This window comes from Lactuca serriola, chromosome 7 (assembly GCF_051521515.1).
Source record: "Lactuca serriola cultivar US96UC23 chromosome 7, Lser_US96UC23_V15, whole genome shotgun sequence".
In the NCBI taxonomy this organism is placed as follows: domain Eukaryota; kingdom Viridiplantae; phylum Streptophyta; class Magnoliopsida; order Asterales; family Asteraceae; genus Lactuca; species Lactuca serriola.
This window is the reverse complement of record NC_136414.1, coordinates 15,854,568-15,926,656: the sequence shown is the minus strand read 5'-3', so window position 1 is coordinate 15,926,656 and position 72,089 is coordinate 15,854,568. Positions and strand designations below refer to the sequence as shown.

Here is a 72,089-nt window from a genome sequence, read left to right as displayed (position 1 = left end):
GCTTCGATTTCTCGGTTCCTATTTTTGGATTTTTAACACTTTTAGCCCAAAATTCAATTTTTCAAACTTTAATATTCCATTTTCAACCCAAAGTATTTGACTTTTAATTTTTTACTTTCTAAATTGACTTTTGACTTAAAAAATGACTTTGACTTCCAAGTTTGATCTTTGAATTTAAACTTTGACTTTCTTGTTTAACTTTCAAATTTTCAAATTTAGCTTTTTGGTTTAACTTTTTAAGTTAGACTTTTTAAATTTGACTTTTAGGGTTGACTTTTGAGTTTTTAGTCAAAGGGAAATTTTGATAAACAATGAGTTCTTCAAGCATCCCGATCAATGAAGTTTCATGTACTCCATCTTGTGAAGCTACGATTAAATTTCTTCGTGAACAAAATGATTTGCTAAAAAGGGAAAATAAGGACCTAAAATATGAAGGATATACACTAAGAAAGGACCAAAACCCTCTAAAAACACAACTAGAGGACAAAACTAAGGACTTTAGAAAGCTTCAAAAAGAATATAGTAATAAATGTGAAAACTATAGCTATGTTAAGAGACAACTTGTCGAATTAACTGCCGAACTTGATGCATTGAAAGCTAAATATGATGATGTTGAATTTAACATTAAAAATTTTGATGTATCAAGTGAGGTAGTTGCATCCATGATTGAAAAACAACTAAAGTTCAAAGATAAACAAAGTAATGGTGGGGTATAATAGTGTTCCACCTCCCTTTAATAACAATTATAACCCACCCCTTGAGACCAAAGAGGAAGAAATGTCTGCTCAGTATGGCCAAACTCCTGCACAAGCTTCAGTCAAGACTGAACAATCAGGGCCAATTGAGGGTGTTGAGATGAAAGATACTAATGCTTCTACTTCATTTGCAGGTAAAGTAGTAGAGGATGAGGACAAGGAGAACATAACTAATTTTAGTTCTGCAAATTCTAATGATTGTCAAACAAATGACTCCTTGAACGCTGAATATGTTGCTTCTAATCAACCTGCTGTTGGTAAATATATGCCACAAAAAAAAGCAAATTAGAGTGTCTGTTGCATTTGTGCATGTGAGAACAATCAGAAACAAGGTAAGGTCACGCCACCAGGGGCGGGAAGAAACAATTCCTACGTGAAGAAAAAGACTTGTTTTCACTGTGGAACACCTGGACATATTGCTAGAAATTGTACTAATCGCGCATATGTTCCCTACAACGCACAAGGATGGAAAAATGCGCCAAGAGGGAGATCCCCCAAAAGAAACCCTTCCAGGTCACAATCGCGAAATGGTGACTAGAATGCGCAGAAGGCCAATAATCAAAATCCCAAAGTCAATAAGGGATTGTCAGCCAAGAAGTCCAATCCAAGAGATGCTCCGGTGAAACCAAGATCAGTTAGATCAAAGTCATCTCGAATATCGACTTCAAGTTCAAAATCAAGTGCCGAGGCACCCATCCGCTCGAACAAGAAATGGGTTAAACCCAACTCCAGATGGGTACCAAATGTTTAATCTCCCAAATCTTCTATTGATTCTAATATTTCTAAATATTCTGTTTGTGATAAGCAGGATATGTCATGGGAGAGAGTACCTTGCAAGGATGAAAAAGGTCGACCCAGATTCAAAATGGATTGGGTTCCAAAGACTAACTGTTCTCGCTTTGTGTTGGAGCAGCTATGGAGGAAAATCATCAAACATCGGTTTGTTGATAGTGGTTGTTCCAAGCACATGGTAGGATACATCTCTCAACTGTACATCACACAGAACTTTAAGTGAGAGTATGTGTCCTTTGCGGGAAAGGAAGAAAGGAAAGGATCACAAATAGGGGTTGTGCTTAATGATGTGAAGAATTTTTTAGATCTGTTCCGAGATTGAAACTCAGCTAAGGCTGAATTCATTGCTGCTTGCGTCTTAAATTGCTGACTTTCGGTTTGAATTCTTTCGATATTCCTAATTTTTCTTAAAATGATTCATTTCAAAGACAAATTTCATTTAATTTTGCACATTTGTTTTATTTCTTCATCGTGCTCAATTTATGGGGGAGAAATCAAAATACAAAAAAATAGAAAATCAATAATTAAAAATTTACATTTTGTATATTACTTTTGTTTTTGGTTAAATTTGTTCATATTTTCTTATATGCACAAATTTAGGGGGAGAATTAAAAAAATATATAAAATTTCAAAAATACAAAAATATTTTCATTTATGTTTTTATTTCTTTTCCATAAAAATAAAAAAAATAGTGTTTTTGTGTGTGCTAAGTTTACTTTTATTTTTTTATGTTTATCTCAAATTTTCATTTGTCTTGAAAAGTGAATTCAGGAGAAGACGAGACTCAAGGAGTATGTATCGAAATATTCTGAACATGGAGAAGAAACCTGAAAGTAGAAAGGAATTGACGGTCATTACACTTCACACAACTTTTACAAGGAATTGACGGAAAATTCATATGCGAGTCATAGACTCTTTCATATTGAGACATATATCAGTCTTAATAGGAGTCTTCGCATCAAATGTTAATGACCTTTCACTGTGACCAATGTGAAACACCTAACCATTCTTCACCCATATCTAATTTTTCTCCATCAAATCATTTCCACGTACCGGTACCCCTTGAGGTTCAAGTATAAAACAACTCGGATGATGGTTGCCAAAAGTCTGTGTTTATAATCTTAGATGTCATTGTCACCATGATTCTAAGTGAAACCCAAAATCCAAAACCCACTCATTTCTGAATTGACGGTGAACACTCTTAATGTTCTAGATTTCACCCATGAATTGACGGATAATGGCTCATACCTGGTGTGACATTGTACAAAATGCCAGTCAGGCAATTTCTTTTTAAGAACTATCGTATCTAAGGAATTGAAAGTCTGAAACGGTACAAATTGTCAGATTGGTCTTGTCAGCTTTCGTTACCTAAGAACTATCACGACACCAGGGAGATTCACCTAACAGGGCCAAGTTAACTTGTTAACTTGATAACTGTATTGAGATCTATGATCAAGGATATATATGGGCTAACATCAAAACTAGCCACGAGTAGTTCTCCGATACTCAACAAATCGCAGTGCGTTTCTCCGAGCTCACACAGATACTGCGAGAAGTCTCTTTCTAAGCCAAGGATTCATCCTTGAACAACTATGGTGAGAAGAGTCTTTATGATTCTTTCTGTGATCCACAGGGACTTTTTAGTCACAATTACTTCTCAAGACGCAACGGTAATCATTCAACATTCTTATTCGAAGGAACATGAAATGAAGATTATTCTTTCAACATTCAATTTTTCAACCCCAGAAGCAAGGTGAAGCTGACTTGAAGATTATGTGATGAATTGAATTAAAGCCTCCTCAATCAATTTGCTGCTATCTATGTACCTGCTAAAGTGATCCAAAAGTTCGTTCTCTTTTCTCTCTGAAGATTCTCAAGTTGAAAGCGCTAATTTTTCAAAGAATCTTTTCCAGAAGCCTCTTCACCCAATGTGCGTTCAAAGTCAAATTTTGAAGAAAAGCCTAACTGCTCAAGATGAAGTCCTTTATTGAAGATTCATCAAGTTCGTCTTCAAGTTGTGAAGAATTTAAAGGTTAACGTTGAAGCCAAGCTCCAACTGAAAATTGACAAGAAAAGTCAGCTACTTTTTAAGGGGGAGATTGTTGGGTCAAAAATATGGTTTATACTTTACTTTTATAGGCAATTGTAATTTTCCGTCTACAACCGAAATCTGTTCACGACCTAGGTGGGTGTTTACGGTCGTGAACCTGTTCATGGCCCATGTGCCTTATATATATAGGTGTTAGATGGTAGAGAGTGTTAACGGTTGAATAGGGCTAGAAGAGGAGCTTAAGTGTGTGTACTCTAAGGTGTTCTAGAGAGAGAAAGTGAGAGAGAACTAGTGTGTGTGTGTGTGAATCTTGTGTAAGGATTATCATTCATATTCATCAATACATCATAGATTCATCTTATTCTTCTTCTTCTTCTCCATTTTGATCTTCCATCATCCAGTTGATTGGGATTTCACACCATCAATTGGATCTGATTGATACATCAACCAAAATTTGGGACTTATAGACTTGAATACGTTGGCCAAAAGATCCACTTACTATCACCGTTACTAGCAATAAAGGTGTCAAAAAAGCTTGAAACTGACCTGAACCCGATCCTGAATAAGACTAATAGGGTCGGGTTTAGTAGCATTTGAATTTTGAAATTAGGTTATTCGGTTCTGTTCATCCCAATTAATCTGTTTTAGCCCATCAACTTCAAAACCTATTCATATTGCATTTATGTTGTACTATTAGCCTTTCATATTTTGTGCCATGAACTCAAGTAATCAAGCAATTTATTTGTTTATATGCATGATTTATGTTTACAATTAGTCTCATAGTTGTATTTCATGCATTTATAGTCCTCTAAGTAAGATGTATTGTTACACTTGTGGTATGATGTTGTTATTAGCTAAATAAAAGAACATATGTTTATTGAATAAATTGTTATTCTTTTCTACTTTTAAAAAAATGATACAGGCACTTACACTTAATAGTACTTTTTTAGTATTTAAAATTTGATACAAGAACATATATTTGACAAGGAGTTGCTCTCAAAGGATTGTCAAAAAGCCAAAAAGTTATACTATAACCGAAGAAGTCCCACTTTTGCTTGAAGAAAATGGCAAAATTAAGGTGTGCAGGATTAATGGCAATGCTAAAACGATAGTACCCAAATAAGACATTGGTAAATTCTATAGGGGAGATTGCTACATTGTGTTTTACACTTACCATTCTAATGAAAAGAAAATATATTACTATTTGTGTAGTTGGATTTTTTATATGTTCCCCGCGTTTTACGTGGGTTACAACCTAGTTCTTTCAAAATCAAACCCCCTAAAAGTATTATTTATAATTTAAAATCTCAAAATTTTATTTTTATTTTAATTGTGTAATTCTATTATTTTAGCCTTGTGAGATAACTAGGCCCAAACTCCCGACTCAAAAACCCTAGGTTAGAATTCGATAGATTGGCACCAGAGTGGTAGCGCAATCGGTCAGGGATCACACTAAGCACAGAAGGATGTTCTCCGGTGAGGCCTCCGCCTCCAATGCAACCATCAAAATAGGGGATGTTCTCCGGTAAGACCTCCGCCTCCAACCATCGTTTTGAGACTTGTCTAAAGCTTGGTTATACCGGATGGTTTCCAAATATTAAAGAAAGATGGTTGGAAGGGATTTAGGAAATCATATACACGATACAGAGGAATGCACAAATTGATCACTACTTGCAAATTAATTCATCAAGGTATAAGATAACCTATATTTTTAATTCACCCCTATGATTTGCAGGTCTTTCTTCTCTTGCTCTGTATTATCATTCCACACTCACGAAGATCCATAATTCCCTTTTCCCTTTTGTTCCCTCAAATCACATCATAGAATTGAGATTCACCCTTGAGTCAATTAACATGTTGAATGCTTCTCTATTGCTCTATGTATGTTCGCTCTTCTAAAAAATAATTTGGCTTCAAAGTTAAAGTATCAATCCCCTTCCTTTCTCTTAATCGATGGCGGAGTAAGGTGATGGCAATAATGTTTTGATGGATTAATGTTTTGCTTTTTATATATTTTTTTATGTTGTAGGTTTTTTGTTTTTTGTGTTGAGATGTGCTTATTATGGATATATGGTGTTTGTGTGGGTGGTGTTTGGTTTTTCATAAAATGTGAAATGGGATGAAGTTCGGTCAAGTTACAGGTTTTCACAAATGGGGTTTGTGTGTCGGTCTAGATGGGGTTCTTCATCAACGAACACCCACCTTCTTCATCACCATCGTCCATGTAACGCCTTGTTCCGAATCGTTTCCTATATGGGGGTGGTGACCCGAAGACTAAGTATCATCAGGCTTAATGCATTTGAGGAAAATATATTTAGACCCATTTGGGTGTGGGTAATGTAAGTTGGATAATCTGGGAGTTCGGTCTGTGTTTTGGCGCCAAGGGGTATTTCGGTAAAGTTTTAGTTCGGGCTTTTATGAATTTTGGATTTTTGTTCGGAATGTTTTAAGTCAAGAATGAGTTAATAGAAGTATAGAGCTTTTCGTTACCTTTCCATGGATATAAAGAACATCAAAATCGGAGTTAGAACGAAGAAGTTATGTCCGTTTGAAATTTGGTCGGTTTTGAGTTATGCTGAGTATGTTGGGCGTACAGAGGGGAGTACGTTGGGTGTACTGAGGCACCTTGAGTACGCTGGGCTTACCAGAAGTACGTTAGTCATACGAAATCAGTGCCCAAACCCTATTTTTGTGGTTTGAGCCCTATTTAAGCTTTTTAACTCCCCTAAACCCACTCCATTCCCAACCTCCACCCCTCCAACACCCATTCCATGAAACCCTAACCCTAGTTGAGCCTTGTGTGCTAAAAGAAGGTGTTTTTGAGTGCTTTGGAGTATGCATGGTGCAACTTGGAGAAGAAGGAACTTCTTGTAGAAGTGTTGGTTGCATTGGAGCTTGTAGATTTGGACTTCGTTCACCTTGATCTATCTTCTAAAGGTATAAAGTTTGAATCTTGATGATGCATTTGTTGGATCTAACTAGTTTTGGATGTTATGAGCTTTTGGTTATTTTAGTGCATAAAGTTTAGATCTTGAAAGTTTGTGACCTTGTTATGGATAAAGTTGGAAACTTTATCCATCTAAACATCATTTTGATTCAAATCTGAAAGTTGGAGACTTGTACTAAATGGATTAAGCTGAAAGAGATGAACTTTTAGGTCCCTTTGAGACTTAAAGACTAGATCTTATTTGTTGGGACCATGCTAATGGATAAAGTTGGAAACTTTATCCATTATAAAGCTATTGTGAACTATAAAAATGTGATCTTGGCCCTTCTATCCCCCTTCTATCCCTTCCATGCAAGAGTTGTGATGTCTTATTGGGTTAAGAACTTAGGCTTTTGGACATTAAGCACTTTATAGCCATGCAAAATCATTAAGTTGGAAACTTTATGACTTAGGACATCATTTTAGGCTTAGATCTTAGTTTTGGATGTAAGAACTTAATAGAATAAGTTCTTAATGGGGTTTTAGGATTGGACTGAGTACGTTGGGCGTACCTGGTGGTACGTTGTGCATACACTGTCAGCACCTTGCTATTATTCAACATCAGAGTACGATGGGCGTACTCTCTTGGTATGTAGTGCGTACTCCGCTGGGAAGAAATATTGACTTTTGGACCTTGATAGTTGACTATTGACTTTGACCAGGGTTGACCAAGTTTGACCTAAGGGTATTTTGGGTTATCGGGTAAATTATTGATTAGGATTGTATTTATTTTTAGTTGGTACGAGGTTATCCGGTTCGGTGGTCCGAGTAGTTATTTGATTATCAGCGGATTGAGGTGAGTCTTCCTCATTGTACATACGGGTCGAAGGCACCAAGGTTGGCCCATTGAATTAGATATCCTAATATGTGATAGTATGATGTTATGCTTAGTGATCTGTAGATCTACCTGATAGTCTGCTGACTGATTTACATGTTTATTTGTATATGTGCAGATATTTGGTTGGTGGTTGAGCCTTTACAGCTTTGTGCGTGAGCCAACAACCGAGGGTATTCTAACCCGATGGTTGACTGGACATGAGTTATGTATATATTGGCATTACAATCTAGGGTATTCCATCTCGAGGATGACTGTACCCTATGATTGACTGTGTCTGGGGTATTCCAACCTGATGGTTTATTGGACCCGAAATGATTGTTATGGTATATGGTGAGACTGGATTGCTTTGTGCGCCAGTCAACAGGTCGGGGATATTCTAACCTGATGCTTGATTGGACCCGACATGTTTGTTATTCCAACCGATGGTTGATTGGAACAAACATGCTTATGATACGAGGGTATTCCATCCCGAGGATGACTGGGCCCATCGTAGACATGCCTGGTATTCTAGCTCGAGGCTGATTGGGCCAGAAATGAATATTTATGCATTTGATTTGTTTGTTATGTGTATGTGGTGATACTTTGTGGGAACTCGTTAAGCTTTGTGTTGACAGTTTCAGTTTATTATTTCAGGTGCTTCAGATGGTTGTGGCAAGGCGAAGGTGTGACCGTACACATCCTTGGTTTTACAATTGATTGGATACTGGGAGACCCAGATTTTAAATAATGTTTTGGAAATAATGGTTTTGTAAACACTATTATTAGTAAATGGGTTGTTTTGAAAGTTGTAAATTCGTTGAAAATTTTGGGATGTTATAGTCTACTTGTTGTTTTTTCAATTAACAACCCTCAACTAGTTCAAAAGAATAGGACGGGCTGATTTTGTAATCCATTGATGAGGGGATACATGCGTACACAAAGACGGAAAAGAGCACAAAGGAAAGGGCACAACCATCTGTCATGACACCTCTTCAACTTCCTCCCAACTCCAAATCATTTATAAAATCGGAAATTGGTTTGTAGATCAATGATTTGTTTCCAATTAGAAGATGGAAGAGAGAGGGCATATCAGTTTTGATGATATATGTTGGAGTTTTTTTGCTCAATTGGTGGCAGAGGGTGGTGGTGATGGTTGTAACACCCCGATTCTCAGGTATTGATTTTAATGTGTGAATTCTTGGTTTCAAGGGTTACTCGGCGAGTTGATTGCCCTACTCGCCGAGTAGCAGCAGGTTGGTCCACGTATTTTAATGATCTACTCGTCGAGTCCAAGAAGGGACTCGACGAGTAGGAGCTGGCAGCGAAAACCCTAAATCCCGGGGTTGTGCACCCTATTTAAGGGAACAAAAACCCCCTTCAGCCTCTTTACAGCCTCTTACAAGATCCTAATACGTGTGTGTGTGTGTGCCCATTGTGTGTTTGAAGCCTTGGAAGAGGATTTTGGGGGAAAAGAGCTTGGGAAGAAAGTGGTTGGAAGCAAGGAGCTTGAGGGAAATCCAAATCTACTCCAGTTGTCATCTCTTAGGAAGGTGGTGGAGTCTTTGGCGCGTGATCAGAGAGCTACGATTATTTACCGAGCTAACATCTACGAAGTGAGTTATCCTCACTATACTAAGGGGTCTAAGGCACCAAGGCCGGCCCATTGTAATTGATATCCTAGTAGTTATTAATATGTTGAGTTGAGTGAGTAATGTATGCCAGCTGATATGCTAGTCGGGTAGATCTGTAGGACTGCCTGTGACACTGATTGATTGCATGTATGTGCATTTATCTATTACATGTCGACATGTTATGTGGGATGGGTTTAGGTTGTACTGCTTCGTGCGGTAGCCGATAAACTCGAAAGTATTCCAGATATGAGCTGAGGGCCCGGTAGGCATTCCAGACTCATACTAAGGACTCGGGAGCATTCCAGATACGAGCTGAGGGCCTGGTAGGCATTCCAGACTCGTACTGAGGGCTTGATGGCATTCCAGATACGAGCTAAGGGCCCGGTAGGCATTCCAGACTCATACTGAGGGCCCAGGGGGTAGTTCAGCTTATAAAGTTGAAGACCAGTACATGCTGTTTTGTTTGATTGATATGTTATGTTAACGTTGATATTGCTATGTGGATTGTATGTGTATTGGTATTTTGGGGTAACTCACTAAGCTTTCGGGCTTACAATTTTAGTTTATTGTTCCATGTACATCAGGGGATCGCGGCAAGGCAAGGGCGTGATCGTACGACTCATCCTATTTTGTTTATGTTTTTGGGAAAAACTCTGATAATTAATATTTTGAAAACAAAGTTGTAATGTTTTGATGAACTTGACATGTTTTATAATGTTTAAATTGGTTTGAAATTTCGGGTGTTACAAGTTGGTATCAAAGCCTTGGTTTGAGTGAATTGGAGGAACATCCGTGTGAATCCAGTCTCAAATCAAGGAAAGATTTTCAAAATGGTTTTTACATGGTTTTCAAAATAAGTAAAGGAGGATGCAGGGTGTACGATCGGCCGGAGCCAGTAAGTAGACCCCAAAATACCATACAATTATTTGATGATGTGAAAAGTTAGAACAACATGCTAGTGCTAGGCTAGGTATCTCCAGGGATTGCATGATAGAATTGCCTGATACATGATGCCAACTAGCCTAGGGTCTTTCCTTATATGAAATTGACATCATTATTGTAGATATCTAGTGTAGGCATCACGGTCGTACATAATTAAGATCTTATAGCCTGAGAATGTTTGATTTAGCCTTATGTTCTGTTCTTGTTTGATTGGGAGGTTAGGGTAGAATTAAATATTCGAAAGTCTATAGGGTCCAACATTATGTATGGCTAGCATACACTAGTATTGTAGGGTTGGTGGAAGTTTCGTGGGTAGATAGGTTGTTGGGAGGAGTCCGCCGACTTCGGGGCATTTAGCCTTTCTTTAGCAGTGAGGCTTGAGTGTTCAATATGATTATGTGTATTGTTAGGGCCTTGTGATGATACTTGGGACAAATATGGGTAGGTGTGGAAGGTAGTATGGGCTCGTACTACTGAAAGCACAGGACCCATACGCGTAACAAGGAAGTCACAACCCCTAGGGTTTTGTCGGGGGTTGGTCCCCAATTACTCGTACGAGCTATCTGGTACCTTGTGTTGGGTTTCAGAATGGTGATGACCAGGCGCTTTGTGACCGGATCCGGTTTGGGATCAGGATCATGATTAGGAGAGGGCGGATAGGGGGAGCTGACAGTGCCCGAGACTATCGGCCATATGAGGCCAGATGAGAAGGATGAAAGGATCCGAGCAATCCTGCATGATGAGGTTGCTGCGTTGTTCCGGGACGAGTTGTCGGATATGTTCGGGTCGATTAAGACCGCCATGGTGGAGTATTTTGATGAGCGTTACGTAGCCCTTGCAGAGACAGCCGCCGCAGCAGCTGCATCAGCTATATCTACGGCCGGGGGAGGAGTTGTTAAGGGTTTTCAGTACAGGGAATTCGATAACACGAAGCCCCCTACTTTTGATGGGACGCATGATCCCATCAAGGCTATGAGATGGATTTCATATGAGGAGGGGTGCTTCTTCACCTGCTCGTGTCCTACTGACCAAAAGGTCAGGTGTGCTCTGAACCTGCTTAGGTCCGGAGCCAAGGACTGGTGGAGACTGGCGACTGGGGCTTACACCGATGATCAGAGAGCTGCTGTACTTGGGAGCAGTTCGGGGATATGTTCCGCGCTCGTTACATTCTGAGGGTTGAGCGGGAACGTTTGGCGCAGGAGTTCCTGAGTTTGAGGTAGGATGGAGAGTCGGTGACGGAGATCACCTGTATGTTCACTAAGCGGGCGATGTTCTACCCCGAGTTTGCTTCCGAGCAGTCTCAGATGACCCGTTATCTGAGTATGCTCAAGACTGATATCCGGCAGTTTGTATCTACCCAACGATGTGATACTCTCCTAGAGTTGCAGGAGGCCGCCAGACGGCGGGAGTTGGAGATTGAGCTGCAGGTAAGGGAGAAGCGAACGGCCCTGGCACTGTCGCAGCCGGCGCCGAAGCGGTTTAAGACCGCCGATGTTAGGACCGGGGGTCAGCAGGGCCGCACTTGTGGGAAGTGTGGCAAGGGTCATTCCGGTGTATGTCGGGCTGGTAGTGGGTGCCACAAGTGTGGCAAGGAGGGGTATTTCGCGAAGGATTGTCGCCAAGCCGACCCAGCTCAGGGTATGAGGTTATGTTATCACTGCAACCAGGTTGGTCACATGAGGGCCAACTGTCCACTACTTGCTGCCCAGCCAGTGCAGGCTGCAGCGCCGGCTACTTTGAGGATCACGGATGGGAGACCAGTCAGGGCAGAGCCTCCGAAGGCTCAGGGTCGTGCTTTCCAGCTTACGATGGAGGAGGCCAGAGCAGCACCAGATGTGGTTGCTAGTACGTTTCTATCCTCATCTCATTTTATATATCTATTATATGCTTATATGTTGTACCTGTATTTAGGTACGTTTTTGGTGAACTCTTTGCCTGCTTTGGTCTTATTTGACTCGGGGGCGAGTCGGTCCTTCGTGTCTCAGTCTTTTAGTAGAGAGTTCAGTGCGCCCGTGGGCGAGTTAGAGTGTCCGCTGCGATTGTTTATCGCCAACGAACACAGGGTTTCTGCTTCTTCAGTTTATCGAGAATGCGACTTGGAGATTTTCGGGGTGTCTTTTTCGATAGATCTGATTCCGATTCCCATGGGGGAGGTGTGCGTGATTGTGGGCATGGATTGGCTCAGTCGGTTCGGTGCTATGATTGATTGCAAAGGCCAGAGAGTGGTAGTTCGGACCCCAAGTGGGGGAGAATTGGTTATATATGGTGAGGGAACCAGGGTAGGATCAGGATTTTGTTCAGCTGCCAGGGCTCGACAGTATATCCAGCATGAGTGTATGGGTTATCTGGCATATGTGGTGGATACGCGAGTCAGGGACCAGACATCGGTTTCTGATGTACCAGTGGTCAGGGAGTTTGCAGATGTGTTTCCGAAGGAATTTCCAGGGATGCCTCCGGAGAGGCAGGTCGAGTTCAGAGGCCGAGAGGTGTTTGACCTGTAGGATGGTCAAGGTCGAGCATCAGAGGCCGCATGGCAAGCTGCAGCCCCTGGAGATTCCCATGTGGAAATGGGAACAAGTCACAATGGATTTTCTCACAAAGTTACCAAGGACGGCGAAGGGGTTTGGCGCCATTTGGGTCATCGTGGATCGATTGACCAAGAGCACCCATTTCTTGGCCATACGGGAGAGTTCGTTGGCCGAGAAGTTGGCCGAGTTGTACGTTCGTGAGATCGTGTCTCGCTATGGGATTCCCATTTCAATTGTCTCCGATCAGGATGTCAAGTTTACCTCCCGCTTATGGCAAAAGTTTCACGAGGAGCTGGGACTCTCACCTACCGCTTGCGGAGTTCGCCCGCAGACAGACGGCCAGAGTGAGCGGACTATTCAGACCCTCGAGGATATGTTGAGGGCGTGTGTCATCGACTTCGGTGGGAGTTGGGACTCTCACCTACCGCTTGCGGAGTTCACCTACAACAACAGCTATCATTCCAGTCTTGGCGCCCTGCCTTTCGAGCTTTTTTATGGGCGAAGGTGTCGCATCCCGGTTTGTTGGGGCGAGGTGGGTCACAAAGTAATGGGTCGGACAGAGGTGGTCTTGCAGACTACCGAGAAGATTCAACAGATCAAGCAGCGATTGCAGACAACTCAGAGTCGGCAGAAGAGTTACGCCGACAGACGCCGATCGGAGTTGGAATTTCAGGTAGGTGACATGGTACTCCTGACGGTCTCACCCTGGAAGGGTGTGATCCGCTTCAGGAAGAGGGGAAAATTGGGCCCTCGGTATATTGGGCCATTCAGGATCATCGCTAGGGTGGGCAAAGTGGCCTATAGGCTCGAGCTCCCAGAGGAGCTTAGTCGGATTCACAACACGTTTCATGTTTCGTAGTTACGGAAGTGCATCACGGATCAAGAGGCAGTAGTCTCACTGGATGACATACAGGTTGATGAGCGCCTGAACTACGTAGAAAGGCTTGTGGCCGTGTTAGATAAGAAGATGAATATTCTAAGGAATAAGGAGATACCTTTGGTGAAAGTTCAGTGGGAGCATCGGAAAAGGTCCGAGTGGACGTGGGAGTCGGAGGTTGAAATGCGGGAGCATTACCCTGAGCTATTCACTGCAGCATACTTCGAGGGCGAAGTCTAGTTCAAGTGGGGGAGAGTTGTAACGCCCCGATTCTCAGGTATTGATTTTAATGTGTGAATTCTTGGTTTCAAGGGTTACTCGGCGAGTTGATTGCCCTACTCGCCGAGTAGCAGCAGGTTGGTCCACGTATTTTAATGATCTACTCGTCGAGTCCAAGAAGGGACTCGACGAGTAGGAGCTGGCAGCGAAAACCCTAAATCCCGGGGTTGTGCACCCTATTTAAGGGAACAAAAACCCCCTTCAGCCTCTTTACAGCCTCTTACAAGATCCTAATACGTGTGTGTGTGTGTGCCCATTGTGTGTTTGAAGCCTTGGAAGAGGATTTTGGGGGAAAAGAGCTTGGGAAGAAAGTGGTTGGAAGCAAGGAGCTTGAGGGAAATCCAAATCTACTCCAGTTGTCATCTCTTAGGAAGGTGGTGGAGTCTTTGGCGCGTGATCAGAGAGCTACGATTATTTACCGAGCTAACATCTATGAAGTGAGTTATCCTCAATATACTAAGGGGTCTAAGGCACCAAGGCCGGCCCATTGTAATTGATATCCTAGTAGTTATTGATATGTTGAGTTGAGTGAGTAATGTATGCCAACTGATATGCTAGTCGGGTAGATCTGTAGGACTGCCTGTGACACTGATTGATTGCCTGTATGTGCATTTATCTGTTACATGTCGACATGTTATGTGGGATGGGTTTAGGTTGTACTGCTTCGTGCGGTAGCCGATAAACCCGAAAGTATTCCAGATATGAGCTGAGGGCCCGGTAGGCATTCCAGACTCATACTAAGGACTCGGGAGCATTCCAGATACGAGCTGAGGGCCTGGTAGGCATTCCAGACTCGTACTGAGGGCTTGATGGCATTCCAGATACGAGCTAAGGGCCCGGTAGGCATTCCAGACTCATACTGAGGGCCCAGGGGGTAGTTCAGCTTATAAAGTTGAAGACCAGTACATGTTGTTTTGTTTGATTGATATGTTATGTTAACGTTGATATTGCTATGTGGACTATATGTGTATCGGTATTTTAGGGTAACTCACTAAGCTTTCGGGTTTATAGTTTCAGTTTATTGTTTCAGGTACATCAGGGGATCGCGGCAAGGCAAGGGCGTGATCGTACGACTCATCCTATTTTGTTTATGTTTCTGGGAAAAACTCTGATAATTAATATTTTGAAAACAAAGTTGTAATGTTTTGATGAACTTGACATGTTTTATAAAGTTTAAATTGGTTTGAAATTTTGGGTGTTACAATGGTGGTAACAGAGTGTTGTAATGGTGTTGGTGGCTGCAAAACCACACATTTAATGTAAATATGAGGGTATTTATGGCTTGGTGACCTGCTAAGCAAGGCCAACCTCACCTTGTGACAAACTAAGCAATGGCTTAATACCCCAATTCTAAAGCTAATTTTTGTACATATGATTGTTACACACGCCACAATCAACAATTCCATAACCACAAGTGAGCGACGATTCAATTTCAAAATAGCGCATCCTTCTATTATTCTTCCTTCTCGGATTCTCCTCCAATCTTGATTCTTGAAAACTGAAAGTCTTAAACATTGAAACAACATATATCTTCTATTCTTCCTTCTCCATTCTCTAATTCTCAATTGTTCAAATTAGGGGTGACTCAACCTCAACTAAAACGACACGTGTTTTCCACTTTTCCAGTTTTGAGTTTTCCATCATCTTCTAGTTTTAAGTTTTCCATTATATCCTCAACTGATTATGGATAATAGCCGACTAGGGTTAATTTTTTGGTTAGATAAATTTTTTACACTTAGACATTACCTTGTATTTACTAAATTATTTTGAGAGAATTACGATACCTTACTGAAGGTATACATCACTTATGTTTTTCTAGATTCGATTTGTCTATAATGTTGTTTGTAACATTGATACACTTGCATGTACTTTTGGGGAAATATGATTAAATCAAGAACAAAAGACCCATGATATTGTGAAGAAGAAGAAAATTTGTAATAATATTTAGCTTAATCATATCTACTCAATAATATTAACAGCAACACGTGAGTTGTTTGTGTTTTTTTGGTGAGATTATGGGTGAACAATGAAAAAGAAATATATGTTACACATTAGTGCATAAATTTATCATCATATATAAACTAATGCTAGGATATTGAAGGAACTAAGAAGAGATACCTATACGACCAATAAAGAATATCATAAGAAGAGACACCATTAGACTATTACTTTTATGTCACTTATACTATATAAAAGAATATCATAACAATCCACAACTAAAGCCAAAAAAATGCATAATTTATCATCATATATAAACTAATGCTAGGATGTTGAAGGGACTAAGAAGAGATACATATACGCCCAATAAATGTTATATCAATTAAAGAAGTGATTGGATCATCAACTAATGCCATGGCTACAGATAAAACAGTTAAAATAATTTATTTTCCAAGTGAGTCCATCTTGAGGATAGGCCTATATATTCATAAATTCTTTTAACTTCACCATTTATAAACATTTTAGTTTTATTATTGTTGGTCTCAAATCCGGATAAATGAAGAAAGTTTATAAAGTTAAATAAAGGAAAGACCAGATGACCCCAAATTTTAATTTGTTTAGTGCCCCAAACTAAAACCTGCTAAAAAATTAAAATGAAAAATTAGGCAAAGGTGAAACATTACTAAGGGGGTGTTTGGATAGGGAAAAAAGAGGATGATTATTGCTTACTGTTTATTCCCACCACAATAAGTCTATGGACCACCTCTGCAACCCTCTGTAGTAGAAGAGGTGAACCAAACGGTTGCAGACTGTAATAAGAAGCGTGCTTGTTTTTTTAACATTTGTATGCTGCTGCAGATATTAAAAAAATAAAATAAACTGATTTTATAATCCGAAAATAGTTTTTTAATACCGAAAATTTAATAATGTATGACTTTTCGGCAAGAATTTATGATATTTCAGCAAAAAATAATGATATTTTAACATAAAATAATGATATTTCATCAACAAATTATTATTATTCAATAAAAAAGTTCAACAAGAATAAAAAAAATGTGAAATAAGATTTCAGCAATATATAATCAATATTTTTAGCAAGAAAAAAAGAAAAAGAAGAGGTTGGAAAAGGTAGAAAGAGGCAAAACAAGTGTTGCGCCAAGAAGAACACGCCCAAATGTTTTTTAATCCGAAGACTTCTGAAAAACAAATAGCTTTGAGATGAAAAGTGTTGTGCGTGTGCTGCGACGCGCAACAATAAGAGGTCTAAAGATGTTTTTTTTTTCCAAAAAACAAACACCTAAGTTTAAATGTTTGGATATCAATCCTTAAAAATCAGCTTATTGTGGTAGGGATAAGCTAAATAAGATGATTTTAATAAGTATCACCCCAATTGCTTGTTGCTTATTCTCATCGCAAATAAACTAATAAGCTATAATCTAATTTATTCAAAAACCTCAAAACAAACTTAAAATATAAAATAGGGATATCTCCAGAAAAGTCCTAAATTTTATTTTTTGAATAAAAAAGTCCTAATTTTTTCACCTTTTGAATAGAAAAGCCCAAGAAACCGGCTAATTTATTCACTTTAGTCCTTTTTGATCTGTTCAGCAGGTCATGGGACCAAATTGTTAATTTTTCGAAAATAAAGGGACTTTGTTGCAGATTTCATCAAAATTTTTATATAATGTATAAACATATTTTTTACATATCTGTATCTATTTTTACGTATTTTTGTATTTTTTATATTTTTTATATTTTTATAAGTATATATTTACATATTTTTATGTATTTTAAATGTATAAACGTATTTTTTTACTTATTTATATGTATTTTTAACCATTTTACATATTTTTTATGTGTTATTTTTTATATATTATGTATTTATATGTATTTTTATATATTTTTACGTATTTATGTATTTTTTAAAGCTTTTTATATAGATGTTTATGTATTTTAAGTGTATAAACGTATTTTTTTACGTATTTATATCTATTTTTAAGTATTTTACATATCTTTTATGTATTATGTATTTATATATTTTTTAAAAGTTTTTTATATAGATGTTTTTGTATATTTATGTATTTTAAATGTATAAACGTATTTTTTTACGTATTTATAGAAAAAACATCATAAATGGTCCATGTGGATTCCCAAAATCTGAAGTTTAGTCCCCGTGGTTTAAAAACCTCATAGATGGTCTCTATGTTTTCAAAACTTTTGACGATTGGTCCTTATTGCTAACTCCGTTAACTTTTGTCTGTTAATTGAGGGGCATTTTCTTCATTTCACACCACAGGGACCCTTTATGATCTTTTCAGTTATTTAAAAAAAAAAAAAAAAAAAAAAAAACTAAATATAATTAAAAAAAAAGAAAAAACTAAACATCACTGCTTCCCAAAAATTGAGCATGTTCGTTCCCAAACCAAAATTCTTTCGTTAGTCATTAAACCCAAATTTTCGTTCTTATAGTTCTTCCCAAACCCAAGGCAAATACCCTTCGAATCGATCAACCCCAAAATCAGACTTTGTTTTTTCAAGCAATAACTCAAAATCGTTATCACAGTCCAAACAACAACCAGAAACACTTCGTACAACATCATTCCTAGTCGCCTATCTGCAAACAATTTCCATTGAACCATGGCTTCGTTCGTTTTCAAGAAATTCGACCCTTAGATTCCATCGATTCCAAATCAGTAAACCAAATCATCAATCAAAAAACTTCCAATAGCTAGCAAACCTTCGATTATCACTCATCATTCAAAATCGAAATCCAACCAACATACTAAACAAGTGAGCAATTCGTGATTCAAGTAACGAAGCACATCCCTTTGATTTTTCGTTTTTAGAAAAAAAAAAATCGTGAACAAGGCTGTCGACTCCCCCGATTTACCAGATGCGAACAAATCACCAGTCAAACGAATTCACATCCACCTCACTTCGTTATCAGTTCTCATTTCTCAATACATAGTGAAATCAAAATCATTCGCCCTTATAACTCCATCTCCAATTGATTTCGACCTTCAACCCGTTGAAATCGACTCTAATTTGATATCAGATGTGCAAGAACGAAATCAATCAAACTAATTTTGACTTCAAAAAGTCAACTGCAAATTGATTTCTTCAAAGCGTTTGATTCACCGTCGAGGAGCGACCCCTCATCCTCCTTCCGAACAACATCACCCCAAAACACCCCTGATACCGTCGTTGTGTTTCTCTTCCTTAATCCGACGAAGACGAGCATCGAAGGATCTTTCCCTTTCATCTTCTTTGCTGTCGATGACGGTAGAGGAGCGAAGAGTCACTGATTGCCTTCCTTCGCATCTGCCTTCATATGTATTCGACTGATTTCATTTGTATCCTCCACTTCTCGACCTATTGGAAGACAGGAACTAAGGTTCCCCAAAAACCGATCGTTTGAATCATCTACTAACCCTTTCATTGGTTTTAGAGAGAGAGAGAGGGGGAGGGAGGACCATCTGCATATTATTCTCTTTTTTAAAAAAAAAAATAAGTGAAAACATCATAAATGATCCCTATGGTAGTGAAATGACGAAAATGCCCTTCAGTTAACGGACAAAATTTAACGGAGTTAGCAATAAGGACCAATTGTCAAAAGTTTTGAAAGCACGGGGACCATTTATGAGGTTTTTAAACCACGGTGACTAAGCTTTAGAATCTGGAAAAACACAGGAACCATTTATGATGTTTTTTCGTATTTATATATATTTTTAAGTACTTTACATATATATTTTTGTGTGTTTTTATGTGTTTTTTATGTATTATGTATTTATATATATTTTTGCGTATTTATGTATTTTTTTAGTTTTCTTATATAGATGTTTATGTATTTTTATGTATATTAAATGTTTAATTGTATTATTTTTACGTGTTTCAATTAAACATTTAATATACATAAAAATACATAAAAATCTATATAAGAAAACCAAAAGAATACATAAATACGCAAAAATATATATAAATACATAATACATAAAAAAACACAAAAAATATGTAAAATAGTTAAAAAAAAAAAGACATATAAATACGTAAAACAATACGTCTATACATTTAAAATACATAAATATACAAAAACATCTATATAAAACACTTAAAAGAATACATAAATACGTAATACATAAAAAATATGTAAAATACTAAAAAATAGATGTAAATACGTAAAAAATACGTTTATATATTTAAAATACATAAAAATCTATATAAAAGGCTTAAAAAATACATAAATACGTAAAAATACATAATACATATAAATACATAATACATAAAAAATTACATATAAAAATACATAACAAAAATAGTATGTAAAATTGTTTAAAATACATATAAATAAGTAAAAAAATACGTTTATACATTTTAAATACATAAAAATACGTAAATATCTACCCTAATAAATAAGAATGATTTTGCCACTTGTCATTCTCTCATTTAATTGGCCACATGTCATTTTGCCATAATTTTGAGATATATTTATTTTCCACTTGTCATTTACTTCATTTTTCATTTCCAATATATCATTAACTTAGTTTCCATAAATTAAACCTACAATAATGACTATTCATTTCAAATTTCAAATTTTAAATTTTAATTTCAATTTCAAATAAATTTACAGTTTAAACCTGTGTGTTTAACATTTTGTTATAATTTACCCATTTAGTACACAAATTTGATAACTAAACACATAATTTTAATTAATTTATTTTTTGCATGTTTTTTTCTCATAATTTTCAATTATTTTGAATTTCAAATTCAAATAAAATTTTTATTTAATCGTTTATATTAACATTTTGTTTTAATTAACCCGTATAATATACGGGTCTCACAACTAGTATACATATAAAAAAAACATAATAAATACACAAATACGTAAAAATTGATATAGATATGTAAAAAAATATGTTTATACATTATATAAAATTTTTGACGAAATCTGCAAAAAAAGTCCCGTTATTTTTGAAAAATTAACAATTTGGTCTTATGACCTGCTGAACATGTCAAAAAGAGCTAAAGTGAATAAATTAGCCGGTTTCTTGGGCTTTTCTATTCAAAATGTGAAAAAGTCATGACTTTTTTATTCAAAAAATAAACTTTAGGACTTTATTAAAAATTTGCCCAAAATATCGGGACTTTTTTTGATAAAATAACACAAATTTGCTTTTATGAATAACCTTTTAAATAACCACTCCCAAACACCCCTAATTCAGTCTCCGCCGACCACTCCGTTTATATGCATGACTTCTAAAATGCCCCATATTTGCAAAAAATACTCCCTGCTTGACGGCCGACTTTAATCGTGCTACATCCTCCGCCATTGAAGCTTCCATTTTGCCGCCTCCACTCCATTGCTCGAGAGAACCAGGTGCGGTTCGTTAATTTGTTTAGAAGAAACATTATTAATTTCTTATTTATATACTTTCAGTGATCATTGTGATCAATCCTCATGTGCTACATCCTCCGCCATCTTAACTTCTTATTTCGCTACATTCGGTGGTCATTTTTCTTATACAAGAATATTGCTTTACATTCTGTGGTTGTTTTACTGTTGCTTGGTCCTGTGGTTTGTTTAGCATAAACAGTTAGAAAAAACTGCTTGGTAATGTGACCTTTTATTCTTCAAAGCATAAACATTCAGAAAAAATTTGTTTTTTTTTCTCTTTAAATCACAAATACATCTCAAGTTTTTTTTTTCTTCAATTTTCTTAATGTTCACTACTATCCTTTTGTCTTTCTTTCATCTTCCTTGATCAAATTTAAAGAAGAGTACTAATTTTGTTCAAGTTTTTGTGATTCCACCTTTTTGCAATAGTCCTTTGGATGAGCTAATCTATATGATGATAATTGTTCAACTTCTTAATGTTCACTACTATCCTTTTGTCTTTCTTTCATCTTCCTTGATCAAATTTAAAGAAGAGTACTAATTTTGTTCAAGTTTTTGTGATTCCACCTTTTCGCAATAGTCCTTTGGATGAGCTAATCTATATGATGATAATTGTTCAGCTATTAGTCTTAATAATAGTCCTTTAGGTGTGATTTGTGATTCACTGATAGTTTTTGTTATGTTTAGATTATAATGGCTATAGTTTACTTATTTTTAGATTATAATTGCTATTATCGTTAAGGTAACTATATATTTGAGTTTCTAATAACCCGTCACTAAACATGAAATAGCATATCGCTGCAAGAGAACACCATCACCAATGAAGGGATATATTTTTTATAGTCTGACAATATTTCATCAGCCAACTGACAATCACACAATAAACTCAATCAAGCACGTTTACAAAGGAATGCAAACGGGCTAATTCTTCATTCATTTTGTTTTTAGGGTTCCTTTTTCAAGTAAAAATGATTTTGTTTGTTGTTAATATTTTGTTACGGGTCTGTTAAAAATTGACATGTTTAAATTAAATATGCTGATCATTTTGTTGATTTGTTGAAATTCAATATGTTTAAGTTCAAATGTGTTAACATTTTTGTGGACTTGTTTAAAAAAACGATATTGTTAGTTGCTACTTGCTAGCACTTACTATCAAACGGTTAGTTGTTACTAATTAATAATTACCAGCTATTATTTAATTATATTATGTATTCTATTTCTAGGTGTCCAAGCGAAAATTCGGTTTATAACCACCACTACTAATGGGGGTGACCGAAGACTCTGTTACTTTGAATCACATTGTCAATAGCGACCATAGCGGTCGCTATAACGAATAGCGTGGCAAGGCGGCCATCGACCGCTATGGTGTAAATAGCGACAAATAGCGGGGAATTTAGCGATAGTTTAGTTTTTTTTTTTTTTTTTTTTTTTTTTTTTTTTTATTATTATTATTTTATTTTATTTTAAAAACGAACGTATTAGGGTTGACGACTCACGCTAACTAAAATCAGTCTCGTATTTGGACTTGCTCTGCATCCGATTCCTTGCGTCCACCTCCTGCGAACCCAACCAGGATCGACTGCCTTCTTCCGGCGACTTCTCTACCTTCGACTAGGTTCTTCTCCGGCGACTTCAGGTCCAAAATTGGAAATTTTTGCTATTTTTTTTTTCTTTTCTTTTCCTGTTTTCACTTGGTTCTGCTGTCTTTCACTGTGGTTTGATGATTAGGCTTAGTAAGTTAGTATTACACTTCTAATTCATGTTTTGATCACTGCTACTTTCTTAGAAATGGCTAGTAAAAGAGAAGCCGATCCTGGTTGGGCTTATGGTACAAAGATTGAAGGAAATAGCCAATGGGTGCAATGTAACTTCTAGTTGATTACAATCTGCTACAAACATGTCTAAAAAACTAATATGGTTAAGTTATTTAGCTAGTTTAATGGTTTGTTTTCTTATTTATTGATTATAATAGCTATAATAGTCATAATATATATTTTTTAATATTTTTATACCTATCGGTAAATACGAAATAGCGGTCGCTATTTACCGCTATTCGCTATCGATAACTATGCTTTGGATGCGAGTCAAGGGTATGCAATATATTTAATGATAAATTGATTTCATCATTTTTCTCACTTCAATATATATATATATATATATATATATATATATATATATATATATATATATATATATTGTTTTTGTTACAGTATGAGAGAAGTTGACAGGCAATTCCTTGCTGCTCCTGTAAAGTCTGCTGTTGATAAGTTTCAGCTACTTCCTGAGTTTCTCAAGGTAAATGCACTTAAATTTAAGTATTCAATTAGCCATTGGTGAAAATTGAAAGGATCACTTCCTTGTAGAAATATAAGGATGTTTTAGTAAAACTGTTGGAAATCTTTAGATTATTGATCTCAAGAAATCTGCTAGTTGCAGTAAGGGTCTGTTTATGGCAGGACTTCAAAAAGAGTAAACTGTAAAGGGTTGAGTTTAAGAAATTACAATGTACTTACTTCATTGTAATTTCTTAAAGGGTTAAGTAAAAGAAATGAAGTAGTGTCCTACTTTCATTTCTTCGTATTACAATATCATATTTTGAAAAATCTACCACTGATAGTAATATTATCTGGATACAAAGCAATTTCAATTGCTATAATTGGGTTGCTTTTTCAAAGTATAATTCCTTAATAAATATAGAAAACAGTTGAAAGTACAATGTTGTAATTTAGTTGGTGATTTTAAAGTACAACGCTTTAATAAGAAGACAGTTGAAAGTGCATTGTTATAATAGAAAGAAAGGAAAGTAGGATACTATAATATACAAATAAATGAAAGTACATTGCTGTTTATATATTAGTATGTGTGTGTTAACTTTTAAAGAGTTGCAGGTGAGGGGATTAGTGAAGGAACATTTGGACTCCTTTAATTATTTTGTCAATACTGAAATAAAGAAGATTGTTCGTGCTAATGACCTTGTGAAAAGTAGATTGGATGATAAGGTCTATCTCAGGTAGAAGAATGCCATTCTATGTCTTTCTTTTTTTTTGTAAATTCTATATCATTTAAAGATCCAATTTTGTAATTCAAGTGCTTTGCTAACACATTCCACTTGCTACTTACCTGCAAGTATATTGATTCTTTAGTCAGTTTCTTATTAAGTAGTTTTTATTATGATGGAATCGGAGAAAAAATGGAATTACTCATTCCATTGGAAATTTGGAATAATAAAAAGCTATTTCTTTTTGATTCCATCATGGAATGAAATGAAAGATCGCAACATGACCTTTTTTTTATGTAACTTTTTTAAAAATACTGCGATTTTCATTAAGTTATTATCTTGTTTTCTAAATTAATCAAAAACTATAATATTTTCTTTTATACTATACTCTTATCTGAGTTAAAACGATACATTGTATTTTCATATTTTTAATATTCCATTCCATCTAGCCAAACAAACCCATAAGTGCTGTGTGGATAAAGTAATGTTTGGGTAAATGATGTTATATAAAATATCTGAGAAAATCAGGGAATTAAAAAAAAAAAAAATTAGGAGCTAATAGGGAATGCCCCTTCCCCTAACTTTCTCTGTTAAGTTGTTCTTTCAGCAATAAGTCAAAAAGAAAGACACCTCTACAGCTTACCAGACTAAGTCCTGTCTGATTAAGTACATTAAATCAAGAAGAAACACCATTTAGTTCTTTTATTATAATAATCTTATATTTTTATCTTTTTTGTGTGGTTATGGCAGATATAGAGATGTTTGGATTGGAACACCTTCTGTGGTTGTTGATGGTGTTACCGATGAAATGAGTCCTCAAAAGTGTCGGCTAGGTGACATGACGTAAGCATTGAGGGAAAATTACAAAAAACCCCCTTCATATATATATATATATATATATATATATATATATATATATATATAGAGAGAGAGAGAGAGAGAGAGAGAGAGAGAGAGAGAAATTGTATAACAATGTGACAACGCTTGACCATCTCCATCCTGCCTTAATTTTATACTTGTGATTTTTTATTTTTGTTTTTGTTCATTTTTTAGGTATTCGGCTCCAATATATGTGAACATTGAGTATTGCAATGGCAATCATGGTCAAAATACCCATCCACTGTTTAAAGTAAGTTCTAATTTCTTTGTTAATATTTTCATCATCACTTTCTGAGCTTAAATGTTAAATCTTTTATTGCAGAGAGAAGTTATTATAGGTAGAATGCCTATCATGTTAAAGAGTAGTAAATGTGTCCTTTATGGGAAAGATGAAGATGAACTTGCAAAAGTAGGTGAATGCCCACTTGACCCGGGCGGATATTTTGTTGTGAAAGGAAATGAAAAGGTGACCTATATAATCTCAAGTTTATACACTTTTAATGCCATAAATGGATAAATGCAAAAAAAAAAAATAGCAATATACTTTTGGTTATATATTTTTTGTAGCATCTTATTTTAATTTCTTTCGTTTACAATGTTGTGCTTCCATTTATTTCTTATTAGGACATTGCACTTTTAAAAATCTACCCAGTTAAGCATTGTACTTTTGATTTTGAGTTTTTTGGTTTATAAATTAGGTATATGTTTTTATCCTTTTTTTGTAATATTGTTTTTTGATTGAACGCATGTTTAAAAGACACTTACTCTATTTCTATCAATTCCTAATAAACTTTTTTTACTTGAAAGCTAAAACAAAATGTGACTTCTAATGTGGAGTTGAATATATCTCTATATCTTGTCTATCAATCATTATTGATTTTATTAATGATATGCTATTTTTTTTTTATTCTTCCAGGTTATTTTAATTCAAGAACAACTTTCAAAGAACAGGATAATCATAGACACAGATAAGAAGGGTTGGTGAGTATTAACTTCCCAAATTTTATGCTAATTTACCAAAAGGGCAACTTGTGGAAGATAGCAACGTACCTTGCCTCCTTTACCAATATTAGACAATGTGCTTTGTTTTTACCCATTATGACATGCTTACATTTTTAGTGATAATAGCAATATGTAACCCATAATAACAATGTAGTTACATTTCTTTCTTGCATAATAGCAACCCACTTGTATTTCTTTACGCATAGTAGCAGCATACTTACATTTCTTTACCAATTATAGCAATATTTAACAATTACAATACATTGCTTATATTGTTAGCGTAGATATATTGTTATTCTGGGTAAAAAATATAAGTACACTGCTATTATTAGTATAAAATAAAGTACATTGCTATTTCTCCCACCATTTGGTTCACTGAATATGTATGTCCTTCCTGTTTCTCTATCCAGCATCCAGGCATCTATTATGAGCAGCACAGCAATGACAAAGAGTAAAACAGTTATAGTAATGGAGAAAGAGAAAATATATTTGAGTTTGAATTCTTTTACTTCCAAGGTATAGTTTTTATCTGTATATGATTTATTTCCTTAGAATTTTGTTTATATGATTCCAAGATAAATTTTTTATTACTTCTTATAACAGATTTAAGATTCCTCTTCATTGTTTTCGTTTTGTTTTGTTTCTTTTTTGGCTTTTCTTTTAGGTTCCCATCATGGTGGTTATGAAAGCTATGGGTATGGAAAGTGATCAGGAAGTTGTGCAAATGCTTGGTAGAGATCCTCAATATGCTGCTCTGCTTTTGCCATCTATTGAGGTATGCTTCATGTTGGCTTTGTCAACATTGAATTGAAGAGAAGCCTACGATTGTTTATAAAAAATGTAGTAATAATGCCTTATTTTGACAACTTTGACTTTTTTCCAACCTTTGCTTTGTATTTGGATTACATTTCTATAATCGGTCAATATTTTGTGGTACAATGTTGTAATAGGAATAAATGAAAGTATGCTGCTATAATAAACAAATCAATGAATATACATTGGTATTTCTCACATTTAATCCTAATTTTTATATCAAATGCAAAAGTAACCTATATGTGCTTGGTAAAAGACAATTAATACCTTGTTTTATCATTCCCATTTCAGGATTGTGCAAATCATGGTATTTATACACAAGAACAAGCTTTGGAATTTCTTGAAAAAAAGGTACATTCTATTGTTAACGGGTACCAGAAACTTTGATTAATTGATAATTTCTTTTAAATTAATTTTAAGTTCAGATAATTCTATAGTGTAATGCATCAAAAAAGATTCTCCGTAGAAAGAGAACATTTATTCATGACATTCAGTTAGAGGAAATGATGGGAATTGACTTCCATGAGTTTTAGGATGGAATGCTGAAATCCACCGATCAAAGGATTTGTGTATTCCAATGGAATTCAATTCCGTACTCATTTTCTTACTTAATACTGACAATTACATATTGAATTGAAAGATCTTTTTTTGCTTACACATATTATGTCCTTTTCTGATTATTCATGTGTTTAATGCAGCATAAGAAGAACAAGTTTGGTAAGGTATGTATCCTATTAAGGCTTATGGTTCATTTTATTTAGATATTTCAGAGTTTGGTTGATGTGTAACAGAAGGGTATTGTTGTCCATTTAGGATGAGGGAGCTTTGGGTGTTCTTCGGAATATCTTTATTGCCATAGTTCGGGTGAGTCAGATAGTCAAATAAAGTCAATGATTGAATATATGATTTTTTAATGTATTGTATATCTATCTATCTCTCTAGGTGCGAGATAATAATTTTCATCCAAAATGCGTATATGTTGTGGTGATGTTGAGACGCATGATGGATGCACTTTTAAACAAGGATTCCATGGATGACAAAGTAAGTTATGTACTTTAATTGACTTATTTATCATATTACCCTACTTTCAGTTCTTCCTAAAATCCTACTACAACATTATACTCTAAGAATCTACATAATTATACAGATGTTTTTGGAATACAAAGCAATTTTCACTGCTACAATTGGGTTGATTTTTCGAAGTGTAAATATGAAAAAAAAATGTAATAGAAAAAATGGAAGTAAGATGCTATAGTACACAAATAAATGAAAGTTTATTGCAATTTTTTGTGCGTGCACTTTCATTGATTTATTTCTTATAAGGTAAGTGCAAATATAGCAACATACCTACATTGATTTATTATTTATAGCATCCTACTTTCAGTTCCTCATATTACAACATTATACTTTAAAAAATCTACACAATTATAACTATGTCAATGAATTACAAAGCAATTTTCACTTCTACCATTGGGAGATTTTTCAAAGTATAATGTCCTAATAAGAAAAAAAAATGAAAGTAAAGTGCTATATTTGGGTAGGGTTTTTAGAGTGCTAAGAAAATGGTTTGAAGTATAATGCTGTAATAGAAAACTGGAAGTAGGATGCTAGAATACACAAATAAATGAATTTACATTGCTATTTTTTGCATTCAGCCGTGTGTATATACACACACACAGAGTACTTTACTGATTGTCAATTCAATGAGTTTACAGGATTATATAGGCAATAAGCGACTTGAGCTTTCGGGGCAATTAATATCAATATTATTTGAGGTGAGTTGCTTGACAATATTACTTTTCTTTTAGTGTTATTTTCATCAGTGTTAATTTTTTTTTATAAAATATTTGGTTAAATTTCATATTTCAGGACCTGTTCAAGACACTGAATACCAATTTAGCTAAGCTTGTAGATTCAATCCTAAACAAGAGCAGTCGTTCTAGCAGGTTTGATATATCTCAGGTATGTCAGTTTTATTAATCTTTACCATGTGATACATACTATACTAGTAACTTATTTTATTGTCGTCTGTTTGTTAAATAAAATATTTGTGTCTAAACATTTTAAACTTTGAAATAAGTGTTAGACTGTTTTCATATTATAACAGGATTAATCCAACGCACTTCCATTTATTTGTTTATTATAGCATCCTACTTTCAAATCTTTGTACTTCCAATTCTATCTTCCTAAGGTTTTGTACAATGCTATAATAGGCAGAAATGGAGCTATAGTAAACATTTTCTTTTGAAATTAACAAATTCAAAAGAATATGAAAAAATAATAAAATATACTAATAATATTGTCAGTGTTTTCAAATTAACTACAGTAGATTACTCCTCAAATGAAGATTTATTCACAGCTATACAAGAAGAGTTGGTCAATTTTTTAAACATGTTTGAATATGATTAATTTAACAGAAACTGATGAATGATTTTTAGTGTGCATAGTTGGAATCTAGATATTTTATAAAGTTCATTTTAAATATGACTGATTAACAGTACTCAAAACGACGTAGTTTTGAGTAAAAAGTTCTTCTGGTTTAGTGGGCACAGGGTTCTTGTGGAGTTATAAAACCATTCAAAACAACATAGTTTTGAGCTTTTGTTGTGCTTAAACAGTTTATAATTTATATTTTTTATTTTTATGCAGCATCTAATGAAAGATGATATTACTAATGGCTTGGAGCGCAGCCTCTCTACTGGAAATTGGAACGTTCAGCGATTTAAGATGGACAGAAAAGGCATAACACAGGTGATTATTTCCCTTTTTCTAGTATACTTTATTCGTGTCAACTTTACACCTTTATCCATAAAAGTATATGTTATGTTCACAATCTATAAAAAGAAATCTGAAAATTCACTTGTAACAGATTGTTTCAAGGCTGTCCTTCATTGCAGCATATGGATACATGACAAAAATTTCACCACAGTTTGAAAAGTCAAGGAAAGTCAGTGGACCTAGGGCCTTACAACCTAGCCAGGTATGTGCCACATATATATCAATCTTGAAGTGTCACATCACACCCCAAAACTACGTCGTTTTGATGTGTTGTACTACAATGACAGTGGGGAATGCTTTGCCCATGTGACACTCCTGAAGGTGAACAATGTGGATTGGTGAAAAATTTGGCTTTGATGACCCATGTTACAACTGATGAAGAGGAAGGCCCTATTATTACCTTGGTATTTCTTGCTTTCATGATTTTTTTTATTATAATTATTTGTATATATATATTGTGAAGTTGAAATTTATTTTGTTTTAATAAACAAATCAGTTAAAATATGTTGCTATTTGTAGAATCTAAACATCTTTGTTGTTCATCAGTGTTCCTGCTTGGGAGTTGAAGACTTGTCTCAACTTTCTGGAGAAGAACTTCATTCACCAAGTTCATATCTCATCATATTAAATGGTCTTATCCTTGGAAAGCATAGGAAGCCACAGGTGATATCCATATATTACACTTTTTGATATAATTATTTAATGTTATCACATCATTATATTCATATTTATCTACTCTTTTATATAAAAATTTCTAGTTCTTTGCTAATGCAATGAGGAAACTGAGAAGGGCGGGTAAAATAGCTGATTTTGTAAGCGTTTATGTCAATGAGAAACAAGTAAGCAAGCAAGCTCTCCAGACTTTCAAAATTCACAAAGTCACATGTGTTGCACAGCCAGGGGTAAAATGGTCATTTTTTTTGGCAGCGTTGTGTTTATATCGCTTCAGATGGTGGGCGTGTTTGTCGGCCACTTGTTATTGCTGACAAAGGTGTTTCAAGAATTAAGCATCATCACATGAAAGAGTTGAAGGTATGTTGATACCCAATCAGTTAAATGCAAGAAATAGCAATGTAATTTCATCTTTATAATTTATAACATTCTATTTTCATTTCTTCATTAAAGGATGGAGTTCGCAATTTCGATAGCTTTCTACAGGAAGGATTGATAGAGTATCTTGATGTCAATGAAGAGAACAATGCTTTGGTTTGTTAAATTTTCAACTTTTTGGAAATTAAAATATTTCAAATGATTTATATATATATATATATATATATATATATATATATATATATATATATATATATATATATATATATATATATATATAACTTGCGTTCTTATTTGATTTTATGATCTTAGATTGCTTTATATGAAGGAGAAGCTACGAGTGAGACAACACATATTGAAATAGAACCTTTCACAATCTTAGGTGTTTGTGCTGGGCTCATTCCTTTTCCTCATCATAACCAGTCCCCAAGAAATACCTATCAGGTCTTTACTCCTTGTTTTTTGGTCAAATTGTAGGAAATAGCAACATACTTTACTCTTTTTACGAATATTGACAATGTACTTTATTCTTTACGCATAATAGCAACATACTTACAATTTTTAGCCATATGTAACCTGAAACTCGCAAGATACTAAGATGTACTTTATTTTAAGCATCTTACAATAGTACCAATATGTAACATGAAACTTGTAAGCATCTTACAGGTTTCAAGTTATACATTGCTGTTACCGGTAAAGAAAATGTAAGTATGTTGCTGTTAAGGGTAAAATTGGTAGTGAGAGTAGAGTAAATTGTTATTCTCTAAATTGTGCCCTTTTCCTTTTTACTTCTGTCTGTTATGCTGGATGATTATGCTTTTGCTTTCAGTGTGCCATGGGAAAGCAAGCAATGGGTAATATTGCATATAACCAGGTATATAACTTTCTCTACTTCCTACACTAGTCATCAAATCGTATATTAGTAATATAAAACTCATTAATTATATTTCAATACAAAGATACAGGCAAACCAAACATGATCATGGAATGTCATGACTTGCTCCATTACCTTGCTTATTCCATTTCTGTTATTTTTTCATTCCATTCCGTTCAACGAAACATACCCCAAATGTTTATTACATGTTTACATGCATCTTGCATTAGATTATATATATATATATATATATATATATATATATATATATATATATATATATATATATTTATGTGTAGTGACTTCAGAGTTGCATGTTGTGTTTTTTTAAATGAAGCTATGTCGGATGGATACTTTGATCTACCTATTGGCTTATCCTCAACGACCACTATTGACAACTCGAACAATTGAGCTGGTATGTATTTTGTCTTATCTCACCAAATTATACAAGTTCATTGCTTTCTTTATTAGTAAAATTAAAAATAAAAAATTCATTCCTTTTTTAGGTTGGGTATGATAAGCTTGGAGCTGGACAAAATGCAACTGTTGCAGTTATGAGTTATAGTGGTTATGACATTGAAGATGCCATTGTTATGAATAAATCATCCTTGGATCGTGGTTTTGGTCGTTGTATTGTAATGAAAAGGTACTTATAACATGATCCATATTATCTATTATCTATTATCTGTTTGACTGTTGTCTGTTGTTAAATTTGCTTTCTCTTATGCATTTGCCTAAACAGGCACACAGCTGCCTTTCAGAAATATCAGAATTCATGTGATAAGTTTTCTCCACCCAGTCGGGCCCCACATGATCGAGAAAAGAATCAGGTCATACTCTCTCTCATAGTTTAATGGGATAAGTGCAAAAAATAACAACATACTTTTTTATGTGTGTATTACAAATTTACAAATCCTAGTGTAATTTTTTTCCATTATGAATTTATTCTTGTTAAGACATTGTACTTTGAAAACTCTACCCAATCATAGCATTGTACATTAATATTTTTTTATTTGGAAATTATACTTTGAAAAGTCTACCAGTTAATGAAAATATGTTGTTACTTCTTGCTTCCATATGTTGTTTTTATACCTGTGAAACATCTATATTCATGTTAAACAATAATTCTTTTCTGTGTAGATTTTGGATAATGATGGGCTTGCTTCTCCTGGTGAAATAATAAGACATCAAGACATTTTTTTCACGAAATTATGCCCTGAAAATGCAAATGTTTCAATCAGTTCACATCCTTCAAATACGTGAGTTGCTATAATGTAATAAGATTCCATTGTGTTATTATGATATGGTAAAAATTCTCATTCTTTTTGCTTTTTTTTTTCAGTAAATATAGACCAAATAGACAAACCTACAAAGGTGCAGAAGGGGAAGCTGCTGTTGTGGATAGAGTGGCTTTATGCTCTGATAAGCGTAACAATTTATGTGTTAAGTTCATGATTCGCCATACTCGTAGGCCCGAGGTAATGATTATTATTATCATTATTAATTATTACTGTTATCATGCTTAATATCACTATTGTTATTATTATTACTATTATCATTATCAGGGATAATCACAAAAATGACCACCATATGATGTGACATCTAACAAATTGATCACCTTTTTGAAGCATATCACAAAATGACTACCAATTTTTGTAATGGGTCAATTGTGAAATTACTTTTTACTGACCAGGTATGAACAATATAATTGCAAAATGCAATTTTATTTTATTTTTTGTAATTTTGTATTTATTTTTTGGCGATTGCCAATTGCGAAGTTGGTGGTCATTTTGTACTATGGGTCAAAAAGGTGGTCAATTGTTTTCAATGTCACATCACATAGTGGTCAATTATGCGATTATTCCTTTTTTTTTTATTACTAATACATTTATTTATTTTCAGTATTATTATTATTAATAATTTATTTTGATTATTATCATTATCAGCATTGTTATTATTTTTACTCATCGATTGTTATTATAAGGGTGAAATGCACAAAATAACGACGTACTTTCATTAATATGCTTGTTATCGCATCCTACTTTCATTTCTTTTTTTTACAATATTGTACTTTGAAATCCACATTATTGCAATTCCATCAAAATACAAAGCAACTTTTACTTCTCTGATTTGGGTAGATGTTTCAGAGTATAATGTCCTTATACGAAAGAAATTGAAAATACAATGCTAGAATTGGATTGTTTTTCAAATTCAATGGCTTAATAAGAAAAAAGTGCAAGTACAATGCTGTAATATAGATAAGTGAAAATAGAATGTTATAATACAAAAATAAGTGAAAGTATGTCGCAGTATTGCTATTTCTTGCATTTAGCACTTATTATTATTATTATTATTAGTAATACCATTAACATATTATCATTATTATCAGTATAATTATTATTATTATGCTTTACAAACATATAAGAGTCACTGTTGTTTTCTTGTGTTAAAATTGAATTTCTTTCATTTCTCTTTGAATGGATTACTGATATGCTTATTTGATTTAGGTTGGTGACAAATTTAGTAGTAGGCATGGGCAGAAAGGTGTTTGTGGGACCATTATCCAACAAGAAGATTTTCCTTTCTCTGAACGAGGCATATGCCCAGATTTGATTATGAACCCTCATGGCTTTCCAAGGTACCAAAACATTATATTTTTTTTTCTCTTAAATATATTAAATTAAATTATGCATATGCAACAAAATTCCATTACAACAAGCTACTTTCTTCAAAATGAGGATATGGCTTAATTTGGTAAACTATACATGTGTGTTTCTTCTTGACCTAATGTAGAAAGAACTACTTAATATAGAAAGTCAGGCATTTAGTCCCAACTTTTTTATTTTTGTTTTCTCACTTTTTGCCAATTTTATAGTCGAATGACTGTTGGAAAGATGATTGAGCTTCTTGGAAGTAAGGCTGGAGTTTCTTGTGGAAAGTTTCATTATGGAAGTGCATTTGGTGAACCAAGTGGTCATGCACACAAAGTTGAAGATATAAGGTCCAACTCTTTCTTTCTTTTTCAAGTAGGTAGTTAATATATATATATATATATATATATATATATATATATATATATATATATATATATATATATATATTGTTAAAAAAAAAGCCTTTTGAATGACATTTCATTTTTTAACAGTGAAACCCTTGTGAAGCATGGATTTTGTTACAATGGGAAGGACTTTCTGTATTCAGGTACTTATCTTTTATTGCTCCTTATATTGATGATAAATCAAGATTATCTTAGAACTCAATTTTGTCCCACAAACTATTATACTGCAATTACTGCCTTCCATGTGTCTCTGCAGTCATAAATGTAAGGGTAAAATGCAGGAAATAGCAATGTACTTATATTGATTTGTTTGTTATAACATCCTTCTTTCATTTCGTCCTATTATAGCATATGTATTTTGTAATTTTTATCCAAATCGAAGCAATTTTGGATGTTATAAATGCTAAGAATAATGTTTTAATAGAAAAATAAATAAATAAAAGTACAATGCTGAAGTTATGAAAAATTTTCGGCTACAATGCCTTAATAAGAAAAAAAGTGAAACCACAATGTTGTAATAGAAAGCAATGGAAGTAGGATGGTATACACAAATATATGAAAGGTCGTTGCTATTTCTTGTACTGTGAAGTTTATGCTGTATAAGTCTGTTGATTTTTAAATCTAGAAACTAATTAAGATTTTAAAAATTGCATAAATACCCCTGAAGTTGGTGTATCATGGTCATTTTCAGGAATATAACATCCTAGAACTATTAAAATACTAATATTATACATCAGTATACATATTCTCTAACTGTGAAAACATTTTAATTTTGTGATTATAATTCAGGAATCACTGGTATGCCACTACAAGCATATATTTTCATGGGACCAATATACTACCAGAAGCTAAAGCACATGGTAAGAAAGATTTAAATCCTTTAATAATCATTTTTTAAAGGACAGTAAACATGTATTTATAATGGTACATAAATCAGGTCATGGATAAGATGCATGCTCGAGGCATGGGCCCACGTCAACTCATAACTAGACAGCCCACAGAAGGGAGAAGCAAAAATGGAGGTGAGATTTTTGCTTAAATTACATTTTACATGAAGTTTTTAATAGTAATTTTAAATATGATAATTTTGATAATTAATTAGGTCTGCGAGTGGGAGAAATGGAAAGAGATTGTTTGATTGCTTATGGAGCTAGTAATCTGATATATGAACGTTTAATGATTTCTAGTGATCCCTTTGAGGTTCAGGTATGTCACATCTTTTGTTTAAGAGTAACTTTGGTCCTTCTTCTAAGTACAATTGGCTGTTTTTGGTCCCTAACTATAGCTGAATTTTGCAAATTTGGCCCCCAAAGTGTAGTCATTTTCTTGGAATGGGGACCCAAAATTTACAAGAACCTCAAATAAGAGAACACTTGTTGGTACCAAATTGCAAAAAACATCTATACTCAGGGACCAAAAATATAATTTACTCTTTGTGTGGTTTTGCTCTTTCAAAAATCCTAAACCCTATGGCAGTATAGCCCATTTTTAGTTATGTAACTTGTAGCGACATTTTTTTTCCAAAGTTTAATTAAAATTCGGATTATATTTTTTTTAAAATAACTAGAAATATATATATATATATATATATATATATATATATATATATATATATATATATATATATATATATATATATATATATATATATATCCTAATATACTCTTATTAGGCTCTAATCAGCTAGAACAATATGATATATATTGTATTTCTTTACATATAATATAAAATTTTATTTCATTCCCATGGGTCAATCAAACATGGGCATGGAATGTAATGACTTATTTCATAATCCCTTCCATTTCATTCCATTATAAGGTAACAGTTGGTATTATAGAATTAGGGAAGGAATGGAATGGTTCATTTCATTAATGATTTCTTCCATTTTGTTAATTTTCTTTTCTTTGTGAGATTTATTTTTCATTCCATCATGGAATGGGAATGAACAACAGCAATATAACCCACTTTTATATATGTAACATCTAATGATTCAATGTTGTTATCTAAAACTAATTAAAGTAATATGTTTTTTACTGATTTCTTTTATGTGGCAGGTTTGTAGAAAGTGTGGATTACTAGGGTACGAAAATCATAAGACAAAAGCTAAAGTTTGTTCCACATGCAAAAATGGAGATAATATCTCATCCATGAAATTACCATATGCTTGCAAGCTTTTATTCCAGGTAAATATGTTTTATTAATAAAAATTTTTTTGGGGGTTTTATAAGTTCTTGTTATGTTTGATTTTTAGTTTTGTAAAATAGAAAAGTTCATTAATTCTTTTTGATTAAAAGGCCAAAAATCCCCCCATTACATAAGTAACGAAATAAATGAAAATAAAAAGTTGAACTATAAACAAAGATTTAGTTTTAAATTTTTAATCGCTGAATTTTATTCAATTTCCTGCCAACCAAACCACCTGATAGATTCCAGTTCCTTTGAAAGATTTTATTCTTTAAAAAAAAAATAACATTACCCAAACTTACTGTCTGTGAAATCAAAACTAATATAAAATTTTTGTTTCCTGATTGCAGGAAATCCAGTCGATGAATATAGTTCCAAAATTGACATTGAGCGATTCATGATGATATATCAATAATTAAGTCATATGATTAATTGAAAGGAAAACTGTTTTATTTTTTTATGTTTTATAGTTTACCATAGCTTAAGGTTTACATTAGTGCTATTCAAAGAAAGGGTATTAGGGGATATTTGACAAGTGTATAATGGCTTTTACGAAATTTCATTTGTTTTTTTTTTCTTGGTGGCCAATGGATGTTTTCAGTTAATATGACGCTACTTACTGTGTTGATCATTTCTCACCATAAAATTATGCCTATGTGGTTCCTACACGTATACGTTATTGGTCGGAATCAGTGTGGAATGGAGAAAAATGTAAATTACGAAACTTGTAGACAATTTAGTCATCTTTTTATAGGAGTTTGAATAAGCTCATTCAAACTAGGGATTCTCCGGTTTTTGTTGGGAAGACTAACAAGGTATTGGAAAAAGTAAAGAGGGTTGACAATTAATGACACGACACAATAAAAACACGACACGAAATGAAATCAGGACTAAATTGAAATTTTGAATTCATGTTCGTGTTGTGTTTGTATAAGTGTAAAAAACACGATGCCGTGTCGTGTCCGTAGTCAAATTTTAACATGAAATTGACACAATTTGTTTGTGTTCGCATTAACTACACAACCACCCTTTCCTTTGTGGCATGTTCTATTCAATACATGCTTCATGAATTTTAACTTGCTTCAAGCGATGAATTACTAGCTTAATGACCTTATTACTAATGAAAATCGGCTTCTTATTCTTCGACACATGAGGTGTTGTCCAGACCATGTGGTCATTTAATCAAACCTTGAATGCTAATGGCTCTCTTGCTCGTTACAAATCACATCTAGTAGGCAACGATAAACTCAACCCCCACATATTGATTGAGTTAGTGCGGTTGTCCATATATGCCAAACTTGTTATATTTTTTCATTTAAGACCCTTTAGTTTGCTAATAATTTTCAAATATATTTTAGCTTTTTTAGCTCTTGTTTTAACACCCTTTAGTTTGCTAGTGTTCTGCAATTGTTAGCATGTGCGCTTAGATGATGTGGTTTATTTGTTTTTTATGTGTTGATAGATGATTGGTGGTCGTTAAAAGTGATACGAGAAATACATAATCACGAGCTTGCCTTACATTTAAAAGGTCATCCGTATCCAAGATGTCTTTTTTCAAATGAAACCTAATTAGTGGAAGATTTGAAAATAAAAAAAATGTGAAACCACAGATATATTATCTACAATAAAAAGAAAAATGTAGAAAATGTATCCACTCTTCAAACTATATAATGCACACCAACTCAATCTTGGTTGACTATGTCGGACATTAGTTTTCTCATCGCTAACGAGTATAGTGCATTCGTTTATTTTTTAAGCAAACAAGGTATCAATGAAATGCTTTCCGTTTTGGCATGGTCTACAAGACATCCCACATCATACGTATATTATTATTGCCCTCGTATATTGTTATCGCCTCATTCCCCGTGGCAATTATATTAACATAAGGTTGATTTACAATGAACGTATCCAATGGCCTAAAGTTTTACTACTTCAACATGACTACAGATTAGAACGTTTTGTTGGATGGAAAATCGTATATAGACTAAAAGACTGAATGCATATATTCCACAAATGCATGACACGGTAATTATAATATTCAAAATAGTTGAGTTATATGATAACTAATAAAAATATATATACTTAGTTATTTATTCTTATTATTTTCCTTGTAATAATAACAAAAAATACACTTTGTTTGATTTATTTGGTTTATTATAATTATTAATATCCTTGTAATAAAACTTAAATAATATAACTTAGTTGCAACAAATGCTAATACTAGTACAAAGATCGATTGTATTATATATAAGTTTTACAAAACAATCATAAAAGATATGTATATATTTTACACCCTTTATCTTTTAGAGTTTAGTTGCAACAAAAAATATATTCACTAAATATTATACAATATTTGTATGTCCTCATTCAAAAATGAAGGGACATTTTCTAAAATTCAACCCAAAAATAAAACAAAAGATATACGAAAGACAAAAAGAGGCTGTGCTAGAGAATAAGATGTAAATGAGGTTTTTTTATGATGTGTTTAAAATCCGTCAATGTCATGGTATATAGTAATCGAAAATTTGTGGTATTCATAATATTTGGCTGGTGTTTTATCATGTTATAAATATTTAAACTTTGAGATTGTAAGTTGTAAGACATAGAGTTAAGTAATAAACCAAAATACACCAACATCAAAATGGTACTATTCGATAAAAGTTGAAACTTGAAACATGTACGTCAAGTTGATCCATAACATTATTTGTCGTATGAACATTTTTTTTCATATGATTAACGTTTTAAATATGACTTCACAACCATAAGATCACAACAATATCAACCAACAGGTCCCACAGTCAACATGTTGGACATAAATCACCAGAAACAAGATACTATTTATAGATCCGCATGTCCTTGCTATGCATAAATGAAAATAATAATAAAAAAAATATTAACATAATCTATCAATAATGATGACACCATTTAAAAATGCAAAATTCAGCATTTGAGCAACAAATAAAAGAAACAGACAGGTCTACCATAAACAACATACATAGAATAAATATGAAAGAAACGGAGTCATGATCATTCAGTTTCAGCAACATTACCATATTGCCAAGGGTTGAACTCAATCTTTGTGATGTCAGCATCTTCATTTGTGTTTGAGTTGCCAACATCAATAGCCTCCCGATGTTTGGAATATTTTCCATTGTATTCATAAATCTCCAAATCACCCCATGGTGTCACAGCAACCTCTTCAGTCATATCAAACCATCGAGGAACAAATTTCTGTCCCTTTGCCTCTCGAGTCCTCTTCTCACTTCTCTGTTTCTCCTCCAAACTAATAAACACAAATCATTAATCAAATCAAAGTCTTACACTTATTTCCCTCGCTTTCACTTTCTTTATTAACTCATTAAATTTTGTACAATTATGTGTATGTGTGTGTGTGTGTGAGAGAGAGAGAGAGGGGCATACATGCTTTTTTCTGAACCAGCTTTAGAAAGATCACCCTTTTCAAGTGCATATCTATCGGACCTCAACCGAGAATCTGATGCCAATAAACTTGGTGGAGCAGTATCAAAACTGTTTACTTTATGTGCAAAATGCGTATACTGGAATTTATCGTTTGCAGGAGTCTCAGCCACTTTCCACACCTTCACAAAAACAATAACTTCAACATTCACAATTTTTATTTTTTATTTTTAAAAAAAAAAAAAAAAAGATATAGATGCTTTCTTACCTCTTTAAGCTCAGTGCCCGAAAGGGGTTCCCCATCTAAATCACAAGGCTGATAGCTCATAGATGTGTTCCATTTTCCTGTCATCAATACCTTCGGTTCTTCATCAGCATTGTATACATATCCATCCACTTCATACCGACCAGCACTACAATTTACAAACAAAAAAAAACATATTCCAGATTAAAAATGCAAACGGGTTGGTGGGTCCCACAAACGAAGGAATTCATAGTATTACACCTAGAAAGAGACATACCCAAACCAACCACAAGGTTGAAAATAGAGCACAACTTTGTCTCCTGTGGTCAAATTGGTCAACACCATCTCTCCTGGAGAATCAACCCATGTCCTTCCAAATATTAAATTGTTAACTTTCGTGGGCGGAGGTACCAATTCCAATATTACTCCATCTTTCTTTAGCTTCAAACGCGATCTACATTCAACATTCAAAATATCAACCAATCTGTAATAGACTGTGACTATGACTCTGACTGTGACAGGTGTTAATGGTAGTACGCATGAAAATACCTTCCGAGAGGGTAAATGTCAAGCGAGTTTCCAAGAAACTTGGTCTTCACCTTTGAAGTTATATCATAAACAAAATGATCATTTTCAGCATGTGCAGCACTCATTGGAGGGTGATGACAAACCTGATATGTAATTATGTATATAACATTAAAAAAAAATAGTTAATTCAAGACATTATATTATGTCAACATATCATCAAAGTCTTGAAAATTTCACCTGTTCTGCAATGAATGTAATTCCCTCGTGATTAACCATTTCATATGTTTCACCAAGTATAGGATTGAAAGGCTTCCAGGTTCGTTGCAAAGCATAATATACAGATATAAACCATGATGCTGTAACAGAAAACAAACATCAAAAATTATTAAATTTTAAATGTTTGTGTTTGATATTGTTAGTGAGAGATAGAGATTTTTACCAGCATACACCAATCGCATGTATGGATCCTCACATTCATCTGCTAGCTCTAGCAAATGAGAATATTCCATCAACTGAGAAAAATAGAGATAACATATCAATAACTGAAAAAATCTTAAAATAAAATCCAGTGACTTTAATTTTCAAACAGACCTCTGCCATTTTCTGCAGCATTGTCATTGGCTCAAAAATGAGTACAGGTAGAGTCACCATTGATGTGATATCAGCACCTACATACTTCTGCATCATCTTCCAGTGACCATCACGATCCTGTAGAAAGAAAGCAAATTATATATCGATTTGTTGAGGAATTTCAATCTTCTTGAAAGAAAAACAAAATATAATGCATGCACCTCTTGCTTCCATCTGCCTCTTTGTGCTTCAACTTCAGCATCTTCTGTCCCTCCTTCAGGATTTATAACCTCCAACCCCTCGTAACCAAGCAAGCTACACAAACAGGTGTGAATCCATGTGAATCAGAGCATGAGATCTGATCTACCCAACAAGAGTCCATCACAAAACTAAAGGTTTAGTTTGACATTAAAATTTAGCCATTTAAAGATCCACAATTGAGACAATATGCTCATCTCGGATCTAGACAGACCAATTACACAATATATAAAGTGAATCGCCTTACTAATGAAGTCATCGTGTTTTCAAATGATTATAAAAGTGGATCAAGAGCAACTCATAGACGATATCGACAAGCTAAACGCCAACTAAAATCGTGTCAATCGACTGCGAAGACCTAGGCTTGTAAAAATGAAGGTCGAAACAAATCAAGCAAATATTACTATATCCCAATACTTCAGAAACTCTCGAGAACAAAAAAACAGCCAAGACAACATCAATCGACTTTCAAGGAAAAGGGAAAAGAAACATAGAGAGTTGTTTACCCGTTAACTTGGTTCTTAAAGTTGGAAAGACTTGAAGCAAGCGATGAGAAAAACCCACCACCACCACCTTGCTTCTGCGCCATATCTGAAAGTAGAAAGCCCGAGAACTCGATGCTTTTTCCTTTTCCACCAAGATTAGGGGGTTTTTCCCTAGAGCTATATATACGAATATGCAACAAATTGCGATTCAATTATACTTGTGAACAGCTAACCAAGGTAGATCTTATAATTGCTTTTACAGATAGATTAAAAAAGCACACAATTATTAGAAAATACGTGCTGTGAATGTGATTCTGAATATTTTATCAATTGCGATTTAGGGATCGACAGAAAAGCTCCGTTGGCGGGTTCTTTCTTTTGAAGTCAAAAATGATAACAGCGATGAAGTTGATTGGGGGAGAGGTGTGCACGCGCTAGCAAGACGCGTGGTTGTTTTGTATTTAGTCTTTTACAGAGCTAAAATTGATGTTTCCGGATAATAGTGCAACTCTATATGCGTATTGTATGAACTATTTATGCATAGGTATTCTGGATTTGAGAATTATTGGTATTTACTATTTACAAGAGAGGCGGCTGAGGCCAACTTGTACGTGCCGATCTCCACTCGGCCTGCTCGGCCTTTCCCTCTGGCTCTGTTTCGTTCCAAACAAGAAGGGGATGACGTCATACTCAATGTACAAGACTTTATGCATGTGGTACATGCGGCTTGCCTTTTATCATTATTATTTTTTTCCGTATTTTATCCGACTTTTATGGATTTTCAACTCAAGTTGATCAAAGTGGCAAACGTGAAATTAATTTGCTTGACATACATTTCTCCACCCTCATGTCACAGATTTATCTTTACAAGTTCATTATCTGTCACATGGTTATTTGAATTAAATCAGCCATGTGAGAACATGAAGATTTAAATATTTTTAAATGTTTTGAACAAATTAGAAAAAAACTCTTATTGTGATTATAAAATTTTATTTATAAATAAATATATTTACATATATAATATGATAAAAAAAATTAAGTCTGGTACATTTGCTTACTTTGCCCTGGCGCCTCCCATGAACAGGGCTCGGCCGTTGATTTTGAATGATATATATATACTAGTTTATAACCCGTGGGAACCACAGTTATAGAATTAATCAAACTTTTATAGTAAAAACTCAAAATTATTAATAAGTTATTTTAAATAAATTATTAATTTAAGAGATATTTTTTATTAGTTATGTGAAATTATAATCATTGATTCAAATAAATATATAAAATTAATTTTTAATATATATTAGATATTTTTTATTTGTGAATTAATGAAAACAATAATTTAAAATTTAAAATTTAAAATTTAAAATTTAAAATTTAAAATAGAATCATATTAATGAGGAGATCTAATAAATTTAAGACAAAACTTCAAAAATGGTCCCTGTGGTTTCCAGAAATATCAAGTTTAGTCCCTAAGTTCAAAAAACCTCACAGATGGTCCATGTGGTTTCAAAACTTTTAACAAATGGTCCTTCCGGCTCACTCCGTTAGCATTTCACCGTTAACTCATTTTTTAATAAAATATTGCAGGGGTAATTTCGTCATTTCAGTTGTAACCTCCTCTCTTTAAAAGAAATTGCATGTCCGATTTTTGGGCAAATCCTTTAGCTTCATCAGTCGATCATCTCTCCTCCTTTCCACTGTTGCTCGACCGTTGCACCCTTCACGACATCCAATCGTTTCTGATTCAAAGATGGTGACTTGCAGATGTGGGAATGAAGCAACGAAGATCACTTCATGGACGGATCGTAACCCTGGAAGGCAATTTTGGAACTGTAAAAGATGTGGTTTCATTCGATGGTCTGATCCCCCTATGTGTGCTAGGGCATTGGTGGTGATTCCAGGTTTGATAAGATCAATGAATCGATTGGAGGAGAGGGTCGCCATTGTAACTGCAGAATTGTGGAACTACCAGCTGATGTTGTTTTGTTCATGGGTGTTTTTTTTGGTATTATTTTAATCTCTAAGTATCTTCTGAAGGTTTGGATGGTAATGGAGTTTTGGTTTTTGGTTTGTAACCATTGCAGGGTTTTTTTTTTATTTTAATCGGATAGGGGTTTTTTTGCTTTCAGTTTATGTAGGTGGTTTTGGAATTGGTGTTGTTGTATTTGGTTTATGTATCAGATTAATGTGTAATGCAGTGGTAATGGTAATGGTAATGGAATGTAGTTTGTTATAGTTCATTGTTCAATTTCTTGAATGTTTTTGAAATGTAATTGTTAAGTGTATTGTAATTGCATCTTGAAGATGGTTTTCATTTGCAATTGAAATGTACATTGTTATTAATTGATCTGTGAAGTGAAGGGTAGTACACAAAACATATTAATTCATCACCAAAAAGTGCATACACACCATTACATTCAAAGTTATAAAGTTCTTAACACAACCATGATCCAAAAAGTGCATACACACCATTACATGCAAAGTTTTCAAGTTCTTAACACATCTTCAAACAAGTACACATTACATAAGTTTCTAAATACCTACAACACCAACATCCTAATAACCACTAAAAAGTCAATTTTCAGCCTCCTCCAACTTCACCACTGCCTCCCTGCCCTTTACATGTTCTGGAATTGTGCCCTTTGTTATGACACTTTGAACAAGTGACTGCCAAATATTTCCTGCTCAATCTACCAGCTTGGCTGTTTGGCTCATCAACACCCCTTCTTCTCTTCTTCTTAGGCCTCCCAACCTACACATGTTGATATACTATAGTTAAAATTGAATTCATTCCATGTTCACATGTATACTATATATTTTGTGTACTTTAAATACAAACCTGTGTCTTATGTTTTGGTGGAAGTAAAGTGAATGGGCAGTCACTTTTAGGCCACATTGTACGTCCATTCAATGGATCAATTTTGTTGAAATACATGGCTTTCCATGTTGATAACCTATAGCAAGGATGGACCCATTCATCAACATGTGGGGCATTTTCACCATTTTCAATTTTGTCCCATATAGCACAAACAGCATGTCTACATGGGAAACCTGTAATCTCCCAAAACCTACAACTGCAACTGTGATCATTCAAATTTACCACATATTGGTCTTGCCATGTGCTTGCCACTTGGTACTTCCCTGCCCCATTGTATTTAGCCACATACTTTGATGCATCAGCCTTAATCTTTTCAAACAGTGTAGTTGCAGTAGGGGTTAGAAGTCCTTCACACTTATCTATTTCCTTTTGCACCACACATAACCTCTTCATGAGATACTCTCTAATATACTCTAAGCAAGTGATAATAGGTTTATCCCTACCTTCATCTAGCTTTGAATTGAATACCTCACAAAGGTTATTCAACAAACAATCAGTATGTGCCCTTCCTGAATAATATATATTAACAGAAGACAATTACACATATAGTAAACACACAAAAGGGAAGATTAACAATTCTCAATAAATTTCTAGAAACTTACCACTAAAGTGAGATTTAGCCCAAGTGTTTGCTGGGATCTTAGACACCCAAGCATGAGCCTCTGCATTGATCTTCTTCAACTCATCCATTGCTCTGTTAAAATGATTGACTGTTGTTGCTCTACCACACTCCCAAAGCTGGTCACTTAAGTCTTTTCCTTTCCATTGCTTCTTCATGTTTTCCTGGATATGCCTCAAACAGAACCTGTGTTCTGCACTAAGGAATACTTTCTCCATTGCTGGTATTATTCCCTAAACAAAAGTCAATGTAATCAACATTAGTTAACCAAATGTATTTAGTAATGGTAATAAAAAAGTTAGGTGGTACACACCTTTTGTCTATCTGAAATGAAGGTAAAGTTTGAATTTGGTCCCAGATCCAGATCTTCTCCTAACAGTTCCAAGAACCAGGTCCAGCTACTTGTTGATTCTGTCTCTACCACTGCATATGCTACAGGGTATATGCCATTGTTTGAGTCCAACCCTACAACAGTTAACACTTGCCCAGGGTAAGGGCCCTTCATGAAAGTACCATCCAGACCTAGAAAATCTCTTAATCCAGATTTGAATCCTAACTTCAATGCACCTAAACAGACATATATTCTTCTAAAAGTTCTTGTGGTAACAGACAGGGAGGTTTCTGGATACACATCAATCCGAACTGTTGTACCAGGATTAGTGTTGAGTAGCTCCAACACATAATCCCTCAAAAATCCATACTGTACTTGGTAGTCCCCACTAATGATACGCTCAACCATTGACTTTGCCCTAGCGACCTTTTGCAATGACATTCCTACCTCCAGTTTCTTGCACAACTCTTCGTGTAAAGCTTTCACTGGAATTTTAGGGTTACTCTGTATTTGTTGAACAATTAAGTTTGCTACGTATCTGGAAGTGCAAGCTTTAACCGCCCTTGTTTGCAAACATTTATGCTCATCCTGTACTGTTTTCACCAACCAATCCTGATTTTCATTAGCCCTCGATATTTGGACTGCCCATGGACATGTACCTTTATTGGCAATTACATCTTTACCCTTGCACTTTGCCCTACTTCTGGTTGAGGGCCCACCACTATCAACTCCTGTAGAAGGCTTACTTACAACACCTTTACATTTCACCCTAATCCGGATTTTGTCATTTTTGGCTAGGTATAAAGACCTCCTTGTTGCTACAGCATGTGAGTTCATGTAGTTTTTAACATCAACCTTGGTTTTGAAGACCTGACCAATCTGAAATGGTTTAACATGAACCTCTCCATGTGAGCATGTACTTGACTTACTCAACTCTTTTAGCAGTCTCTTCCTATCATCTTCATGAAATCCTGCAAATTGATAATCATCAGTGGCAATAACTTCCAACTCATTATCAAAGTCAACCACTCAAATCCCATCATCTTTTGAATGATTGTTCAAGATTCCATGTTCATCTACATCAACAGCATTATGGAATTCACTCATGTCTACATCTACATCAAATTGTATGTTAGACTCATCCACATTGTATTCATTGTCATCAGAATCATCTCCACTATCCTCAGAACCATGGCCACTCTCAGAGTAGAAAGCATCTCCACTATCATCACTCACCATACCCTCTAGATAATCCACTTCTGGTTGTTTTTCAAATGAAGTTTGAACATTAAACTCAGCATCATAATCAGCATAAAGTGAGTAATCCTCTACAAATGGTTCATAGTCATCAACTGTTGTAGTATTAGCTCCATTATCAGCTTGGCAGCTTGGTTCCTGTACATGGTAAGTTCCCAATTGTTCTTCAGTTTCAACTGCACTAGTGATCACTTCTTCTTGAGTTTCAATTTCATGATTCACCACTTCCTTTTGAATGACATGACTTTGTTTACATTGTGACCTTATAAATGGTAGAATACTCTTTGAGTAATCATGGCCTTCATCAACATCTAACACTTGTGACTGCTCATAATCAGGGTTCATAGACTTGTTTAGATCAAGCTTTCTACTACATGAGCCTGCTTCTCTCCTACAAGGTTTCTTTCTATTCATTTCAGGTGACACACTATCAGGCTCCAACTCTTCAATAACAACTTTAGAAGGAGACTTGTAATAACTACCTACCCTTGTCTGACCAGTTTCAATATACACCCTAATAAGTCTGTGTTTAGGGACATATGATACCATTTTAAGTACATCTTGATCATTACCTAAAGGCATTAAGCCATAGTCCAAAGGGTATTCAGGGATACAGAAATGGTAGTAAAGGGTTTGCTCAGTTTTGTACCCTAGTTCTCGAACCATGTCGTCAAGCTCATGAACTGAAAATAAATCAGTGTCAACATAATCTACATATGCTACAACACCATCAACGTATTTCCTTCCAGGTGCTTTGGTGAAGACACCACTGTAGTGTATCTTCAACGTGAAATAGTTCTCATAACCTTCTGTAAACACAAAAAAAAGAAAGAGTAAAATCAATGATTTCCTTACGTCAACACAATAGACCAAGAAAAAACAAGTTTTGTTGTAGTATTGTACCGTATGTTTTTCCTAAGTCCTCCACGGTTACAAATTTTTCTCGAAAACACCATATTGATAGCACCATTGCAATTTCTGCAGCTTAAAACCCTAAATCCCAATTTCTGTTCTTGCTTCTACGATGGGAATGAACCCGATGACTAAACCTGTAACTGGTTATCTTCTTGGGAGAGGGACGGGTAGTGATGTGCAAGCAAGTAATCATTTCATATTAAAGAGAGGAGGTTACAACTGAAATGACGAAATTACCCCTGCAATATTTTATTAAAAAATGAGTTAACGGTGAAATGCTAACGGAGTGAGCCGGAGGGACCATTTGTTAAAAGTTTTGAAACCACAGGGACCATCTGTGAGGTTTTTTAAACTTAGGGACTAAACTTGATATTTCTGGAAACCACAGGGACCATTTTTGAAGTTTTGTCTAAATTTAAAATGAAAAACTAATAAATTAACAAGTGGCAATACATTAATTAAAATGTCTAATATGGTGACACATGGCAAAAGAGTTACTCTTTTATTAGTATAGATATATATATGTGTGTGTGTGGCCATTGATTTTATATATATATATATATATATATATATATATATATATATATATATATATATGTGTGTGTGTGTGTGAGAGAGAGAGAGAGAAAGACGTAAATTATCTAAAAGGTAAATTACATTAATTGAATAAGGACAAATGTAATTGTTTTAAACTTAAGGGGATAAATATATAATTTCTAAAAACTGAATTTTTATAGAAATTAGACAGTTGGATAGATTGTAAAGTATTGAGCTAAATGAAAGGGTGAAAATGCAAAATAAGTAAAAATCACTTAAAGTTAAGCAATCTATGTGAAGCCAAAAAGTGAATAGTAGGAATCGAACCTACGATGATCCCGTGGAATGAAGCGGCGCAAGAAGTCATCTCACAACTAAACCAAATCAGATTTTTGTTTAAACTTGAATACGGTAATATATATTAACAATTTCATTACATAATTTCGCAAAATTCGGGCCCTATTTTTTCGGAGCCTTGTGCGGCTGCACACCTTACATACCCACAGGGTCGGCCCTGCCCACGAGCCTTGTTATCTTTTTACCTTTACAAGTTCGTCATTTATCATGTGGTTCTTAAATAAATCATTTTGTAAGCAATATAAATTAACAAATGAAAAGGGATTTGTGTTATTTTTGGGAATGCTTATAGATAATGGGATGCCAATAAAGGAAAATGCTATAATTCCTCATACTTTATACTTGTAGACCTCCATAAAAAGAATTTATAATAATACAACTAATGGATACTACAAACAATCAAACATGTCAACATGTCAAGTAGATGAAGGAATGTTCAACGAATAGACAATTGTTATATATTTACAAGAATCTACTCGTAAGTTTCGACTGTTATAAATTTCTTTAAAATCTTAATCAAACTTCATGTATGATTCCTTCGACTGGGTGGGCTATTAAATTCTTTCCCACCTCAGCTTGTCTTTACTATGTCTTTTCTTATGTTGCTAAACGACGTCAACCACGCCTTGTTGATAGGTATTCGCCTTGATATATGGAACTCACATGATTGAGCCTCCTTTGTGTATTGTTAGTTGGTAGTTTATGCTTATGTACCAGATGTTTCTTGATGCCCTTTCACTTTGATAGTTATTTTGTATATTTTCTCTCATAAATCACGCTTTTTACCTATGTTGTCCAACTTTGTGCCCCTTCGGCCCTTTACTTGTGTTTGGATTTTCAACTCATTGAATCTCCATTTTGTATTACATGTAGAACACTATATTGGCTTTGTTTTATCAGCCCATATTGATTGTCATAATGCAGGCTCATCCTTCATCTAAAATGCACATAGTAAAGTAGACATAATAGGAAAAGCTTGTGTAACGTCCCAATTTTCACGATAAAATTTTCATTTAATTATCAAAAGCAAATGTGCCAATTTCATTATCAAAGATTGAATAAAAAAACATTTGTTTCAAAACATTATACAACATATCAACATAATAAACATAGTGTGGAATTCCCATACCATATCCAAGGATGTCATGCAATCACATCGTGCTCTTCACCTTGCTATCGAAACAACCTGCGATATTTAAACTTAAAATAATAAGCACAAAGTTTAATGAGTTCCCCAAATACCACATAGTATATAATAACATGCCAAACCCAACAAGCATATAGCGGGCCCAGTCCAACGAGTTCAACTCAATAAACATATAAGTGGTCATAGCCCAACAAGCATAAAATCGGGCCTAACCCAATAATCATAACATCACACCATCAAGAGTCACAAATACAACAAGCATAACCTGGCACTTAAGTGGTTTTAGGATAATCACCTAAAACCCATAGTTGAATCTAAATATCTGAAGTCTCATAGAATCAAATACACATACTGCCTAAACCAAACACAAGTTGAACCTCAGTCTACAGCTCAAAACCTCCAAGATTGAGCAAAAGTCAAATTGGTCAAAAAGTCAACAGACACTGGTTAAAGTCAACAGTTAACCCTTACTGACCATCACGATGTGGCCAGACCCTGGTCGTCGCAAGGCCTTCGACGCGTCATGGTTGATGTTCCAAATAAATTAATCTATTAAGCTCTTAACCCTTATCTTCAAACTCCAAAGCTCAGATCTTGTAACAACGTAAATTTTAAAACCAATTTTTTCATTTTTGTAAACATCAAAAACCATCGTTTAATATTCCAAATTCAAATGTGAACAATATTATCATAACGAAATACATCCCATGATCATAAAAACAGTTTCTCCGTGAGTGTGTACAATCACGTCGGCGCCTTCCCACGGTCCTCGCTAGTACCTGAAACACATAACACAACAACTGTAAGCATAATTGCTTAGTGAGTTCCCCAAAATACAACCTACGCACATACGCCTTTCCAGGCCCTGACCTTCCGGTCCATGTGTCTCAGGGGACTTCCGTCCCGACTAGGTAAACCTTCCGGTCCTACCCACGTCAACCTTACGGTCCACATCGCAACGCCTTCCGGCCCATAATATAATGCCTTTCGGCCCATATCAAGCACATCATACATGGCACATATAACGAATAACTTATCACACATAACACATATATCTCATAGTATATCCGACCTTCCGGTCACACAGACAAACCCTTCCGGGTACAGTATAGTGAGAAAACTCACCTTGTGGAAAGTCTAAGATCTCGTGTCCTCGCTATCACTGAATCCAAACGACGGCTCAGCCTCGCCTAAACATAAAAATATCATTTATTACACAAAGACTTCCACCACTAAAACTTTACCCTTATCATCATTCCTCAGGGGGGTAAAAGACCATTTTACCCTTCCTTGACCTAAAGTCCTTATGTTGACCAAAACCCTAAAAGTCAACAAAAGTCAACCCTGAGAGTACGCTGGGCGTACTGCTAGATGTACGCGGGGCGTACATCGCCAACCCCCCCCCCCCTTGGATCGGGGTTTCCACCCAGTACGCTGCGCGTACTGGAAGTTACGCCCAGCGTAACCACCAGAATCAGCCACCCTCCATTTCTGGTCTTAATCGGTTAAGCCATTACTACAACTTCTAGATTCGACTCTTTTAGTGTGTCTAAACCCATAAAGTCGAGACCTTTAAGCCTTGGCATGGCTGTAAAGGCTCCAACATCACATAACAACCTTTTATTCAAACTTAAGGACCTAGATCTCATGCATGGTGCAATACCCACGTCCAAGATGCCATTTTTATGAGTCTACAACTCCAATAGATCAGAAATATGAAGTATCTAAGCTTATGGAGGCCATTTGCACAAAAAGTCTCCACCTTTGGGACTTAAACCCTAGAAAATGACATCTTAAGCATATAACATGAACCAAGTGACAAGATCCCAACTTTTTACCTGAAAATGAAGCTTTAACCCTTGCAAAGCTCAGATCTACACTTGAGCACCACTTCTAGCCTCTCCAACAAGCTCTTCTTCTCCTTTGCAACCTTGGAATGGCACCACCAAGCTTAGAATACACACACAATGGCCAAAGAACGAACGTACACTCTTTTTAGGGTTTCACTCTGAGGGATGGTGGCTGAGAAGTCCAGCCACACATTCCTTTTATAGCCCCTCCAAAGGAAATTAGGGTTTGGATCTGAATGAGTTACGCCGGGCGTAACCTTGGGTACGCCCCGCGTACCTGAGGGGGAACGCGTCCAAATAAGGTGCGCGAGTACGCGCAGCGTACACCTTGTACGCCCAGCGTACTCGCCTACCATGAAAACCCTAAATTATCAACTTAACCAAGATGCAAGGCCAAAAGAAGAATACTTGGATTTCGGGTTGTTACAGATCTTGATCGACTCAATCCATAAGTGGATAAAGTTGCCAACTTTATCCATTCCTAAACCTAGGGCTAGCCCAATGCATGGATGAGTTGGGTTATGGCTCAAGGCAGCAAAATAACAAGTCCATCAATTTGGTCCAATTCCTAATATTGTATATATAACTTTGGCCCTAAGTCTAATCATATAAATGGTCCAGTAGTGATTACATGTGTTTGAGGAATGGGTAGCATTAGGAAACAAATCGTAATCTCAAGCATGAGGATCGAAGCACCTCAAGAAGCCAATCGAACTTTTAGAAAAATGCATTCCTGAGGTCAAGGATCACAACGCTTGTAATCTGATAGGTTTTATGCAAAACGTTAAACTCTTAAGTGTGCATGCAACCCTTATAAGATCTATGTTTTCACTATTCAACCTATAATTATGAACATCAAAAGGAAACCCTAAGAAACCTAGGCTATTTTTGAAAAATACCAAATAGGGTTAAGAATTACATACCTTGATTGTTATTGTAGTAAATAACAAAGAAACCTTCTTGTTGATCCTTTGGAAGCAAGCACCACAAATGTCGTGCCTCTAATAGAATCACATCCAACATAAGCAAGAGGATGAGAGGAGAAGGATGTGATAATTTCAGCCAGAGCTTCTCAAGGTAAGGAGTGTCGAATTTGTGAAGGCTATGACCCTTTATATAGTTGAGGTAGCTTGGTGTCAAAACTAGGGTTTAAGGAGGAAACCCTAAAGCCCTTTGCTTGGTAACCAAGCAACCCATTCCCCTTATACAAAGGGCTTGGACGAAAACTCCTTGGGCTTGCCCAAGTGTTTTTCGTCCACCTCATCCAATGAGGTGCTTGGACTTCTTTCCTCAACTTTCAATAAATAACCAAACATACCCTGCACTTTTAATTAATCCAACTAATCCCAAAATTAATTCCAATTAATTTTTGGTTAATTATTATTTAATTAATATGATTTCTAATTGATATATTATTTTCATAATATATTAATAAATCAATTATTTCAATCTACTATTCAAACAATAAATCAACATCTCTCTCTCTCTCTCTCTCTAAAATCATCTTGTCCATTTGTTAGTTTTAAGGGCAACCCAAAAGGATTGTGCTACTATCAATTCAAGTTTATACCAATTATAGTTATTGGCTTAGACACCTAATCCAACAGTCTCCAAATTGGATAAGTCTAATAAATATAATTGCCAGTATAACTTCTAAACCAATCAACAAATTGTAGCTTCCAAAAGTCATTGTCGAACTATGACCTAATCAGTTACGTGTCCTAAGATAAGTGATCATACAATCCTCTGTTCTGAAAGATATCAATCGTACATAAGACATGGAACATAATCAATCTCATTGTCCAATACTTTGTTTCCTGATTTATGATTTATATAGACATAGAACTTCTAATCGAACACATCAATTTAGTCCTAAACGGGCCCGACACTATAAGTCAACACCAAATCACTGAAGGGCCCAAAGATATCACTTTTCCCGTTAAGGAAAAAGGTCACTATTTACTCATCAAATCATACACAACAATACGTTTTATAACATTAAGTTATTGATGTGTTTACGTATCATCAATGCACAACTGGCTTGTAAACTACAACTCATATATCTCTGTTTCAAGATTATAAGATATTATCGTCTCAAAATTACTCGTGAAAAAATCCATGAAGTAATTCTCTGAACGTGGGTTAATCCAATACTTAAATCTCAATTTCAAAGTACTCCTGAATATTGCAACAATATTGTAACATCTGGAATTCAAAAGGTCAATAAAGGAAAGAAAAAAAACCCAAGTCAAGAGGTCTACTCGTCGAGTCCAGGGAGGAACTCGACGAGTAGGAGCGCGGTTTGGGTCGCGGGCTAAGTGACCTACTCGACGAGTCGGTGGACCGACTCGTCGAGTTGGCTACGGTTTGGGAAACCTAAATTCGAGCCTTGTAACCTATTTAAAGAGCATGAGGCCTCTCACTCAGCCCCTTACTACCCCCCTCAAGTCCATAAACGAAACGCTAGCCACCCAGCTCCATTTCTCGAGCATTGTGAAGCTAAAGGTTGTTTTGTGGTGCATATCTTGGAAGATTGGAAGCAAAGAACAAGGATGAGAGTTTAGATCCAACATCTATTTTAGTCTGGCAGCTAATGGAAGGTAACAAGTTGTTACCTTGAGCATTCATTTGATAGATCCCTTCATCTTGAGCTTCATGGCCTTTTCTAGCACATTTGTGGCTAGTGCTTGCATAGAGCACGATCTAAAGTTTGCAACTTCATATTTGGACTCTCCAAGGTCCCTAATGCATTAAAGTCTCAAGCTTTTGAGGCTTGAAGCCCTCCTCCACAGCAAAACCCTTCCTTGTAGCTTAGTTTTGGCTTTTGGGAATTATTCATACATAAAGGTTGCAACTTTACGTGGAAAGCATGCTCTAGAAGGTTGGATCTACCTTTGGGAGAAGCTGTTTGGCTTGGAAATTGTCTTAATAGAGTTGTATCTTAGGGGACTCGACAAGTTGTTCTTTGGACTAGGTGAGTCGGGTCTTGGTTTCCCTAATATTCCTGTTTTAGTGTGAGGTAGTTGGATCTAGATGAGGACTCATCCGTTTGGGTTCATTATGGACTTGAAGATCATCGTACTCCATGAGTTCAAGGATCGAACTCGGCGAGTTTAAGGCAGTATCCCTAACTTATGAAGAGGGACTCGACGAGTTCAAAGGTGAACTCTGCGAGTAAGTTGAATAAGGATCTCGACGTGTTTGGAGGTGAACTCGACGATGTAACATCCCGAAATATCAAGAGTAGAGTTGAAGGGCTAAAAGAGTAAATTGGGAAAGAGCGACTCGGCGAGTCCATGGGTGGACTCGGCGAGTAGAGTCGCGACTTGGTCGCGTGTCAAGTGGCCGACTCGGCGAGTCAGTGGATTGGACTCGGCGAGTAGGCGCTGAGTGGAGAAAACCCTAAATCCGGAGGTTGAGCCCTATATAAAGAACATTATGTTTCCTCCCCAGCCTCCTTATCATCCCTTGAGTTCCAGAAACCCTAATTTCGTGAGGAAACCCCATTGTTGAGTGAATTGGAGCTTGGAGAGGTGGTTGTTGAAGAGATCTTGAAGGAAAAGAGACTTGGATCAAAGGGCTTTGCAAGGATTCGGGTTAATCTTCTCTTGGAGCTTCCTTTTGAGGTATCATTTCATTGTTTGAGCTGCTATTGTCTAGATTCTTCATTTTGGGGGTGTTAGAGATCATATCTTTTGGTGTTTTGGAGTTTAAAGGTTAGATCTGAGGTTGCTACCTCAGATATGGAATGGAGAAGGGTTGGAATGCCTGAAAGTCCCTGTGTTTGAGTGTGTAGTGAAGCTATCATGTCCCAAACCCTAGCCCTAAAGTGTAAAAGGCCTAGATCTCTTTGGATTCACGTAAAGTTTGCCACTTTACGTGATGGATGGGCTGTAGGAGGCTAGATATATGTTTTGGATCAATTGCATGGCCTGGAATGCTTCTGTATGGATTCAGACCGGTGGTACTCGGTGAGTCACATGGGTGGACTCGACGAGTTGCTTGAAGATGAGCTGGAACTCAACGAGTTGGAAGCACAACTCGTCGAGTTGGATGTAGATGGCCTGGAACTCGATGAGTTGGAAGAATAACTCGGCGAGTAGGTTGAAGATAGCCTTAGGCTCGACGAGTCTGTTCTTGTACTCGGCGAGTCTTGTCGAAGAGTCCCAAACTTTTCTGGTTGAGCCGTGAATCGGTGAGTTAAGGGATGACTCGGTGAGTTGTGTGAGTGTGGACTCAGAGTTGTTGGACTCGGCGAGTCTCGGGGTGACTCGGCGAGTGGGGTCGCGGGTTGAAGGAATGCTGAGCATGGGGACTCGGCGAGTCATCGGGTTGACTCGACGAGTAGAGTCAGTCAGGGGTTGACTTTGACCTTGTCCTTGACCAAGGGTTGACCAGTGGTTTCCAGGGGCATTTTAGTAATTGTTGTATATTGTTTTGAGTTCAGTGCCTTGGTGATTGTCCGGTGGTGGAGATCGTATCAGTGATCGGAGCAGCTTGGGTTATCTATTCAGTCGGCAGTATCGAGGTGAGTTATCCTCACTATATCAACAGGGTCTACGGCACCAAGGCCGACCCTTATCGGATTGAGATCCGGGTAGTTGTTGTTATGTTGTTGCCTTGATATGTTTGCATCCTGGTAGCTAGGATGGTATATGTTAGAGACATGTTTGAGATCGGTATCCTGAGAGATAGGGTGATGCTATGCTAGTGACCGGTTAGGTCGGTATCCTGGTTAGGATGATGATATGTTATGTGATCTGTTTGATTTGCTTGTTGGATGTGAATTGCTATATGATTGTATGTATATGTACACATGGTTGTTTGGACTAGAGTTGGGTTGAGGCGGGTCCTGCTTTGTGCTGTAGGCCAAGATACCCAGGGTGGACCGGTTGTCCCGAAGGCCCAACGAGCGGTCCGGATAGGGTGTAGGCCCCAAGAGGGCGGACCAGACGTGCCGAGGCTCGGAGAGTGGACCAGGCCGACTGAAGGCCCGGTGCGGGTGGACTAGTCATACTGTAGACTCAGAGAGTGGACCAGGTGGATTGAAGGCCCGGTGCGGGCGGACTAATCATACTGCAGACTCGATGTATGTGGTTATATTCGGAGAGTGGACCAGGTGGATTGAAGGCCCGGTGCGGATGGACCAATCCCACTGTAGACTCGAGGTATATGGCTAGACTCGGAGGGTGGACCAGGTGGGATGTTGGCCGGTGCGGCGGACCAGTCCCACAGTAGACCCGAAGTGCATGGTTGTTCTGTAATCGGATATGTTATGGCATGTTATGCGTGTATGGTATATGTGGTTGGTATTTTGGGGATATATCACTAAGCTTTCGGGCTTACAGTTGTGGTTTTATGTTTTTCAGGTTCTTCAGGAGACCGTGGCAAGGCGAAAGCGTGATCGTACTGCTCCTCGTGTTTATGATGTGATGAGATTCTGGGAATACTTAAAATAAACTGTAATGAAAACCTTTTTGTAAGAACTTTAATGGAATCGAGTTGTTTTCAAAAATTTTAAATTGGTTGAAATTTTTGGTCGTTACAGACGAGCTCAAGTGTAACGACCAAAAATTTCAGTCAACTTAAAACATTTTATTTCATTCAAAAACCATTACGTTCATACATCTTGTTTTCAAAATAGTTTAAACATCAGAGTATCCCCCATAACCATATCACATAGATCATAAAACATGATGAGCGGTACGATCACGCCTTCGACTTGCCACAATCTCCTGAAGCACCTGAAACAATAAACCACAACTGTAAGCCTGAAAGCTTAGTGAGTTCCCCCAAAGTACCCATACACACATAAACATACGCATACAACAAAGAACAACATATTATGGGTCCAATCAACCTTCCGGTTGGAATACCCCTGGCCTTCAACCATCGGGTTGGAATGCCTACATACTATGAGCCCAATCATCCTACCGGGATGGAATACTCTCGGCCCACAACCATCGGGTTGGAATGCCCATACATTTATACGTACAACAATAACTACTATGGGTCCAATCATCTCGTAAGATGGAATACCCAGGCCCCTCAACCATCGGGTTGGAATGCCAACATAATATGAGTCCAATCATCATACCGGGATGGAATACTTCTGGCCCACAACCATCGAGTTGGAATTCCCCAATTCCTATACATACATTAACTACTACTACTATGGGTCTAATTATCCCTCAAGATGGAATACCCCGGGCCCCTCAACCATCGGGTTGCAATGCCAACCTACTATGAGTCCAATCATCCTACCGGGATGGAATACTCCTGGCCCACAACCATTGGGTTTGAATGCCAACCTACTATGAGTCCAATCATCCTACCGGGATGGAATACTCCTGGCCCACAACCATCGGGTTGGAATGCCAACCTACTATGAGTCCAATCATCCTACCGGGATGGAATACTCCTGGCCCACAACCATCGGGTTGGAATGCCCCACACTAGCAAACATGCACACATAACAAGCAACCACATAATACTCTACAGAACCAACATAATAGGGCCCTATCATCCTACCGGGATGGAATACCCTCTGCTACTGCTCAACATACATAACCCGCAGGTAACCTCCTACCAGCGTACATAAGGCAAGACCAACTACAGGTCTATAAATAACCACTACCCAACTACCAGGGCGCTGATCCAACAGAACTAGCCATCACTTAACTATCGATTCCTCTAGGATACTAAGATAACAAGGCATATCCTCATATCATTATCTTATCTACCAGGATACTATCAAGCATATCATCACATAACATAACAAGCTCTAAACAACAATTCAAAGGGACGGCCTTGGTGCCTTAGACCCTTGAGTACAATGAGGATAACTCACTAGAAATGAAGAATCGAACCACGGAAGCACACACCCGAAGCACTGCTCCAAACTCCAACACCTATTGCCATCAATGGACCATTGTCATAAATAACCAATCGCCATAACACCCTTGAAGGTCAAAGTCAAAGTCCAGGCCAAAGTCAAACTTCCTGACTGACTCTACTCACCGAGTCAACCCGTTGACTCGTCGAGTCCTTATACTTTGAAAACTCTTAGAACACGATTCAACTCGTCGAGTCACCCCAAGACTCGTCGAGTCCAACAATCTCCGAGTCCCATCCTTCTCAACTCACAGATTCACCCCTCGACTCACTGATTCGAGGCTTTAACCAGAAGAGGTTAGGGTTTCGCGACCAGACTCGCCGAGTCCAAGGTAATCTTCAACAAACTCGCCGAGTTGTTCTTCCAACTCACCGAGTCCATGATCATGTTCATATAACTCGTCGAGTACACCCATGTGACTCGCCGAGTCTCTCCAGTTCTCAATCCATACAGTGGCTTTTCGAGCCATGCATGGGCTCCAATCCATAGATTTACTCTTCTACAGTCTAACCCTCACATAAAGTGGCAAACTTTACGTGAAACCAAGGAGCTATAGGCCCAAAACACTCTAGTGCTAGGGTTTATGACAAAGGGGCTTCACCAACAACTCTTAGACGGATGCTTTATGACATTTTAGACCATCACAAGCCTAGATTTGAGGTAGCAACCTCATATCTAAGCCTCTAACTCGATCTTCAAGCCCCTTTCTAAGATTTCCTCCTCCAAAGCTCTATTATCTCTATTAATGGAGGTTATCTCGATTCTAGGGTTTCTGGATCTCAAAAGGGTAGAAAAGAAGCTGAGGGTGGGTTATAATGTGCTTTATATAGGGCACAACCCCCGGGGTTAGGGTTTTCTCTCTTCAGCACCAACTCGTCAAGTCCAAGCCGCCAAATCGGCGAGTTGGCCACTTAAACCGCGACAGAATCTTGCTCCGACTCGGCGAGTAAGTAGACCTACTCGACGAGTCTCTTTCCTAAATTTACACTTTTGGCCCTTTTATTGAACTTCTGAAATTTAGGGTGTTACATAAAGGAAGACTTGACAAGTAGGATCGAAGTCCAGAGTTTCGTGTGGATAGTGGGACTCGACGAGTTGGTGGGCCAACTCGACGAGTAGAGTCAAATCGGAGCGTTGACTCTGACTGTTGTCTTTAACCAAGTTTGACCTGGTTTGACTTTTGAGGGTATTGTGGTCTAAGTGTTATTTTGGGTATTATTAGTTTGAGAAGCCGAAGGATCAGCAGTTCAGGAGTTGTCGGGTAGCAGTCAGAGGTGTTCGGCTAGACTTCAGCAGCGCAAGGTGAGTTTTCTCCAGTATGAATGGGTCTAAGGTACCAATGTTGGCCCGTTTATGTATGTTAGAGTATATCGGATTTAGATCTGATCTCGGGGTTAGCCCGATGCAGTTATATGTTCTGGATTTCAGTCCGATAGCGGGTGAGGCATGAGGAAGGATCATATGTATATTTTACAAGCTACGGTTTAATGTCGGTGGTACCCGAGATAGTAGTGTATGCTCAATTATACCCGTTGTCTTTGTGATACTTGTATGTGCTTGGTAGGGAGATGAGTATGGGCGGGGGCCCGTATCTCATCACTAGCTGAGAGTGGACGGGGTTCCATATCGCATTCGCAGCAGAGTAGGGGCAGGGCTCAAGATAGGCGGGGCTTTGAGACTAGCAGTTATAGTATAGCAATTGTATTAGTATGCTTATATGTTATTGTTGTATGTATGTAGCGGGTGGGGCCCGAAGACAGGCGAGGCCTGGTAGAAACATATATGTATACCGAGCAGGGCTCGATGCTAGGCGGGGCCTGATGACCGGATTCGTCCGATGACAGGTGGGGACCGATGTAGCGGGCTAGGCCCAATGTTTGCAGTATGTGATTATGTATGGTATGTGGTAGATTTGGGAAACTCACTAAGCTTTGTGCTTACAGTTTCCAGTTTTGGTTTCAGTTACTTCCGGTAGCGGAGGGAAAAGCTCGGGATGATCGCATCGCACACACCATTTGTTTTCAACCTGGGATGCTTATACTCTAATATCTTTGACAGTTGTTATAATACTTGAGATACATTGTTTATGATTTTTATATGATGTTTGATGACTATGGTTTTATTATTATATTAAAACGAAAATTGTTGGACTGGACTTTTGGGATGTTACAAATATCATTGCTATGTCTAAAACTCTTTAGACAATCTACAATAATTCATGACAATCTAAATTCACTACTTACTTCCAAACGTACGAACGATTGTGGAGTTTGAATAATCGAATTATTCAGGAAGTAAAACATGCAAAATGAAACACAATAATAAACAATTGACAAAAGGTAGTAAACATACTCATAAATAATTCTTATTATTTAATCACCAAAATTCAATTACATTTACTTTGTTACAAGTTTCAAACTAACTATCTAACTACTAAGACTAATATCATTTTTCAAACCAATGCTCCTGGCATGTTGAATGTGTTTGGCCCTACTCAGACCCTTTATGAGGGGATCTGCAGGATTCTCTTATGATGATACCATCTTCACTACGAGGTGACCTTCTTATACTCTATGTCTGATGAAATGGTATTTTCTGTTGATATGTCTTTATTTGCCATGGTCTCTTGGTTCCTTTGTCAAGGCAACCGCTTCTTCATTATCACAAAAAATTTCCATTGGCTCTTTAATGGTTTGAACAACTCCAAGGTCTACAATGAAGTTCCTCAACCAAATTTCATCCTTTAATGTTCCGCTCGCCGTTATGTACTCTGATTCACATGTAGAATCATCCATTGTCTCTTGTTTGGAACTTTTCTAGGTTACCACTCCTCCATTTAATGTAAGCACCCAACCAGATTGAGAACGAAAGTTGTCTCCGTCTGTTTGAAAGCTGGCGTCATTATACCCAATTACTCTCAACGTATCACTGCCACCAAGTACAAGGACCCGATCCTTAATTTTTCGCAAATACTTAAGAATATTCTTAACTAGTATTAGATGAGCTCTACCTAGATTTCCTTGATAACGACTGACCATACTCAAAGTAAAGGCCACATCAGGGTGAGTACATGTCATAGCATACATGATAGATCCAACGACGGAAGCATATAGAACTCTACTCATTTTATGTTATCTCTGCATCGATACTTGGACTCTAAGTCTTACTTAGTTTGGTATTACTTTGGATATGCAGTTCTGTTGGGTTTTGATCATACTAACACTCCTATGGTGTACATGCAACCCTATAAACCTTGGATCAATGTTTTCTCTAAAATACATGCAAATTTGATTTCCAAGGTTTACAACCTAACTAGCATGTTATGGGGTACTTGTAATACAAAACTTTAAGTAGAATAACATACCTTTCTTTTGTGGTTGATTGCTTGGAGTTTTAGAGCCTAGCACCAATAGTGTGGATGTCGTAAGTGGTGTCACAAATCACCCAAAACAACTCGGGAATACTTGAGAGAATCTAATGCTTGCTAGAATCGGCCCACCCTTGTTTCTCACACACACTAGTGTCGATTCTAGAACCAAATACCTCTTTATATACTATGGAGGATTAGGGTTAAACCCTAATACCCATGACTCTTCATTTACCTAAGATCCATAGGTTAAAAGCTCCATGGAATATCCATGGACTTCCATATACTCTTAGCCATCCTAAATAAATCTTAGCCCGATCCATATATGTAAGAGTCCATATTTAATTAACCTCTTTTGATCATTAGATTAATTCCAAAATTAATTCTTGATCAACACTAATTAAATAATATGATTTCATATTAATCTATTATAACTCATAATATATTAATATATCATAAACATCTTATTCTCAAAAATATATCCCTACAAATTGTTATGTGAAGTGTAACTCAAATGGACCATGCCTGGTCGGGTCAAGTTATACCAGATATAGTTACGGACTTAGACACCTTATCCAACAAGTTCTCCTTTCTTGGAATTCTCCATACTAAAACGTTCTAGCACCTTCTCCAAGTATGTATTCTGACCAAGTCCAATTAGTCTTTTACTCCCGTCTCTCATAATTCTTATCCCCATAATATAAGCAACATCTCCCAGATCCTTCATAGCGAAACACTTTCCAAGCCAAGACTTAACCTCTTGAAAAGTTGGAATGTCATTTCCTATAAGAAGTATGTCGTCAACATACAATACAAGGAAGGTTATTATACTCCCACTAGCTTTGACATATACACAAGATTCATCTTTAGTTCTAGAGAATCCAAACGAATTGACCTTCTCGTCAAAGCAAATATTCCATATGCGAAAAGCTTGTTTCAATCCATACAATGATTTCCCAAACTTACACACTCCATTGGGGAACTTTTCATCAACATAACCCTCTAGCTGACTCATGTAAACATCCCCAACCAACTTCCCATTAAGGAAAACGGTTTTGACGTCCATCTGCCAAATTTCATAATCATGAAAGGCAGTTATGGCTAGCATGATCCTAATAGATTTTTATCTTAGGCACTGGTGAGAAGGTCTCATCATAGTCAACCCCTGGGGTTTAAGCAAATCCCTTCGCAACCAGTCGAGCCTTGAAAGTGTGTACCTTTCCATCCATGTCAGTCTTCTTCTTGAGGTTGCCCCATCATCAACCTCCTTCCCTCTAAAGAATCCCCACGAAAACCTAACCTTTCCTCGTGTGTTTTTCAGCTTTGGTAGTAAAAATTTGGTGTTTTTGTGCATTACGAAGAAGTAAGAGCTTGGTGATCAAGCATTGGTTGGAGTGGAGCTTGAAGATCCACAATCTTCATCATATTGGCAAGTCTCAGAAGGTATAAAGTTGCAACCTTGTTGATTCATCTCTTAGATCTACTTAGTTTGGAGTCCTTGGCATATTTTGGTCCTTTGAGTTGTTTCTTGTGAGTATAAGCTATACTAGAAGCTTAGGATGGCAGATCTTAGTGTTTCTGAGGTCCTTTATGCATAAAATGGTAGCTTTATGGGTTTAACTCAATTGTGCAAGGGCTGATGTTCATTTCATGAGGATAGAGTATAAAAATAGGATTTCGGGGCTTATTAATCCATGCATAAGTTTAAATCTCCCGACTTTATGGATTAAGACCTTTGTTTTAGAGTATATATGAAGTTTGGACGAAAGGGTCTTAAGGGTATCCATATGAGGATTGACTCATAGAACAGTACACCGGGTGTACTTGTATGTACGTTGCACATATTGGGTTCGAACCCCGTAATTTTCTCAAGGGTGAGTACACGAGGCGTATGAGTTGGGTACGCTTAGTGTACTCATATTTGTGAGTATAGAAGGTTAGGCCATGTTGGACTTCAGGAGCTTTTGGATTGGGTCATTGTTTTGGGTCGATTAAGGGAAAGGTTAAAATGGCCTTTTTACCTTAGGAGTCAGGTTTAATGAATTATGTTCTTGATTATGGTTTATGACCTAATTATGAATTAGGGTATTATTTGATTTATTAGTATGAGGATTCTCCGGTTCAACAGCCCAAGCATCTATTTGTTTATCAACGGATTGATGTGAGTTTGCCCACTAACTGTAGGATACTAGGGTTGTATGTGCTTGTTGTCTTTGTGACTCTTGTTGTATATTTGTATGCTATTTGTTGTATGTGTGTGGGGTGAAATAGACTCGTACAGTTGAAAAATATCGATGGAGTTGAAATAGACTCGGTACAACCTTGGGTTGTCCCGTGAATAGAAATAGACTCGAGGCTGAAACAGACCCGGTAGAGCCTTAAGATGACATTTATTTATGTGTGGTATTTTGGGGAACTCACTAAGATTTATGCTTACGATTTTTAGTTTGTGTTTCAGTTACTTCCGGTTCAAAGGGGAAGAGCTCGGGATGATCGCATCGCACACACACCATGATTTTCCGCCTTATTTGATCCTGATGTACTTTTGGATGATTATTGTCATACTCTGATTTCCCTTATGGTTTTTATAAATATGTTTTGTTTAATGATGTTATTAACACAAAAAAGAAATTTCGGATCATAAATTTTGGGACGTTACATACACTACATATATAAGGGCATAAAGTTTTTATCTCTCCCCGGGTAATAAAAACAATGGACTGGCCCTGCCTTAACCTCTGATGACCTAGATCTTAAACCCTAACCTAAAAGGGACCAAAATGACCTAAAAGGATCGTTCATGGTTGAGTTGAGTAGAAGAACTCAACTTTATGGGACCAAAAGACACATAAACAATCATTCAAACAAAACAAGGTCCTATAATTGCTCAAAACTCCAAGAACCCCTCTCCAAATACCCAAAGGGAACATATAAGAATGCTAATCAATCAATAAACAAAATGTAGGAACCTTATATCTTCCTGAAGTTTGAAAATGCTTAGAAGATCAACTCTCAACACCAACAAACTCAAAAAACAAGGAATGATCACCTCTTTCTACTTCCAAAGCTCTCAAGATATTGAAACACACATTAAAGCACCAAACACACACACACAACTTAAGATTTCTATTTATAGGGTGGAGGATGAGAATAAGCCGAAACCCTATCCATAATGTTTCTTAAATAGGACCAAATACCAATGTTTATAAGGTTTTGGCCTATCAAGCCCATCACGCTGCCACTTACGTGACATTGTCGTGTCGTGATGGATCTCTACTACCACACGCGCGATCAGTTAAACCTGATAAATAATTCTAAAATAATAATACATGAAGACAAATGTTAACAACTTATACCTTATCAGATCTCCCTCTAGTGTTGTATAAATAATGAGAAGATGTCAACTTAATCCATTAAGTCCAAGTCTCCCACTTTTCAGATCTGAATCAACAAGATGTCTAGATGGATAAAGTTTCCAAATTTAGCCATAATAATGTCACAATATTTCAAGATATAAACTTAATACACCAAAATAACCTAAATAACCAATATAATTTGCATGGATAAAAGGGATGGAAAAAGATCATAACTTTATTAGTCCATAAGGTCCAAGAAGCACTCCAAACCAATCAAAAAATGTTGGAGTCCACTTAACTCTAAAAGTGTCGAAAACCACAAATGAAGAGATCTAAAGAACTAAAGGGCAATATTGGAACTTTATACTCACATTAGTTCATAAATGTAATGCCTTTAATGGATCCAAAGTTGAACATCACTCCTTGCAACCAAAATAACCTTCTTGATATTTAAGCTTCATTAAAATATTATACAAAGCATCCAAAATAAGGAAAGAGTATAAGGGAGGAGTTCAAATCTTGAAAATGGAGGCTAGGGTTTCTCCTAAGGGTTCTAGGTATGATGAAGGCTCATAAAATGGCCAAAAGTCGGAATCTTACGCTTAAATGTGTTGAATACCCTAGAAATCATGGGCGTGGGTGTGACAGACTGCAACTCTGTGGCAACGTTTCTCTACTCCATGGCAACTTGCTCACTCCTCCGCGATGACGTTTTTTCACACAAATCCAATCCAACTTCAAACAGTCATAACTTCTTTGTTTCAACTCCGTTTTCGACGATCTTTATATGCACGAAAAGGTATTGACGAGCCCCATAACTCTATCTAATTACCTTTTTACTTAAAACATACCAAACCAAGATCATTAATTCATGCAAAAAGTCCAAAGAATCATTTTTCCCATTTTACCCTTGCCTCCAAAACATAAATCAAGAGCTTAGATCACATAACTAATATTATCAACAACCAACAAGGTCTAAACCTTATTTCCTTGAAGCACAAGGCTTTCACATAGTCAAATTACGACCCACAATCTTGAAATAAGAAACTTCTCGAAACAGGATGTTACACGAACATGCGGTTGCTACGAAAATGTAGGGAGCAAACATACAATATATGAATTTTTGGTGGCCAAAGTGTGAACCCCAAAAATATAAGAACGAAACATGGAAACATAGAAAACCGTCTGTGACCAAAATTTGAAACCACAAACTATACTACTCATTTCTCATTGAAATTTGATATATATATATATATATATATATATATATATATATATATATAAACTAGTTTATAACCCGTAGGAACCACGGTTATAAAATTAATTAAACTTTTATTTTAAATAAATTATTAATTTAAGAGATATTTTTTTAGTTATGCGAAATTATAATCGTTGCTTCAAATAAATATGTAAAATTATTTTTTAATATATATTAGACATTTTTTTTATTTGTGAATTAATGAAAACATTAATATAAAATTTAAATTTTAAAATAGATAATAAATACATTGACAAATAGCATCACATTAATGAGGAGGTCTAAAAAATTTAAAATGGAGAACTAATATATTGACAAGTGGCAACACATTAATTAAGAGGTCTAATAGGATGACACATGACAAAAGAACTACTCTTTTATTAGTATAGAGATTTGGAAAAATGATAACGTCTATTTTATGGATATATTTATGACGTTTCTTATTATTTTATACCATGTTTTTATGCTATTTATAACTAAAAGATACTTGATACGCTTTGAAATGTTAAATTACAGTTAAAATGGGAGCTGGAATGCAAAAGGAGGAGAAAGGAGCTAAAAAGACGCAAAAAGGGTGTTGTTGGACGACTTGACCCCTCGTCGGCGTTTTGGCCATATCTCATGAGTCATAAATCCGATTGATGAGATTCAAAATTTTCTGAAAACTAGACACAATTCTGGACGACTTTCGTGTTTTGAGAATATGGTGATTCCCAACAAATTTGTCGAGTTTAACACAAACTCGTCGTGTTGAGTAGAAGCTTCACGATTCCTGACGCTGACTTGGGGAATATGAGATTTTAATAAAGAACTCGCCAATTTGGTGTCCAAACTCGTCAAGTTGATGCTAAAAACTATAAATAGAGTCGAAATTAGCCCTAAAGAGTGATCTTACACCCTAGATTGATTCCTGCGATTATAAACCCCCAAGAAGCCATTTTGAGGGTCTATAAGGCGGCCGAAAGGGTTGTTAAGCCGGCAGGAGCAAAGATCTGAAGGATTGGAGAGTAGATTCATGCCATAAATCATTTGGTTCGCTGTTCTGACCACAATTAGCGTTCCAATGTGATTTTTTTATGCATTTACTTTCTGACTTGGGTGTTAAAACCCTTTGCTTTGTGTTTATGATTAGATGAACCCTTGATTTTGTGGATTAATTGCTATTTGGATTGTTTTATTCGTGTATAATTAATCTTGTTAAAAGATCCTTATGTGTTAATGACAATTATTTTATGCTGATGACTAAGTATATTGAGTTGTATGAACATCTGCTTGGTTAGTTGAATCTTATGGTTTTGTGAAAACAAGATTGTAAGCCAACTATTGTGAACATAACCTAGGGTTAACTAGAAAATAAGTAAATTAATGTGTGAGCATGTGTAATGACCAACCATATATGATTTAATTAAACCAACCATTTTGATTAACTATTATTACAAATATTGCTTGATTCGAACTGAATACTAGGAAACCTGTTAGTTTAATCAACTGATCAGTACTTGAATTGACTTGTTTGTTAAATGATTAGTAATAGTGAACATAAACCTAATCATTTTATAAATCGGTGAACATGAATAAATAAATCTGTGTGTGCAATTATTTATGATTTTAAGATGTAATTTGTCTAAACCAAAGTACCTAAAGTGATTTGTCTTCGGTCAGTTTATCGAGATTTATTGTTTAATCAGTTGTTTGAGATGTAATTCCATAAAATATTTATTTACTGCTTTCGTGTGTTTTGTGTAACCTATAATCAAACATTCTGAATTAACTCACTACCATTTCCCTTGTGTTCGACACCCTTGCTTATCAAAGCTATACTATATACTCAATTGGGTTCACTGTTTGTAAGGTGTGTGTTAGATGTGATAAACTAGGAATTATAAATGAAAAACTAGTGCATTAAATATTCACATAAAAAAACATAAGAGTTTTAAAGTAGAAAAAATTTACCACAATAGCCATTTTTATTTTTATTTTCCAACAAAAGTAAAAAAAAAACAAAAATGACAATTTTAGCCACAAATTTAACATATGACGTCGTTTGCGTTTTTTTTCCGAACCTTCATAACTCTTTCATACAAGTTATGTTTTAACTAATATTTTTTATTGTGTTCTTTGTAACAAGGGTTCTCCATGAGTATATTACACTCCAAATTTGGATTTTGGGAAATCATACACTTTTAGCTCTAAAGTAGACTAATCGGTGAAAAATATGTAAAAAAACTATTTCAAACATTCATAACTCTTTCATAGAAACTTCAATCTTAACTTTTTTTTTTCTTTGTGTTTTTGTAAAAGGGTTTTCCATGGATATATTACACACAAAATCTGGATGTCGAGAAGTCATATGTTTTTAACTCCAAAGTAGGCTAGTCGGTGAAAAATATGAAAAAAAAACAAACTTCAAATTTCATAACTCTTTAATATGAACTTTGTTTTAGCTTAATTTTTTTTCATTATGTTTTTCATTATTTTTTTTCATTATCTTTAATATGAAGAAGTGATAATTTTTATTAAATATATGAATTTCATAGTTAAAGTGTACACTTTCCTAGTCAAATTGACATGACAAATCCTAAATGAAATGACAAGTCACTTGTGAATTGACACTTCTTGTTATTTTAACTGCGAAAATAAAATCCATAAAAATCCATATCTTTTAGAGGATGATACCTTATAAAATAAAATTTACTAAAAAATCATCAAACCTATTCTCTCATCTCCGGACGACTTTCTTCAAACGATCTGATGGAGGGACACATAAATTTGGTAGTTGTTGAAACCACCAAATAAAAATCTCAATTACGTCGCAATACAAAAATGGATTATAGTAGTTGTAATAATGATCAAATCCATATGGATTTGCTCAAATCACTTCTATGTATTCATTTTTTACAAACAAAATATAAAAAGATAGGAAGTTTTCATAAAATGCTAAATGCGATAAAAACTAATTAATAAAAAATGATTAAAAAGTATAAAATTTATAAAACAAAACAGTTCTAATATCGGGTTAAATCACAAGTTCAATTAGTTGATTAATTATTATGATTTTATGGTGTAATGAGTTTGATAAATTTTAATTTGGCTATAACAATTCAAAAACTTGAATTACCTAGACCATTCTTATATAGTTCGAAGATTAGAGAACCTCATAATACACATTCTTAATCAAAGTTATAAAACAAATAAGCATTTGGTTCATGAAAGCTGACATTATGATTTAAGATTCACCAAATTATGATTTAAGATTCACCAAATTTAAGAGGAGTTAAAAAGATTACACTACTATGTTAGATCATGCATTTTCATGGTTTAAAATGAGATGAAAACATACAACACATCCATTGTTGCTAATTAATTTGAAGATACTACTTAGTTAAAAAATTAACCAATTATTTATCATTCATACATTTAAACTAATGATTAAAAACACAAAAAATAATATAAATGTTCAAAAAGAAAATGCATTCGTAGAATACCAATAAAAACCCATATAAAGATTAACTGCTCATAATAATAAAAATATAAAAATATATATAGTACTAATTACGACACGGAAATGATAAAACTTATTGAAATTGTTACTACTTGTTGTTCAAATAACTTAATCCCACAACCAAAATATCAATACAAATATTAACCTTACCTAGTCTAAAAGGTTATGAGATTACATAAATTAATAAAATCATGATAATATTAATAAGAATATTGTTCCAAAAATAAGTCAAGAGACAAAATAAAGAAAGAAAGGAGGAGACACCAAGCTACGCAGTACGCACCGTCAGCCCATTCTCTCCTTTGCTGCAGCCGGCTTCTTTTTTTTTTTTTTTTTTTTTTTTTTTTTTTTTTTTTCTAAAATTTTTATTTTTAAAGTCTGCCTTTAGTCCTTTACCAGCCAAGCAACCAACACACAATTGGCCTTTTAATTTAGAGTTGGGCTGTGCTAATTAATCACCAAAGTGGGCTTATTTTATTCGCTAACGCGTTTCTTTCAACTGCAGCCCAAATAGAATATGACGGTGGGTTTTTTAATTGCATTTTCGGCTGCCAAGGTGGGCTGCTGGACAGCTCATGCACTGCTGTTCAAGAAGCCATAATTTGGACCAAACGTCTTCCAAATCCACTCATTTTCGGTGATAGTGAACTTCAATGAGTTATGAAGATGCCTGTAAAATTTTAGCTTGATCAGACAACATTTGTCCCTCCATCCAATTGCTTGAAGAAAGTCGTGCAATGTTGTCAAAATCTGAAAATTCATTTATATTGTTTTCTTGTTGTTTATGGATTTTGCTACGAGACTTCAACCGTGGTTGTAAAGCCTTTGATATGGCTTTAACGATGCTCTAAAATATTATCTTGTTTGTACAAATTTACACAAAATTACCTTAAACGAGTAAAAATACCCCAAAATAATAAATCTAATGATTTAATGCAAAAACAAAAAAAAATGTTAAAACTAAAATAAAAAACACACTAAAATTAATACAAAAATTCACGTTATCAGCAAGACATCACAATCCCCCCACCTCCATCTTTTTCTATTTCTTTATTTGTCATTACACACATACACACCTCACCATCTCTCTCTCCATTGTTGGTATTTTAACAAAAACAAAAAGATGATTGAAATTGTAGTCATTTGGCACTCTCATTTATTGACTGAGCATAGGTAATCAATTTATCCGTTTAAGTTTTCGATTAGGGCAATTTTAAACCATAATTTTGGAGTTTATGCCCCTTCGAAGTCAAACATTTGGAGTTTAAGCCCCTAAAAAACCCCCAAAAAGAAATGTTAGAGACCTTTTAAACCAAAACAAATAACTTCAATGACATTATCGATAAAAAAAAAAAAAAACCTAGTGTGAAATATATAGAGGCAGATGGGCTTAAAATGTAAATACGTCCACAAGACGCCAATTTGCACGTACGAGCTCCCAGAACAGAGATAAATTGAGATTTTCAGATTAGGTTCACTTCATTTTCCTTTCTAAACATCTTCACTCCATTGCGGCTAGGGTTTCACCAAACCTTTTTTTATCTCATCCACTCTTACTCAAAAGGTTCTAGGGTTCTTGTGAGTTAATTGAGATCCCAATTAGACATGACGAATTCGAACTGGAGATAGGATTTTTGCTGTTGCAAAAGACTCAACTTTTTTATCAAAGGGTTCTCTACTATCACAGTAAAGGGAAAA

At 35.6% G+C, this 72,089-nt stretch overlaps 5 protein-coding genes across 5 annotated transcripts in view; 2 read left to right on the top strand and 3 right to left on the bottom strand.

The window, feature by feature from the left end:
* Positions 1–22,480: 22,480 nt before the first annotated feature.
* LOC145061291 (DNA-directed RNA polymerase III subunit 2-like) lies at positions 22,481–37,228 on the top strand. Its single transcript, XM_079008729.1, has 38 exons — positions 22,481–22,623; positions 22,774–22,904; positions 23,198–23,282; positions 23,876–23,997; positions 24,736–24,828; positions 25,039–25,114; positions 25,187–25,330; positions 25,781–25,845; positions 26,277–26,382; positions 26,531–26,641; positions 26,971–27,030; positions 27,378–27,401; positions 27,493–27,543; positions 27,622–27,720; positions 28,395–28,454; positions 28,549–28,641; positions 29,329–29,430; positions 29,549–29,659; positions 29,745–29,861; positions 30,004–30,120; positions 30,216–30,296; positions 30,385–30,489; positions 30,583–30,663; positions 30,820–30,951; positions 31,337–31,381; positions 31,719–31,796; positions 31,888–32,027; positions 32,124–32,211; positions 32,522–32,640; positions 32,724–32,859; positions 33,889–34,019; positions 34,257–34,382; positions 34,527–34,582; positions 35,229–35,299; positions 35,377–35,461; positions 35,542–35,645; positions 36,494–36,622; positions 36,974–37,228. Exons 2-38 carry the CDS (start codon positions 22,885–22,887, stop codon positions 37,022–37,024), a joined length of 3,414 nt encoding a protein of 1,137 aa, XP_078864855.1. The 5' UTR covers positions 22,481–22,623; positions 22,774–22,884; the 3' UTR covers positions 37,025–37,228.
* A 2,257-nt stretch (positions 37,229–39,485) lies between these two features.
* On the bottom strand, positions 39,486–42,487 carry LOC145061417 (oxysterol-binding protein-related protein 3A-like). The gene is made up of 10 exons (XM_079008875.1): positions 42,147–42,487; positions 41,604–41,697; positions 41,404–41,520; positions 41,252–41,324; positions 41,050–41,168; positions 40,834–40,955; positions 40,562–40,738; positions 40,309–40,453; positions 40,044–40,222; positions 39,486–39,906 (listed from the first exon to the last, which is right to left on the bottom strand). Exons 1-10 carry the CDS (start codon positions 42,227–42,229, stop codon positions 39,651–39,653), a joined length of 1,365 nt encoding a protein of 454 aa, XP_078865001.1. The 5' UTR covers positions 42,230–42,487; the 3' UTR covers positions 39,486–39,650.
* Positions 42,488–44,601: 2,114 nt separating this feature from the next.
* Positions 44,602–45,768, bottom strand: LOC145063248 (uncharacterized). The gene is made up of 3 exons (XM_079010842.1): positions 45,603–45,768; positions 44,962–45,509; positions 44,602–44,874 (listed from the first exon to the last, which is right to left on the bottom strand). Exons 1-3 carry the CDS (start codon positions 45,688–45,690, stop codon positions 44,704–44,706), a joined length of 807 nt encoding a protein of 268 aa, XP_078866968.1. The 5' UTR covers positions 45,691–45,768; the 3' UTR covers positions 44,602–44,703.
* Positions 45,769–45,917: 149 nt separating this feature from the next.
* Positions 45,918–46,787, bottom strand: LOC145063762 (uncharacterized). Its single transcript, XM_079011348.1, has one exon. It carries the CDS (start codon positions 46,785–46,787, stop codon positions 45,918–45,920), a length of 870 nt encoding a protein of 289 aa, XP_078867474.1.
* A 25,165-nt stretch (positions 46,788–71,952) lies between these two features.
* LOC145061022 (RGG repeats nuclear RNA binding protein A-like) overlaps positions 71,953–72,089 on the top strand; it is a 2,856-nt gene continuing 2,719 nt past the window's right edge. Inside the window, exon 1 of the mRNA XM_079008384.1 lies at positions 71,953–72,089. This exon is cut by the window's right edge and continues 191 nt beyond it. The gene's annotated coding sequence lies outside the window, so the exon portion shown is untranslated.

Excerpts from the sequence above, each read along its gene's own strand:
- LOC145063248 (XM_079010842.1), bottom strand. The coding sequence starts at position 45,690 with ATGGATGAGTTGAAGAAGATCAATGCAGAGGCTCATGCTTGGGTGTCT. Across the intron at positions 45,510-45,602 it reads GGCTAAATCTCACTTTAGTG|GAAGGGCACATACTGATTGT; the intron begins GTAAGTTTCTAG and ends TATATTATTCAG. Across the intron at positions 44,875-44,961 it reads CACCAAAACATAAGACACAG|GTTGGGAGGCCTAAGAAGAA; the intron begins GTTTGTATTTAA and ends CAACATGTGTAG.
- LOC145061417 (XM_079008875.1), bottom strand. The coding sequence starts at position 42,229 with ATGGCGCAGAAGCAAGGTGGTGGTGGTGGGTTTTTCTCATCGCTTGCT. Across the intron at positions 41,698-42,146 it reads TTTAAGAACCAAGTTAACGG|CTTGCTTGGTTACGAGGGGT; the intron begins GTAAACAACTCT and ends CTGTTTGTGTAG. Across the intron at positions 41,521-41,603 it reads GAGGCAGATGGAAGCAAGAG|GATCGTGATGGTCACTGGAA; the intron begins GTGCATGCATTA and ends TTCTTTCTACAG.
- LOC145063762 (XM_079011348.1), bottom strand. The coding sequence starts at position 46,787 with ATGAACTCACATGCTGTAGCAACAAGGAGGTCTTTATACCTAGCCAAA.
- LOC145061291 (XM_079008729.1), top strand. The coding sequence starts at position 22,885 with ATGTCTAAAAAACTAATATG. Across the intron at positions 30,952-31,336 it reads CCCCAAGAAATACCTATCAG|TGTGCCATGGGAAAGCAAGC; the intron begins GTCTTTACTCCT and ends TTTTGCTTTCAG. Across the intron at positions 35,462-35,541 it reads AGGGAGAAGCAAAAATGGAG|GTCTGCGAGTGGGAGAAATG; the intron begins GTGAGATTTTTG and ends ATAATTAATTAG.